This window comes from Mytilus trossulus, chromosome 7 (genome assembly GCF_036588685.1).
Source record: "Mytilus trossulus isolate FHL-02 chromosome 7, PNRI_Mtr1.1.1.hap1, whole genome shotgun sequence".
NCBI lineage: Eukaryota > Metazoa > Mollusca > Bivalvia > Mytilida > Mytilidae > Mytilus > Mytilus trossulus.
This window is the reverse complement of record NC_086379.1, coordinates 29,018,460-29,070,792: the sequence shown is the minus strand read 5'-3', so window position 1 is coordinate 29,070,792 and position 52,333 is coordinate 29,018,460. Positions and strand designations below refer to the sequence as shown.

The 52,333-nt window shown below is 31.3% G+C and overlaps 1 protein-coding gene across 1 annotated transcript; it reads left to right on the top strand.

Moving 5' to 3' along the window:
- The first annotated feature begins 16,127 nt into the window (after nt 1-16,127).
- LOC134726950 (caspase-7-like) lies at nt 16,128-50,972 on the top strand. The gene is made up of 15 exons (XM_063591347.1): nt 16,128-16,162; nt 17,134-17,271; nt 17,904-18,005; nt 19,879-19,980; nt 23,477-23,575; nt 24,272-24,290; nt 33,914-33,945; nt 34,320-34,383; nt 35,225-35,286; nt 35,557-35,572; nt 42,291-42,517; nt 43,273-43,445; nt 47,881-48,004; nt 49,654-49,862; nt 50,758-50,972. Exons 11-15 carry the CDS (start codon nt 42,337-42,339, stop codon nt 50,797-50,799), a joined length of 729 nt encoding a protein of 242 aa, XP_063447417.1. The 5' UTR covers nt 16,128-16,162; nt 17,134-17,271; nt 17,904-18,005; nt 19,879-19,980; nt 23,477-23,575; nt 24,272-24,290; nt 33,914-33,945; nt 34,320-34,383; nt 35,225-35,286; nt 35,557-35,572; nt 42,291-42,336; the 3' UTR covers nt 50,800-50,972.
- Nucleotides 50,973-52,333: the final 1,361 nt, after the last annotated feature.

Below are 52,333 nucleotides of genomic sequence, written 5' to 3'. Positions count from 1 at the left end.
TTGGGAGTCTGTAATGTCCCTCGACGTTGCGTCTTGCCACTGCAAGCATTTTCGACCATTTTAACAGACCTTGGACTAATAGGAACGCTATTATGGTACACCAATTAATCTACTATAATGAGGTATAATTGACAAACATAGTTCAAATGAAAAATCCATAACTATCACACATTCAGCGCTATAACAATAGGCATCACAATAAACAATACAACAATGTAAAGCATAAAAATATAGTATATATACCAATACACATAATTAACAGCGCCTGGTGATGTTTTATAGCCTGACCGGTTTCGGTCCATAAAGGACCTTCATCAGAGGCAGAATGGTGGATTAATGTTTGCACCCTATTTATATAGATACATGTATGATAACCGACAGTTGAGTTAACCAGCGGTTGAGTTAACCGGCGGTTGAGTTGACCGGCGGTTGAGTTAACCGGCGGTTGAGCTAACCGGTGAAAAATCCCAGTGGGATTTTCCATGGTTACAGTTATCTATATTTAATTAATGTTCATGTTACAGTAAACTTTTTGACATGTTACGGTAAACATTTTAACATTATATGGTAAACATGTGACCTGATGATATAACCATATTTGGGCTTTAGCATTGGATAAAGGGTGTTTTAATTATTTGAGAAGTACATGGTAATAATTTAGTCTTGATCTTTGGCTTATGATACACCTAGATATCAAGTCTTTGAATAGTATTTCATGGTAGTTATGTGATCTTGATATTTGGCTTATGATACACCTAAATATCAAGTCTTGAAATAGTACTTCCTAGTAGTCATGCAGTCTTGACCTCAGTCTTTTGTATTCAAAGACTTGATATTTAGGTGTATCATAAGCCAAAGATCAAGACTAAATGATTACCATGTACTTCTTAAATTATTAAAACACCCTTTATCCAATGCTAAAGCCCAAATATGGTTATATCATCACGTCACATGTTTACAATATAATGTTAAAATGTTTACCGTAACATGTCAAAAAGTTTACTGTAACATGAACATTAACTAAATATAGATAACTGTAACCATGGAAAATCCCACTGGGATTTTTCACCGGTTAGCTCAACTGCCGGTTAAATTCAACCGCCGGTTAACTCAACCGCCGGTCAAATCAACCGCCGGTTAACTCAACCGCTGGTTAACTCAACCACCGGTTACCATATCTATATAAAAAGGGTGCAAACATTAATCCACCATTCTGCCTCTGATGAAGGTCCTTTATGGACCGAAACCGGTCAGGCTATAAAACATCACCAGGCGCTGTTAATTATGTGTATTGGTATATATACTATATTTTTATGCTTTTACATTTTTCTCACTGATACACATAATTAATATGGCTTCTAATAACGAAAACTCGATTTGGAGTTAATGTGTTTTAGAGATTACTTATGTCAGTACACCTTTCCTATATTGCCAAACAATACAACAATGCTTTATCTATACATGAATATGCCATTTGCAATATAAGCGTTTATTTTTCTTAGTTAATATTATTATCTTTTTTAATTGTTGGTTCATCTATAAGATGTGTATTATTTTCAGGAGGGAGGGGGCACGACCTATTTTACTAGTGTATTTACCTAGATTAATAAAGAGCGAAAACATATACTTTGAAAGTAACTTTATTAGTATATCAAACATTTGTCCTCACTTCTAGGTTATAACAGAAAACAATACTAAACTTTCCATTATCTGAGGTTTGTGTGATAACTTGGAAGTGACAGTTTAGACCGCAATTAAAAATACTTATAGTCATTAATAAACTTTAAATTTATTAAAAAGGAAAGGTTGAATATTGTTCATTTACTTGAATGGCTTCTTAAAACAAATGTACTTGAATTTTCTTATAAAAAAAATCCTTTATATTATCAAAATCTTTAAAAAAACACTATTCTGCTATCTAATTCTTGTCTTTCCCTACTCCTATATTCGCCGATATTACAAAGTATGCAACTACCTAAACCACGAGACCTCTTGTTAAAATTTTGCCACCACACAGCGCAAGTGTGAGGGAAAATCCGTGATTAAAGAATGTAAACAAAATGTAAAAAAATATTAAGTATTAATAACGGATTCATAAAGACCAATTCCAATACAACAATTTAACAAATATAGAGAAAAGGATTAAAAAAAAATAGGACGCATTGAAAATAATAAAAAGGTATCATAGCTCAGTCGGTTCACTTATTTTTCACGAGTTGCACAAGCTGTGAAATAATTGTTTACCAATTGCATAATCATCCTGTAAACCACGCCAATGAACCCAAAAGTTAAAGGGGGACTATAACTACTAGATACATAAAAAATAGAATATGTTTTTGGTTTGTTTCAATCATTAATAAAAGATAAATAACGACATAATAATTCGCTTTTAGCAGCCAATTGGGTTTCATTTTGTCAAATAAAGCATAGAAACATCTGTTATAAATAACAAATTATTCACTTGCAAGTGAATGCATCGACCTTATTGAAACCGTATTTATGTGACATTCAATTCAACTAATTGGCTAGAGATTGGTTGCACATGTATTAATCATGTTCATCGCCCTCGTAAGCAAAATAAGTCAAATTGAAAGGGAAACTATGTGAACTATTTCTTTCAATCGATCCATTAAAATCATTCTTTCATACAGTTTAAAACGATAATTAAATTATTTTTTAACCTATAACATGAAATCGGGTTATGTGACGATCGGCAGTCTTTCTTCGGAGGTCATCTCGATCGTATGCAACGTCCTATATGTTGTTTTGTTTCAGTCATTAATAAATTTGCAGCAAAAAGACAATTATTATTTCGCAATTTCACTTTGATTTATGACTGAAACCAAGGACTTATATAGACGTCCCTGCTGAAACAAACAAAAATATATTTTATCTTGTACAAGCATTGTTAACTGTTTATTTCTGACCTACTGAGCGTCACTGATGAGTCTTGTGTAGACAAAACGCGCGTCTGGCGTACTAAATTATAATCCTGGTACTTTTGATAACTATTATTGTAACTTGGATTTACGTTTAGGTATGTTATAAATCAAGTACGAGAAATAGAGTCAAATCGGTGAACATAATTTTGACAGTCAATGCTCTCAATTAGCTTGTGATCAAACATCACTGAATGAAATATCATTTGTCGATAATGATTTATAGATTTTTACCAGATAGATAAACAAGTAGACAAAGGACTTAGTTAAGTATATATGTTACAGTGAATTTGTATAATCAGTGATTATGTAGAATCCCTGAAATTTTTGTAATTTTTCAGGGATTATGTAGAACCACTGACTAGTTAGGGAATTATATATAATCACTAACATCACGGTAGGTATAGTGTCCGGCTAGGATCGTGGTTTTTCGAGTGATTTGGTCCTTTTTTTTCGAGTGTAATTCGGGCTTTTTCGAGTGATGAAACATTCGATAAGTTCAATTAACGGATATTTCGTAATTATAACAGTTTTAACATGACTATCCATCGTATATTGAATACTATATGTGTTTTGATCAACAAACAAGCTCAATTTCCTTGTATTTAATAAACAAAATCAGTGTTTGTTATAGTCCGGGTTTTTTTTTTAGAGCAACTGTGAAATCGTTCGGGTTTTTAGACAAATGGTCCAGGTTTTTTACAGAAAATTTGAAGGTATTCTTGACTTTAAAAAATGATTTTTTTCTAGTTCATAACTGTAATTAATTGAAGGACAATTTCATATATTAATTCCAAATAATTTATTAAAACATATCAAAATGAATCTTTGTTCAATTAAATGCAAATATTCTGTTTAAAGAGCGTTATACAACTACGTATACTTTCGTCAATTAGAAATAACTTGATCATTTACAAAACGGTGCATAGAAGATTATGCAGGGAAGTCATATTCATTTTAACTTCATTTTATGCTACTTTTGATTCAATCTAATTAAAAACCGATCGTACGCGACATATCAGAAAACGGGAGCATGAGAGATTGGTTTTTATTAGATTGCTTTTGATTGTACAGTTAATAATATTTTTGTGTGGTGAACTCTGTAGATTAATAACAGAAACCTATAAATAAAACAAAACATAAAAAACACACACACTAAATCCACCGCATTTTTATTACCATTGAAAACAAAATTTGAATAAAATTTCAGATAACATAAACAATGAAATGAATAGTTCATAAGCATAAATATGATCCTTTATCAATGATAGACAAATACAAAATGTGTATTTTATATGCTATCACCAGCTAAATTGTCCAGTGATTCGAACGACACCAGGAACAACATTATAATGTCTTGATTAATATTCATATTATCCACTTTTTAGACACTGTTTTTTTATTGAAAGGAAGTTATCATGGTGTTTAGATGCTGTGTGACCAATTATTATATTTGCATAATCAGACTCCTCCTCACAGTTGTAGCATTTAGTCATGTTAGGTTTCAATTTCTAAAACCAAAAACATAAATAATACAAGATACAAGAAAACTAGATAATGAAATATCTAAGATGTATACTCTTTTAAGATCAAACATGCATATCATCTTATACAATATATATATGTATGTACGTCTCAATTCGAATTGTCTATGCTTATGTTCCAGACCATATGAGTACTAGGACCATACGTGTATTGTCACGATTATATGCATATACTCATATGGTCAAACTAAACGCGTATGGTCGGACCAAATGATAGATATAGGAAGATGTGGTATGAGTGCCAATGAGACAACTCTCCATCCAAATAACGAGTTATAAAAGTCAACCATTATAGGTCAATGTACGGCCTTCAACTCGGGGCCTTGGCTCACACCGAACAACAAGCTATAAAGGACCCCCAAAATAACTAGTGCAAACCACTAGACGGGAAAACTAACGGTAAAGGGATGGGATAGAAAGAAAGGAAAATTTTAAACGAACGATATATTTATGTTACTTGGCGAAAAAAGTAATAAAGTGGCGAAAAATATATTGTTTAGGCAAATGAGGTGGCGAAAAAAATAATTGCCCAAGGGAAATCCCAATTTGGGACAATATAGGTATACATGTACATAAGAAACGATTCAATAATACAATAAACTTATCTATAATAATGACGGTTACATGAAATGTATTAACTTCTCAGTGCAAAGGCTACCCAAAACAGTACAAGTTACAAGTTGAAACCTATTGTCTTTCAATTAATAGTCTTAATTTGGGTGTATCTGTTTTCTGTGCGTCTATACAGTGACTTTCTATACTAACGGGACTGGTCTTTTAAAATGATGACTATACACAATTTCAGACCGATCTCGACCGTCAGTTAGTGAAACTGTGGATCTCTTGTTTAACTGTTCATTCAGACATATTTGGAAGTTACTATCCAAGTCGAAATTTTGCAAGTATTGAAACACCATGTGGCTTGAAAGTACTTAATTTTATAGTTTTTAAACGTAAACATTTTTAGCTATAAGAAATGTGAATAATCACTCGACAAAAAAAGCACACACTCGAAAAAGCCCGGACTGCTCTCGAAAAAACCCGGACATGAAACACTGAATTTGGTCTAAAAATGTTGTTTTTAATGCAAAAACAAAAGTTTTGGTAAAGTGTTTGTATATCTAAGACTATATAGATTCCATGTATGTATTTCCGTCGACATTTGCATTGGTATGTGTAAGAAAATGGCTTTATTCGGTATTTTGGAATAAAAGCATTTTAAGGCTAAATTTAATTATTCAAACGAAAAGCAATTTCAAATACTTACATATCATGCATAACCTTGTATATCAAACTCAAGCTTCTCTGTCACGTCTTGTTAAAAAAGAAGTCTGTTTGTTTACATTTTTTGTCGTATTCACTCGAAAAAAGTGGTCACACTCCAAAAAGCCCGGTCAAATCATTCGAAAAACCACGATCCTAGCCAGACACTATACCTACCGTGAACCTTTTCAGGGATTATGTATAATCACTAGAAACAAAAAAAATGTCAGGGATTATACATAATAACTGGAATAGAGAAATAGTTTTATTATAAAGAAATTGAATAAGAGTCAAACAGTTTATTCTATAAAATCATATTAAAACATGATTAAAAACATAAACTGTAAAATGCTAAGCACAGTATATCAAAATGATAAACCAAATTTTCAAAACTGTTAGGCACAATATATTAAAATGTTAAACACAGTATATTAAAATGATATCTGTTTTACCACATAATCCACTTTTAAAAAAGCCTTTTCCTTCACATTTCGAATAAGATTTTTCGACATGCAGATATAAAAGAAATAAAGTGTTAAGTAAAAACGTCTAAAGGTACCCTCACAAAAAGGATATGAGCAACATCGAACTGGTTCAAGCAAGTTACCATGTTTTGTGACAAGGCGAAATCCTTTGTGAAACTATTTGTGAACATGTTTTTGGGGTTTCCCTTTCCTTTGTTACCATTTGGAACTGCTATAGGAATATTACACCACATGCCAGCTTCCTCTTAAATTTTGTTCTATTTGTCAATTAGTTCTGCCTGTTTTTCCTATTATACCTATTTAAATGCGTAAGTTCTCTCATTTTGAATGTCTTGTTCATTTGAATAAAAAAAAACAAAAAAAAAAAACCCCCATCAAACAGATGTTCCATAATCTTCTTCACGATTTGTTTCACATGTACCACAAATTACATGCTCTGTGGATTTACAAATAGAACATCAATATCAATTTGACGCTGGTGTTTAGAAACAAACAATACATGTCAAAAGTTATTGCTATAAAGGGAATGTTGATTTTATTAATTTTGAACTTTTCAACTTTATGTCGAAACCCTGTGTTGCATATATCATGTATATCTTTAAGATTATCCTCTGTGGTTAAAAGCAAAATTATTTCATCTGGCAAGGAAAATGAAAGAAAACACAATGATGATTTGTCTATATTTTTTTTATATAAACAAAGGATCCTTAAATTTATTGATAATACCTGAAATCATATTAAGGAATTTGAAGAATAATTATAAAAAATCTCAGTGATTATGTAAAATCAATGGTCATTTTCAGGGATTATGTATGATTACTAATGATTTTAGTGATTCTACATATTCTTTGAAAAATCAAGGATTCTACATAATATAACATAAAAATTTGTACCAATAAATAAAAAGTGCATAAAGGATGTATACATGCATTGATCACAAGTTTCGATAACATTTAAATGACTAAAAACTAGTCTCATATTACTTTAAAGGCATTCCAATCGTTTGTAATTGCAGCGAGTATATTTTTAGATGATTACGTGAGTTAAAATCATCGCTTCTGTACATGATTTTATGAGATGGGTCAGGTAAGCTTGCTTCATCAATATGTCACCAAGAGATTAAAAAAATATGTTTATAACTTCTACAAATATTTTCATGATGTTTTAATGAAAAGAAATAATACAAAATGTAACTTAAAACATACAATTGGATTTTGTAATTCACTGTGTCATACCTTATAGATAACATGCAAGTATTTATTTAAGTTTAAAGTGTGACAAATAACATATTATCTTTGTTCATATTTTATATTACTTCATATGTCAACTATCGATAATTTTTAACCTTTAATTCTCTTGAAATATTATGAAATCATACGTATAATTTGTCAACATAAATCTGAGACGTTAATACATTTTAATGCATCAATACAGTACTCACACTGTAAAACAAAACTTAATCTCAATATTAGATGACTAAAACTGCATATATACTCAGTGTTGATCTTTATAAACATTGTACCTTAAACTAAATTAGTAGTTCAGATTACTGACAAAACATTGTCTATATTAAGACCATGAACTACAGTGTACAGTTTTCTTCCATGTCACGAATTAAAAAAACACCATTAAATCTATTTTCAATGTGGATATTTCTGAATTTTTGTGTTTTTGAATAACACATTGATTTGATTTTACACTTTTATATCAACAATTCTTCAGGTAGTAACTAGAAAATTAATTGTCTAGTCATACCCATGTATGTCTGTTATATATTTAGTATTTTTTGTTTGTTTGAAATAAAACAATATGATATATAAAGTTATGAAGATGAAGTGTTGTTCCTTTGATTTAGGTTTTTATTCAATGCATTCAAGGATTTGTGTTATGAATGAATATACCATATAAAGAAGGACGACCAATTCCTAGTCACGGGGGGGGGGGGGGGGGGGGGGATGGGGGTAATTCCATATTTTCGGTAGGGGTGTGCCATTTTTGCGTCAGAAAAGTCCCCAATTCAGTACCTATAGTTATATAAATATTTAAGAAAGAATGACCTATACTTATATACAATATTTAAAATATATATGATATTTTTAAATGTCAGATACTTCCATGCAGAAAGGTGCAAATTTAATCAGATTTGCAGAAGAATAGATTTAATTTATATGTGATATTTAGATCATACCCCAAATCAATATATAGTTATCAAACGTAAATGCATTTTAATATAGGATGTCATTAAAAGAAGGGTAATTTTTATATAAAATCTCGCAAAATTATGACCCATATTTTTAGCACATCCCCGTATACCCAATAATAGGAAGTTACACCCCCCCCCCCCCCCCGTGTTCCTAGTTTACAAATAGTAGACTGAAAAAGTAATTTGAATAAGAAACAATACGGAAAATTAGAAGGGACTTTGTATAATTCGTTCATCATTTAAAGTTTTAAAATTTTCGGTTCACAAAATAAATCGAAAGGAGTATATACAATATTTAAAATATATAGTCCGGTAAGGACCGATTTTGGCCTCAAATTTCAGGTTCATCTCACTAAAGATTTTTACCACTTTTTAAACACTTAAGTGTCTATTTTATTAGATTCTATTAGTTTATGTGACAGATTTTAATTGATTTTGTCATTAAAAACGATCCGATTTAAGCTCAAATATGAAAAATCTACAAAATATGCCGAAAAATGTCCCTTTTCAGATGGTTTTTGTCAAAAATGAAAGTGGCTGCATCCCTGTTCATCCTCAACCTTTATATATGTTATGTATTATCGTTAAATACAACTTACATTTTAATATTAAGGATGATCACGAATATTGCCACTTTCGTTATACACGAAAACCCTCTAAAATTTAACTAAAATGCTAGAATTGTGAAGATTTCAGTGATTTAGCATGACTTAATGGTGCTAGTACCCGATATATGTGCACTGTTTTGTCAAAAACAGCCCATATTTATGTAGCTGACGCATTCTACTGTCAAATAAATAACTAAAAGTTTACTGTTTAACAATTTTGTAAAACTGCTGTATTTTTGTGCCAAAAAGGGGTCTTACCGGAACTACTCCTTTTTGAGGGTTTAATTGAAAAGATTTCAAAAGAAAAAGTTTCGAATTATGTGAAAAATTTAAGATATTAAAAGCAAATCTGTTGTCTGATAAAATTTTAAGATTTTAAAAAATTGAAATTTTGACTATGAAAAAAATTAGCTTCCTGAAAATGGTTTTATTTCGCAACGATAGGTATTTTATTATTGAGATTTTTAATTATCTTTATACAATTTATGTTTATTCTATCACATGTCAAGATTCAACGTTTTTATAGGGTAGGGTTGTGATCTAACAAGACTTGTTTAAATCTGTTTCATTTTTGCGCATATCCCAAGATAGAAGTTTTCGGCCTTTCTTTATTTTTGTCTGTTTTTTTTAAATTTCGGTTCATAGATCTGTTTCGGAATTTAGTGTGACGCCTTTTTTCACTGGACTTATACACATTTGTGTTTATTGACCATTATGCACAAAACATGCAAAATGTTCTTTCTCTGTCTAAGGCTCATCGTTAGCCGTTGGATGTTTCTGCTTTTTAGTTGGGTTGTTGTCTAGTGGACACATTCCTACTTTCCCAATCTAATTAAAACAACCTATCTCTCATCGCTGCCGTTTTCTGATATGTCGCGTGGGGAGCCACTTAACATATCAGAAAACGGGAGCGATGAGAGATTGTTTTTTGATAAGATTGCCAATTATCGTTCTTAATTTTGCAATATCTTCAATATATCAATATATCTTAATAGAAAAATAATTACAAAAATGTCGAACTCAAATCTTTCTTTGTTTTTTGGGGGTAAATGTATACCTATGTATGTCAAAGATCAAATGTATTTACAACTGGCCTAACCTGTATACTTGTCTCGTTAACTTAAAGGTGTACACCCATTTCAAAGCTCCATACTATATATTTAAGGGCCAGCTGAAGGACGCCTCCGGGTGCAGGAATTTCTCGCTACATTGAAGACCTGTTGGTGACCTTCTGCTGTTGTTTTTTTATTTGGTCGGGTTGTTGTCTCTTTGACACATTACCCATTTCCATTCTCAATTTTATTTGAGAATAAACACTAATATTAGATTGAAAATTACTGGATTGTATTTTTACATTTGTTTTAAAAGACAGAGAATCAGATGTAAACAATATCAATACAACAACTAGGCCATTTATACATTCTCTCATAAAAAGTTTGAAACCAACTGAATATCAGATATAACTTTAAAAAAAACACCATGAATTGTGGTTGTTATCTAGTTGGATCTTCTACATCGCAAAGTTTTAGTTTGCCCTTCCAAGAATTATTTGAATGGCATTTTTTCATTTTAAAAATTCAACCAATCTTTTAAGATCACTAAATGTATCAAAGTAAAATACATGATGCGTTATAGCTAGTAAATACATTTAGACAGGAGCCTGATGTTCAGTAGTTTGTTGATGTGGATCATAAATGTTTCTCGTTTTTCGTTTTTTATATAGATTAGACAGTAGGTTTTCCGTTTGAATGATTTTATTACATTAGTAATTTTTGAGGCCCTGTATAGTATGATGTTCTGTGTGAACCAAGGCTCCGTGTTAAAGACCGTAATTTGACCTTTTATGGTTGTTCTTTAACAAATTGTTACCTTCATGGAGAGTTGTCTCATTGGCATTATAATTACTATATTTTGTTTATTTGAAAACTAACTTAGAGTTGAACTAATTATGGAATGAATGCCATAACAATATTGTCAATCTAACCAAAATATCTGGAAATTGGTAAAACTGAATCAAAATTATTGAAGGTCATAATATTACTTTCAGATTTATTTTCATTGGAATACCTATTATGCATAAACAAAGGTAGTTGAAAAGGACGAATTTCCCCTTATTTAATTAAACATTATTTCTACTCGTGAGAATTTCCTTTACTATCACATGTTTCTTTTTTTAACTAAACGCATAATAAAATTATCTATTATCTACTAGATTCCGCGAAAAGAAGGTCAATATATATGGGAGAAGGACTAGAATACATTTTTTACAGTCTACGACCTGAGACTACTATAATGTGTTATAGTAGTCTCAGCTACGACGTATTCCTAAATTGACCAATGCTAGTCCTATACTCTATTATACTATATGGCTTACGATACTTTCGAAAACGGGGTTCTTGGGTGTTACTCATTCTAATTTCATATCTGCATCACTCTAAAATCGTGTATAATAATGTACATGTTTACCTGTATTTATCCTACAATTGGGTAGCTTATCATACATTAACAGCCCTACATATGTCGCTAACCTGTATTTGTATGATATACACATATCGCTTTATTGAAGCTTCGCCCACTGCCGGACGAATTTTGTTAATTACTATTGACGGTTGTTTAATGACCCCCGTTACCTCAGTCGCAGTCGCACTCCAATTCTGTATTGGTTGACCTTGTGTGAACTTTAGATTTATTTATGAGCAATATTAAATAAACCCTTTTTCTACTAGCATAAACAGATGAAAAGCAGGGGCCTATCTTCAAGTTCAAAACTTGAATGTGAAACACACATACTCAACCATAACTTGCATAACACCTGTTTCTTAGTCTCGTACGAATACAGCTGTATTGAAAGACACTTAATCGTTGTTGTCTATATATTTTGATGGTTATTAAGGTTTTTCAAACAAACAAAAAAGAACAAATCGAAAGTAAAAAACTTTGGTAAAAATGATTCTCTTACAAATGTGATTTAAACGAATACAACTTTTATCCAAAAAAAATTGCACGCCAATTGAGTAATAGTTTGTTTATGAACAACAAAGAAGTCCAAATAAAATACCCTTTAAAAAATGTGAATTGTCATAACAACTTATGATTATCTTATTAAACGTATGAAAGTAGGACAAAAAGAGCATGTTATATGATTAAACAGTAAATAATATGTTGAGACAATTAAAGAATTTACGAATTTCACAAAAAAGAGTACTTCTTCTATTGTATACTAGTAACTATTTTGTAACAAAAGGTTTTCAGAATGTTAAGAATGTATAACTGAGGATATAGAAATACCAAGAATAATAAGTTGCGACAAAGTAAGATATTATCCATACTTCTTACATTGTAAAGAAGTTCAAATAGACGGGAAATACAAAAAAAAAAAGGATTTGAAAAAAATTGATAAACAGAATTTTAATATTCTTACCGAGGAGATTATAAAATCACAAGCACTCGGTCAGAAGATTTAAAGGACTTTTCAGTTTACAGATATTGACTGTAGACTGCACATTGCTTGAAAACAAGAAAATATTGAGGGCAATGTTAAAAACGTTAATATTGTAATACAAATGAACTCATCATAGATACCAGGACTAAATTGTGTATGTACGCCAGACGCGCGTTTCGCCTACCAAAAAGACTCATCAGTGACGCTCGAATTCAAAAAAGTTAAAATAGACAGAAAATACATTTACCGCACTAGTTAATTGACAGACAGATGTAAGACAAGGCTGTTTAAGATAACAACAATAATATAATGGCAATTGTATTAGCTTGGTAACACAAAGGCTTACACCCCTTGTACATGATATATGACACAATAAAAAATATAACCCCATTCAACAAAACATTAAGTATTACAAATACTCAATTACCACAAAATGTTCAAAAGAAAGCAATGAAAATACCACAACACCCTTAGTTATGCTACTGAAAGGGTGAGAGGGGCTTAGAAAAGGGTGGTTGCATGCTCACGAAGATGATCACAATGCCATGTGGTCACTATCTCTGCGAGGCTGCACATGATTGAAGGGTCGGCTCAAGCTAGCTAACCCTTGGGATATTAAAACACGTGGCTAAAAATACATTTATCCTAAATTACACAATAAAAGGTTTTAAAAACATTGATAAACAAAATTTAATCTTCTAGCCGAGTCCTTGTGCATTAAACAAGGAAGGTCCAATTTTAGAATATAACCTTTGAACTTGACCTCAGTTTCATTCAAGTAAAAACTGAGCGTCACTGATGAGTCTTATATAGACAAAACGCGCGTCTTGCGTACTAAATTATAATACTGGTACCTTTGATAACTATTTGGTCAAAATGACACCAAACATCACGAGACTATAACCAGGAATTTGGTAAAAAGAAAATGTGTCACTTTCTTTTACGCTACACAAGTTACCTCAAAGTACTTGAAATACAAAACAGAAAACATTTATTTAACGTTCATTTTAATTTGCTATCTCGGTTCGGGGATCATTTCTTTAGTTCTAACCGTCCACTTGATAACAAATTCATTACTGAAGTGTTTACATGCACACTAGTTACAATGAGGTTTGAATTAATTGAAAGAATAAATAAACACAATAAAATGATTTTGTTAGCAGTAAATTAAAGGCAAACTAAATATTACTAGCATGTTATATATATATATATATACATACATATTCATGGATCTACAATCTGTCGATACATGTAACTTGGCATTGCACAAGTTCATGTTTTTCTCTGGCTGTTTATGACGTCTATACTTTAAATCCATTGGATGATGAATGTGTACGCTTCGATAGTCTTAGGTGCATGATTTTTTTTATTAGTTGTTAGTGGCTTTGAACTAGCTGTCAGATAACTGCGAGTACTCTCAGATCTGTTCTTTATGTCTTTTTGTGTGGATGTATAAGTACCCCGCTACGTCCACTTGTATTTTTGTCCATCTGATGAGTTAAGCTTTTTTCAACTGATTTGTATAGTTCCTTCTTATGCTGTACTGTTACACCACTGTCCCAGGTTTGGGAAAGGGTTGGAAACCGTCTAACACATTATTCATGTATGTGCCTATCCCAAGCCAGGAGCCTGTAATTCAGTGGTTGTCGTTTGTTTATGTGTTATATATTTGTTTTTCGTTCATTTTTTTCAATATAAATACGGCCGTTAGTTTTCTCGTTTGAATTGTTTGACATCGTCTTATCGGGGCCTTTTATAGCTGATTATGCGGTATGGGCTTTGCTCATTGTTGAAGGCCGTACGGTGACCTATAATTGTTAATGTTTGTGTCATTTTGGTCTCTAGTGGTCAGTTGTCTCATTGGCAATCATACCACATTTTCTTTTTTATACAATGATTTATTTACGTTATAACAAGGTTTCAGTAAACAATAGAAACAACACACCATATTCATTTAGATTACAAATGTGTAATTTCATTTAAGTCATATGAAAAACATTAAAATAAAAGTTAAATGTTTTTTTTATATAGTTGAATACACTATATAACAAGTGCACCTGAACTTTCATGAAAAACACATACTCTTTATTTATAAAATTTTCATAAATATACAACTACTAAATATTTTCTTCTCGTACACCAATTAGTCGGTATCTATCCGTATACAGTGACAATTTCGGTCATCGCACGACGGAAGTGTAAGGGTGAAAATCGGGATGAAAAAATAAACAAACGAGCACTGGAAGGTTAAAAAAAACCCGAGTAAACAGAACGTTGTTTAGTATATAAGCATGAGTTGTCCAATAACTTCGATAACATTTAGATTACAAGAAACTCGTCTTAGGACTTTAAATTTATTTCCTCAAATGTATTGATATGATACCAAAATATTAACAATGCACGCATGCTGCTTACCTGACAAGTTGAAATTTTTCCTTGGTGAAAACCATGAAAAGATGAAAGATATTATAACGGATGTTTAAGAATAAACTCATCAAAGATACCAGGTTTGAAAATTTGTATTTGCGCCAGACGCCAGGCGCAAGACGTCTACAAAAGACTCGTTAGTCACGCTCGAATTTAAAAAAAAAAGTGAAAAAACGAAACAAATAACGAAGTTGTAGAGCATTGAAACCACAAGTTCCTAAAAGTTAATGTTTGTCATAATTTTACACGATTGCATTTGTTTGCGGTGATATGAATACCGTAATTGTTTTCGGGGTGATGCGTTCACATTTTTGCTTTTAATCTGTAGACAACTTATATTTTAAAGATATTTAAAGGGAATCTAGCTCAAGATATGAAAAAGATAGAATATGATTTCGTTTGGTTCTATCATTAATAAAAGTAAAATAATGAAATAATTATTTGTTTTAAGCAGCCAGTTTGGTTCAATTTTGTCAAAAATGGAAATAAATATTGGTGATGAATTCCATATATCTATATCATGAAATCAAACAGACCTATAAAAGTCCAATTACATGAAGGTTGCAATTATTTCTATATTTTATTTTTATGTTTATATCGAGTTATGTGGCCGTTTGTAGTATTAAGAGAACATCTTGATAGCATCTTTACCCCTTTATAGGGGCTTTAGCTGACAAATTCATGTTCACCGATTTGACTTGAATTCTCATATTTGATTTACATACTTAAACATCTACCTTAATTAGAAAATAAATAATATACGATGCATGGAATCAAGAACGTACTTTTTTTTTTTTAAAAGATCAATGAATTTAAACTTGGAGATTTTATGAAAAAAAAATCGCTAACTATATATGCTATGAATACAAAATTTATGTTAAACGATTTTGAGTGAATTTTACCAGTAATATTTGAGGCAATAAAAGAGATGAATGCAATATATTAATTTCAATTTAGATTTGCAATTAAGATTTAACAAGGCAAAATTATAATATGCAATTTTTGAGCGATATCATTGACAGAACTTATTTACTGTTCCTTGTTCTTGAGTTACAGTAAAGAGGAACTGTCCCTATCTATGAATTTAGACGTAAAACACGGTGTTATTAGTAGTAAGTTCGTGTAATTTAAAATATTTGAATTGCAGGTTTTCCTCATTATTCTTAACAATACAATTTGTGAGTTATTTGAAAAGCTTCAATATCTAATTTCAGACTTGTTCATCACGAAGTAAGGAGACAAAAAAGAAAGGTAAAGTTATGGTATTTTTCTATGAGAAAATGATATTGCCTAAAAGTTAACATGCATAAAGCATTACAAGGGAAAGTTGACACCAACACCATTTAAATCTGGTATGTAAAATCGTTTTCTTTACTTTCCAGTTCTTGGATTATTTGTTTATAAACGGGAAAGTGCTGAAAAACATTAATAGGAATATCCAACGACTCGATAATTTCAATGCATATCATATTTTTTGTCTCTGACCAGTATTTGGTTCATTTAACATTCTTGTACAGTTTTTTTTTAATTTTTTATATTTGGTAAATTCAATTGATGTTTGTTCCTTTAAAGAAGTATTCATATACAGACTGGGGGTATAGAAATATGACCAAAGTGGTTTCCTCACATTTTTAAGGATTTATGTTATTACATATTGACGGGTCCTTACTTGGACAGTTGCATTTAGCAATTTTATGCTCATATCCAACATTCCATAGTTATCTAGTGGCAATTTGAATTTCCTGTTCTTCATTCCTGTTTTAATACCAGGGGAGGGTTCCGGGGATTGGAATCCCCCTTTTTTGGACGATCAATGCATTTGAATGGGGACATATAGTTTGAACCCCCCTTTTGTCCTGGTTTGGGAACACCCCCTTTTTAAATGGCTGGATCTGTCCGTGAATACCTTGCAGATCATGCATACTGTATTAGTTGTTAATATTTCTTGTCATAAATATGCATAAAAAACTGTTACTCAATGTTAAGCAAGCTTTAATCAATTAGTCAACTGGTCTCAACAATCAATTTTGTATTTCATTTTTTTTTAATGCAAAGAAATTTACATTTCGATGTTTGGTTTAATGTGCATAGAACACATGTATTAATAATGCAAACACACCTACAACAGTGATTTTGATTTTGAAAATCTCTGCCAAAAGAAAATATTTTTGCTGCAATTGCACAGTATTAATACATAAAAGTTTTTAATTCTTTTTGAACAGATTCAAAATATGGCTTCATTCCCCAGAGAACACATGTTCCTGGAAACATACCATTGGATGATGATAAAGCCGTATACCAAGAAATCCCAGAGCTACATGTGGAACGTAAAGGTTTCTTGGCTAAGCAGAAAAGAGACAGTATGAGTTTTGTGTTTCTAAATTGAAGATAAAATTTTCTTTATGTGTTTTGTTTGAAATCCGTATCTCTTAATTTTTCGCGTATATCCTGTCGTTTTATCTTTTTGCGAATATTCATTTCCACTTTCAGGAGTGATTTGTTTCATTTCAATAATCTGACATTTACTTCATGCCTTTATTTTATTGCTGTAAGATGAAACTATCTGGTTTATTCTCATAACAACAGTTCTTTTTAGCAATTTTAGCTCAGACTTTCCACTTCTTTTTCCCTTCCCGCTATGACTGTGTGACGCACACACGAAAGAAATCATGTGAAATGATATATCACGCAGTGAGACAGACAAACCATAACTAGTGGCAGTCGCATTCGGCTTAAAACTCAAGTATTATGAAAATTTATAAGAACTATTTTTAATAGCTGAATTCAAAACATATATTTAAAGAAAGGAGTGTGGGAATGAATATGTCTTCTAACTTTTAACTGTTATGACCATAACATACTTTAAAATATAAAAAAAAGATGTGGTTCGATTGCCAATGAGACAACTATCCACAAAAGACCAAAGTGACACAAACATTTAAAATGTTGATTCTTATAACTGTTTCGTTTTTGATATCGTTGGTATTTACAGATCTAAGCAGGAATAGCAGTAGAAAAAGTAATGCAACCTTACGATCTGCGATATATAGCGCACCTTTCTCTGATCAAAGTTCTACATTAGCTTTAAAAACTAGTAAGTTTATAGATGTATGTGTTGTTCATGCGTTTACATTAATAGATGATGGTTTTTTTCACGTGTTATGTTTTGGGGTTTTGCTTCTTTTTTTCTGTGACTCTTTAAACTAAATAGAATGTATGTTTAGTTGGGAGGGTAGTGTGTTGGTTTATGTTGTAATGGTTTGTTTTGTACCTCTAATTTACGAGGGTATCACCAGCCCAGAAACGATACATCAGTCTGAACTCCAATCATTATATAATATAATAAATAGAAAAAAACTGTTAAATTATCGAACAAAAAGTATCAAAGCAAATGAATATGATTAAAATAATCTGATTAAATTGGAAAGCTAGAAAATACCTAGTAATTAAACACAGGGGTCAATTTGATTTGGCAGAAAATGCTGACAAAAGTCTGCACTTAATTTCAGAAATGATAATTAAGTACTCAAATGTCTGAAAGACAGTCCAATTTTTTTAATAGACCATGCTACAGTTTTTGATTTTTAGTTCTTGGTAAAAAATACGAATTTTTTAAATAACAAAAATTAAAAAAGAAAATCAGGTTTTTGCCATATATCAAAGGTTTTGATACGGAAAACAATATGTAAAATTTTATCAATTGAACAATTATTTACTTTGGTACAATGCATTCAATTTCATTATATACGGACAATACATTGCCTTGTATAGTTTCATATAATGACCAGTATATTTAAAAACAAAAAAATCAACCTTTTGGTTTGCGGTTATCTATTCGGTTAATTAGTTTTTATCCTATCTACCATGGCGTGCTTTGTTTTGTCTTTACTGTCCCATTGGTATCAATGGATTCAAAAAAAGATTGACGCGACCGTTTTCACTTGTTCTTATTTTCCTTTCTACAGCATTAGAGTATTACCTGAGGGAGTTGAACTTTAAAACAGTTATTAAGTCTTTTTGTATTGTTTTTTCTTCTTTTAACTATGTCCTTCTTTATTGTGGTTTTGTGTCAACTCTGATTTTTTTGGTCCACCTTTTATATTTTCATACTTCTATTCTTTTGACTGGTATTTGACATAATTTCTCTTTGATATGATATCTTACATATCTTTTCTCTGGGTGCGGGATTAACTTGCTGTATTGAAGACCCATTGTGTCCTTCGGCTATTTAGTGCTCTTTCGTCTGGTTGTTGTCTCTTTGACACATTCCCCATTTCCATTCTCAATTTTATTTCGTCCTGCTAATGGATTAACTGTTTGCTTTCCAATATGAAGCAAGCAACATATAAATCATCCATTCGTGTTCCTGCCATAAATTTTTTATGGAATTTTAATCTGAACACAATTGTGAATTACAAACCTTCTACTATGACTATTTTTCGTACAGTTCCAAGTAAAAAGATATATAACAAATAAAAAACGAACTCCGCAGAAAAATCAAAACCCTAATCAAATGGCTTAAACACAACAAACAAATGCATAACAACTGTCATATTACTGGCTTGCTGTAGGCATTTTCTTAAGTTATATACAATTTGGTTTATCAAACCTAGTTTATAGCTAAAATTCCATTATATTGACTAGGACATGTACGCAAAACGAACAAACATGATAGGTAGACTGTCAAACATATAGGTACAGCAGTCAAAATGGTGATATACTTTTAATCAATATAAAAAACAAACAAATATTTTAACAAAAAACACCAAAAGCCATCTAGACAAAGCACATTAGCAAAGATGGAAGATAAAACTAAAAAAAAATATAACATAGCAAAATGACGGGATGTATAGGCACAGAGCCATATCTAATAGATATTAAGACAAATATACTTAACAGTAAAGAAATACATGACAAATAAAATAATACGTACAATAGTAGATTTTTAGAATCGTTGGTATTTACAGATCTAAGCAGAAATAGCAGTAGAAAAAGCAACGGAACCTCTCGATCTGCATTATATGATATACTGTTCTGTGATCCAAGTACAACAGCAACTCTGAAACCTAGTAAGTTTATGAATTCATATTGTGTGCATGCATTAACATTAATACTTCGTTTGTTTTTATATATAAATTTTAGATTTGAAATTTACGAGTTATGGGGTTTTATATGTTATATAAAAGGGAATTTTCCCATTTTCGCACAATAACTTAAAAAAGCTTTCTAAAATTTGCAGGAAATTTTGGTGAATTGTTTATATCAATTAATATGACCTCCTTTTCGATGTTTATACATTTTCGATTTTACATTTCCGAGTACAGTGTTTTATTTATTTAAAAAAGAGGGATTTGAAATGGATAAGTAAATCGGTGATTTTAAATATGATAAAACTTGAAATGCAAATTTTGCTCAAATATCTTAATCCGAATACGAAAATCGAAGCCTTTTCTACTATGTGTGACTATTTTCGTATATAAATATATATTTTGCGTGGTCAGGTCATTGCATTATAAACTATATTTACTCACCATATCCTTGAAATTAAAGGGAATCAAAATCAATAATTCATTTTTTTTTATGAATGAACTACACATCCATTTAACAAATCGCACGTGGTAAATGAACACTCGACCAGAAATTGAATGTAATTGAAATTAACATAACAAAAGACTTGATGTGCGATAAAATTGAAACTGCTTATTAAATACAGGTAGCCTTTATGAGAAATAAGTAAAGATAAAAAAACATACTTTATTCAAATAATTATATATGGTGAGAGGTATATATATATAGATCGATAATGGTTGCAGGTACATGTACAAAATGTCATTTGTACAAGGATAGAAATTATTTATAAAGGTCAATGTTAAAGATTTATTGTGGGAGATTTTTTTCTCATTTGCTTTTCCCCCGACAAATGAGACTGTAAAAATTGGGGCCCTCTTAGTTGCTTCCCTGGGCAACTGAGGGTTGATGTAACAGGTGATTGTTAATATAATATGTTTAATATTAAAAAAAAAAAGAAAAAAAAGGGGGGATTTTCCAATTTTTTTTTACAGGAACTCAAAAGTTCTTTCAGCAAGTCTCATGCAATCTTTGGTGAATATTTTATATCTATTGACGTCAGCTCCCTTTTGATTTTCATAACTTTCAGATTTTACGTTTTCTAGTTGTTGGGTTTGATTCATTTAAAAATGGGGAATTTTCCAGCAGTTCTCATAAAACATTTGTGAATTGTTTTTAATCTATTCTATTGATTTAATTGATTTAAGCTTTCTTTAGAGTTTAATAAAGCAGTAAGCCGATTTTAGCCTAAAACTTTAGAATCATCTGATGAAAGATTTTAGACACTTTCTAAACCCTTCAGTGTCTACTTTAGTAGATTCAACTAGTTTATGTTAAAGATTGGAACTAATTTAGTCTTTAAAGACGGCCAAATTCAAAGATCTATCAAATATGCCATAATATGTCACTTTTCAGATGGTTTTTGTCAACATTGAAATTGGCCGCAACCGTGTTCATACTCAACATTTATATATGTTATGTATTATAATTAAATACAACTTAAATTTAAATATAATTAAAACATTGTTGTGACGTCATTCTATTGTGGGATCCGTTCTTTATTTCACTAATTGGACTTTCATATACTTGTAAGAAACCATTATGTTACCTTTAACAGTCCAATATGTTTAAGAATAACCCTCCTCTTTCTTAAAAATATTGGACATTTGGAAGTAGCATAACTGAGTCTGACAGGTAAATGATAGTCAAATCACTGAAAAAAACTATCAATTGCGTCAATTGTTTTCATCATGTGACAAAAAAAGCCAAAGAACAAATGACAATTACAATTTTTATTTTCTTTCAAAGTTACCTTCAGTTACAATAATTTTTCACTCTTTAAACGGTTTCTTGAGTAAACAAAATCACTTTCAAATTGATTTTAACACTACCAATACTTATAGCAAAGCCATTTTACTCATGTTTTGAGTTGTCTCCTTAAGCACTTATTCAATCGGTTGATTATGCATTTTGTATGTCTTGTTTTTTGTTGCTTTTATGTATTTCTTTTTTCCAACGATTTGTCATTCACCTAGTAAAAAATAAAACCCGAGAAGAATCAAGAAACTAATAGGAGAGGACTCTTTGTAATCCACACTGACATCAAACATATCTTGATACGCATTTTAAATAAATCCATAGTTTAGAAACAAAATAATCACTAATAACGACATCACAGTCTCTGTCTTCGTTTTTTGCATTAAGAGTATACTTCCATCGTGTGTCTCTTTTGAAACACAAAACGCATTTGAAGGTGTGACGGTAAATAATTAAGATAAAGGAAAAAAATTAATGGAAAGAAAGTTGCCCACAAAACAATTTTCAGACGTAAACAAAAATCTTAGCAAAAGTTTATTTTGCTTGGATTTTTCACCTTTTTCGACGTGTAAAACAATATTTAACAGAATTATCGATTTATATCCTTTACTGAAGGAACACAAACTCGGCCACTTCCATATTAGACGGAACCCGCTTTAAATTAACTCAAATGCTAAAATCATGAAGATTTTGGTAATTAAGCATGAATTTTATATGATAGTAGTGTCCGATACATGAGTATTTTTTGCCATAAAACGCCAAAAGTAATGTAACAAAAGTATTATACTTTCCAATAAATTGCGAAAGGTTTATTTTTAAACAATTTTGAAAAACTTCTATATTTTGGGGCCAAAAAAAGGGTCTTACTGAATCTACTCCTTTCTTATTTGACATTGAGAATTTCTTGAGCTTTATTCATTGAAAACGCGACGGGCGTACATAGCGCTAATGGAGCAGCTGTTTATTGGTTTTGCTTTGTTTTTTTTATGGGATTTTACAAATAAAATTTCTTTTGTATATTAAACAATTAAAAACAAGTTTAAAAGCTTTTCTGAAGGGAATGTTGGTAACCAATTTTTAGTTTTATGTAGTATTTTGTAAACTGTTGTTAGTCTAAATGTCATGGTATGTCTGTTCACTCTGTAAGGCCCAACAAGTGTCTACACTAAAATATTCTTGCTCGAATTTTATGAAATTTATATAACAGGATAATATCCCTTATGTCTCGGGAAAAAATCGAAAATTAGTGCCGATCAATTATAATTTAAAATAAATAAATGCCTCTTGTAATAGAGAAATTGCATTGTTAACGCTTCAATGTTTACAGTTCTGGCCAGAATTGTATGAAAATTATATCAAAGTTTTAAATCAGCAATGTTTTTGACAATAACGAAAAATTGTAATGCCCTTGAAATTGATTATAACTGAAACTGCATTACATTTACTCCGATTCTTTCATTTGTCTTAGATAATCAAAAAAGTTTTGAATAACAAAAGCTTTTTTTTATTGATTTACCTTACACCTTGGATAGAGAAAATACGCCGGGAACATTGGAACTCTGTTCCTTTATTCGACATTTTGCAAGCAACATAAAAATACTGCTACTATTCTTCGTGTTCGTTATCAAAAGTTTGTTGTAAATCACAAAACTTCAACTATGAACACTTTTTCTTTTCCAGTTCTTAGTAGACCAAATAGCAAGAAAAGCAACGCAACATCAAGGTCTACAACGTTTACGGAACCTTTTTCTCAGAATAGAGAGCTGCCTCGTCGACCAGGTTAGTTTCTTTAGCGCAATGTTTAAAATTATTCAGTAGGATTTAGGAATAAGAATCAAACCAAACATGCTGAAATGTTTTCCGCAGAGCAAATATATGTCTTTTACTATTTTTATGCCCCACCTACGATAGTAGGGGCATTACGTTTTCTGGTCTGTGCGTCCGTCCGTCTGTTAGCCCGTCCGTTCGTCCCACTTCAAGTTGAAGTTTTTGGTCAAGGTAGTTTTGAATGAAGTTGAATTTCAAACAACTTGAAAATTAGTATACATGTTCCCTGTGATATGATCCTTCTAATTTTAATGCCAAATTAGAGTTTTTACCCCAATTCCATGGTCCACTATACATAGAAAATGATAGTGCGAGTGGGGCATCCGTGTACTATGGACACATTCTTGTTTCATATCCGTTACTTCTAATATAATGATATGATAAGGACAAAATAAAACAAACCACTAGCTGTTGCTTACTATTAAACAGTTTGATGTTTCAACATAGTTTTAAATAAGTATTTAGGGCCAGGGTATATAGTACGCAGCATTTATTCAATATTTGCTGCCTGTTAATAGAATTTGTCTTGAGTATCGAATACTTTAATTGATTAAATTACCATTTGTTATATTTATTTAGTGGGAATGATTGTCAATCATTTACTTTTTTTATGTGCCAAATGTTTGCCATTTTTGAATGTCTTTTCAGAAGATTATTTGTCTAGCAGGTGTGTATGTCTATGTTTTACAAACATTAGTTTCATTTTAAATAATGTCCTTTCAAAACCTTCATGTTTTCCTGTTATAACCTGTAATATGTTTATTTCTTCACTCTTCTGCTTATTCATATGCATTTGTATGTAACCTTTTTTATTGTTCACCACATGCTATCTTCCTAAACCATTTTTTTTCACCTTTTTAAACTTAAATTGAGGTTTGTGTTTTTTTTTCCGTCCTTTTTTATGTCACTTTACCAACGTCATTCAATTAATCAAGCTGCGATCGTCCCTCTTGTTCAGTAAAAAAATCCACAACAGAGTTATGGTGAAGTACCACTGATGTCGGTACTAAAAACGTTTTAGGATCACAATCACGAAATAATTGGCAGTTTCAATATGTTCTCAACTCACTGGCTAAAATGCCATAACAATTGTTTGGTCTGTAATTTTACCGTTGTCTGTTATTCTCATCCATTTTGATATTTTAAGTGTTGATTCGCATATCGGGTGATGCATGCATTGAAAAAAGGAAGAAAAAAAACAAAAATAATGAAAACCAAGGAAAATGTAAACGGAAAGTCCTTTTTCAAATTGCGAAAATAAAAGTTCACACACATCAGAAGACAAGTAAATTAACTGTTATATTCCAGACACTGTCGATGCATCCTTTTGACATTCATGCGTTTACGTCATTGTTTATTTTAAAACTCAAAATGATAAAAGAGCATCGTAAACTACTGTTTGTAACTGCAAATTGAGAGGAACACCAATCAATCAAGGCGATACTGCTTTCATTAGAAAATTCAAAACTTAACTTGACCATATGATATTGTCATCACTTTTAACAGACAACATACAGACTCATAAAAGAGCTGTTGCGATAATTAACTTGTAGATAGTATGGGGCTTATCCTACATAAGAAATTAAATTCAACATTCCAAAGGTCGTGAACATACTTCTATACACAACCTTGGTGTTTTTTATGATATGAATATTCTACTAAATGGGAAAGTAGGGAATTAATTAAAAAATGTTTTAACGGTGCAATTACATTTCATACATTTGAAATCATTATATAAAACAAAGCAAATATAACATGGGTTTTTGGGTACAGATGTGATTCATATATTGTAGACTTGTGAAATCCTGACCTATAAACACGTTTCAAGGCAAAATCATAACCAATTTTTATGTTCTTCAGTTATCACATAGATATTTTTTTAAATCTTGACTTGATTTTTAATGATAAAAATTAAAATCACAAATATACTGAACTTAGAGGAAAATCAATTCGGAAAATCCATAATCACATCGCAAAATCAAATAACCAAACGCACCAAAAACGAATAAAAACAGCATTTATACAAAAATCTTATCAAAAGATGAAAATTATTGACCATAAGCATATTACCTTGATGAAATCGCAACCTATTGATATATTTGATGTGTAAAAAAGGGACCCAATACAGCGGCACATCTGTATACACCTTCACATAGGAAGAGACCCCCCCCACCCCCGTGATGATACTGAATAATGATTACCACTAACTAAATTGTTACATGTTTCTCTTTTCTGATATTCCTGCTTTTTCACTTTTCTCGATCGGCGTGAGAAACATATTTTTCTTCTCTAGTGTATTGGTTTCATCCGATTTTTTATTGTGACGTCATAAACAAGGTGACAATGCCTGATATAATTACATATATCACAAATCGTTAAATAGTTATCAAAAGTACCAGGATTATAATTTCATACGCCAGACGCGCGTTTCGTCTACATAAGACTCATCAGTGACGCTCAGATCAAAATAGTGAAAAAGCCAAAACATATTCAAAGTTGAAGAGCATTGAGGACCAAAATTCCAAAAAAATGTGCCAAATACGGCTAAGATAATCTCCTCCTGGGGTAAGAAAATCCTTAGTTTTTCGAAAAGTTCAAAGTTTTGTAAACAGAAAATTTATAAAAATGACCATTTAATTGATATTCATGTCAACACCGAAGTGCTGACTACTGGGCTGGTGATACCCTCGGGGACGAAACGTCCACCAGCAGTGGCATCGACCCAGTGGTGTAAATAGTTATCAAAAGTACCAGGATTATAATTTCATACGCCAGACGCGCGTTTCGTCTACATAAGACTCATCAGTGACGCTCAGATCAAAATAGTGAAAAAGCCAAAACATATACAAAGTTGAAGAGCATTGAGGACCAAAAATTCCAAAAAGTTGTGCCAAATACGGCAAAAAAAGGGAGAATATCCTTTGTTTATATATCGTTTAAAATTCATTAGTGAAACAGATTCCACCACTACAACTCGAGTATTGTGAAATTTCTTCAGTTTTCAACAGTTCAATTGTCTGGCGCTTTGAATATTAAAATCTCCAGTGGAGAAAAATTGGAACAAACTTGATGTATTGGTAGAATCTTTATTTTTTAAAGAGTGCCTTATTACTAATGTATTATCTATAATCACTCAGTCTTCGTATAATGAAGCAGATAATCATTTTCATCTGACTAAACTAATATATAACGTAACCAGATTTGTTCTAGAAATCCCCATATACTAGTATAACAACTATTTTCCTTGTTTGTCTTTCACTCTCTTTTATCAATTAACTTGATCAAGTAGGCAAAAACAGTCACCCGTTGTGTTTACAGTCAAGTTTAAAATACTGTTCGTCTTTTATGACAACGGCGTTTTCTTCCTTGATCTAATTGGTAATTTTGGTAAACACTTTAAATTGGTACCATCCTGATTTTAATTACCGAACACATGTTCAAATATACATTATTAACTTTCCTTTTGAGAAAATATAAAAGTTTTTTTTCCACAATGACTAATTGAGAACTTATTTCTGGATTGTATTACTATTGCAATAGCAAAACATCTAGTTCTCCACCCCCAACGACATACATTATCAAAATGAGAATGAAAATGGAATTATAATTACCATCCTTTTCAATTCTTGTTGATTCATGGTCATCACATTACTATGAACATATTTTTGTGTTGATCTCATCTTGGTAGAAATGAGTAGGTTATGTATTTCTTTGTATTTATCATACATATTTACACTAGTAGAACTTGAAAAAAATATTTTTCTCCATGATTCGTATTTTTGTTTCATTTGCTTATTTAATGAGTGCTGTGACAAAACAAGTGTATAAAACATACAAAATGAAAAAAGAACTTAACAATACTAACCCCACCAAAGAGTGGAGGCGATCACAGGTGCTCTGAAAGGATAAGCACATTTTTCTCAAAATGTGTCACCTGAAGTGTTGACTTTGGAAGTAAACACCATGGGAAAAGTTTAATTCAGTAGGTTCACATTCGGAGAAAGAGAACGAGATTTTGGTACGACAATTAAACCTTGTCATAACAGTTATTGAAATTAAGTTGACAGTCGAAAAAATACTATACGGTAACAGAAAGATCTCTGGTAAAAATTTCAGTAATTCACTCATTATCAAACTTATTGATTATTAGTACGGTGACAAATAAGGAAAATTTGAAAATTTAATGGACCGAAATACCTCATGGCTAATTTTGGTCTTATTTTGTAGATAGATATAATATCCTTTAATTAGGACATGTCGTAGGGTGTCAAAGTGGTGCAGATTTTTGAAAACTGTGGTCAAAGGTCAAAAGGGGGGAATTTAGAAAATCGAACATTTCAGACATTTTGGACAATTTCTCGGTAGTCTCTCATGTTAAATGAGATTTTTTTTTCGATTGAAGCATGCGCTAGGAATGTTCCACCAATACAGTTAGGAATATGTATGCATGATTACCAGATATTAGTGATATACAAAACAACTGTATAAAACATACAAAATGAAAAAAGAACTTAACAATACTAACCCCACCAAAGAGTGGAGGCGATCACAGGTGCTCTGAAAGGATAAGCACATATTTCTCAAAATGTGTCACCTGAAGAGTTGACTTTGGAAGTAAACACCATGGGAAAAGTTTAATTCAGTAGGTCACATTCGGAGAAAGAGAACGAGATTGTGGTACGACAATTAAACCTTGTCATAACAGTTATTGAAATTAAGTTGACAGTCGAAAAAATACTATACGGTAACAGAAAGATCTCTGGTAAAAATTTCAGTAATTCACTCATTATCAAACTTATTGATTATTAGTACGGTGACAAATAAGGAAAATTTGAAAATTTAATGGACCGAAATACCTCATGGCTAATTTTGGTCTTATTTTGTAGATAGATATAATATCCTTTAATTAGGGCATGTCGTAGGGTGTAAAAGTGGTGCAGATTTTTGAAAACTGTGGTCAAAGGTCAAAAGGGGGGAATTTAGAAAATCGAAAAGTTTAGACATATTGGACAATTTCTCGGTAGTCTCTCATGTTAAATGAGATTTTTTTTTCGATGGAAGCATGAGCTAGGAATGTTCCACCAATACAGTTAGTCATATGTATGCATGATTACCAGATATTAGTGATATATACCTTCGCTTGCAACATGTTAGAAATTGAAATAAATATCTTTATCTACGGAAATTATCGACAAAAAATATTCAAAATACAGATTTAGCTATGCAATAATATATGGCCACCTATAAAGATACTTTTGGGAAAGTTTTGTTAAAATTGATTAAAAAACAGAGGTGAAATAAGAACTATAAAGGATCATAAAGTTAACAATCGTTCCATGATGTTATGAAAAAAATGATATTTTTTTTTACTGATTATTTAAACTTAAAATGATGTTACAATTATAAAAAATAGTCTTCATGTTCATGACACTATAGTATATGAAGTTTGTTTTATATATATAATTAAATCAGTATTATAAACCAATATCACATTGAGAAGATGTGTCCCTCCTTTTTTTATTTTTTTTTATATAAAACAACGACAGACATGGTTTAATAATATTTCTGGTTTCTCGTTTTTTTTATATTGATAAGACCGTTGCAATGATTTTACACTAATATTTGGAGCCCTTACTGTTCGGTGTGAGCCAAGGCTCCGTTTTGAAGACCGTACTTTGACATATAATGGTTAACTTTTACAAATTATGACCTTGATGGAGAGTTGTCTCATTGGAACTCAAACCACATCCTCTTATATCCATAAACAATGGAATAAATAGCAAACTTGAAAGCCCGATAAATAGGTGAACTACAAACAAAGATTAACAGGGATATTACACCCCAAAGGTTGCTGACTATGTGTAATTATGACACACTAACACTAGACATCAATATTATTATGCACATCAGTTTGTAAAGGTATTAAACGGAATACTAGAGAAAAAAAAGTTGGTTGTCATTGTATGGCGCCGACAATAATCATGAGTTTATTTAGACAACCATGTACTGATTGACCATTGCTTCTGTGGTCATTTTGATCCGCGGTAAACTGATTTTCACTGCAACATTTGTGTAAATATAAGAACCAGATAGAATGACATGCATGTTTTCCCAAACCCCTTGTAATCGTAGTCTTTTGCCAATTTCGATTAGAGAAGAAGTGTCGCTGCTAGCTGCTGTTGGTGTGCCAGACATAAAGTGTGCAATTCTAAAAAGTTGCATATGTCGTGAATATGTAAATACTGTCTTGTGGCATTGGTTAAAGAAACGCCTCCAGTCTAAAATCACAATGCATGATGTTTGACATCCAAGGAAAAGACCGTATTAGAAATAAACACAACTGTCATGAATTTAATATGATGCAACCCCTGAAATATATTTTCAATATCTGTTCATTGGCAAAAAGAGGCTAGAAATATTTCGCAATGTTCTTGCAAATCCAAAGCATTGTAGTGCGATAGTGCATAATTACAATGTACCTACAAATCTTATCAAACTATGTTTATACTCAGGTGCACAAAGACATTTCTTATACTCTCTAATTGATCTGTATTCAATGACTCGAAGAACAATATATATCTACCTACTTGAAATAAACCTTATTGTCCCTTTGACGCCTTAAAAAGCTGACTATGTGGTTTGGGATTTGCTCATTGTTGAAGGTCGTTGGGTAACTTATAGTTGTAAATATCTGTGTCATTTGGTCTCTTGTGAAGAGTTGTTCCATTGGCAATCATATCACATCTTCTTTTATACCAATGTCCGATGTAGGGGGAGGGTTGGGCGCCCGCTGACATCTCTAACCTCGCAACATTATGTCATTGTCCTAAGTCAGAAGCCTGTTTTTTCATATGTTGTCATTTGTTGCTGTTACAATTTTGTTGTTCGTTTATTATTTTGAACATTAATTATGCCGTTTTTTTTCGTGTTTGAATTGTTTTACATTTGTCAATTCGGTCCCTTTATTACTGACTATGCGGTAAGGGCATTGTTTATTGTTGAAGGCCGTACGGTGACCTATAGTTGTAAATGTATGCGTAATATTTGGTCTTTTGTGGAGATTTGTCTAATTGGCAATCATGGTACATACTTTCCTTATTGTGGTTTTAACGCAGTCATTGGCCAAATCTCAGTAACTTTTGTACCATTTTACATAAACTTATAAGACTTTGGATAATACCAATACTGGTGTCTTCAACCTATGCCAACATTTGATAAAAACATATTCAATCTATGCCTACAAACAAAATACAATAGGTGTTGTTATAGCAATTATTAATTAATAAAAGGTAAAATACAGTCAGTATATTTAAGCATTAAAAATACTCTTTGAAATTTCAGAAACAAAAATGAAGTATTTGGAAAATTATGTTGTAGTAAAAATGGAAAAAATCTTGAATTTATGCTTATGTTGTAAATCTTGGATAAAATGTATACAAATTGAATGGAATTGTCATTTTTATTTGTTTAATAAGAAATGTTTATCATTATTTTTAAATAAAATAAGATATAGTTGGATACAGGTTGTTTGTTTAGCCTTATCTGAAAGAAGTAGAGAAAGAGGTAAATCAGCATGTAGGGGTGGGGACATAAAATTATCCATGTTTCTTTAAGTAATGGGGACATACAAGTATTAATAATAGTCAAGGTTTCCACAATAACCCAGTATTGCATTGATGGTGTCATAAGAATTCTTTATAGCTTTGTGTCACCGTATAGGGAAAACGGTAGTATTACATTTTCTCAGCATTAGATTGGCCTTTTTGTGTACCCAAGACAGGTGAAGGAAGTCAACTTATGAGCGCTGTGATTGGATGTAAGGGTACAATATATTTTTTTTATTTATCTATGAATAACTGCAGTTTGTATATTTACAATATAAATTTTAAAACCTATTGAAATATTTTCTAGAGAATTATTCGAAAAGGCTTCCAATATTTCATAAATTTGGTGCAAAATGATGGTGGGCATGGATAACATAAACCAGCTCCGTTGGAAATTGGTCATGATACTATTTGGCTTCAATTTTTAGAATGCAGTAATAAAGTACAAACACCACACATAACTGTTTTATCCAAGTTTTTATTATAAAAACTGGTAAATTTAGAAAATGTTAGTATTGTCGCCTATGGCAGAATAAATAGTACCGTTTTCCCTGTATACGTTTCCTTTCAGTATCAAATGAGAGTGCATTGTAATCATTATTCATTTGAAAATAATTGTCATCTACTTTCCAGACAATATATTTATCAGAGAGTTTGGAATACATTGTAAAGAAAAAATAATTTGAAATTTCGAACGATCGTAAACAGCTTTTCACATTTTTTTCTCGCAAAATGCATCATCTGTAAAGGAAAGTAACTGGCAAACTATACGACAACGAAACGGGTTTTTTCTTTCTTTTGCTAACAGATGATCATGTAGACCTTCTATTAGTATTTAAAAAAGCAACATCATGCAGCGATTAATCTGAAGCATCAGAAACAAATTATTTTTAATTTCATCAAGTACTATAAGTTAACAATACATGCTTAATGTTGAAGCGGCGTGTCCTTGAAGTGATTTATGAAGTAAATTCACCACTGGATGGCCTACCTGGTAATCATTGTTATTTCATGAATCGTGTTTTGACGAAAGTTGATTCATCGTTATAAACATGTATTTTTTTCTCACTAATTCAAATGTATGAAAATGTTTTCTTCTTTGACATCCAAAGGTTTAATAACACGATCTACGCTACTTTATTCGTTCTTATCAAATGGAATTAGCACTGACAATAGTTTTCCGGAATTTTTAGGAGTTGTTCCAATGTGGTTTAAAACTAGTCTTTTCGAGAAACAAGAATGAAAGCGCCTCAAAAGTTATTAACCCTTAACATCTTTACAATTTAAGCACAAAGACAAAACTATTCATCAAATATATATTCTTTTTTTTTATAATACTTAAGAACATGCATATCAAATTCATTGCATTTCAAATGACAGGGCGAAATAGAAAAGGGGAACGTTAGTACATGACTTATTGGACTGAAAATTGAGTAGTAATACTGCTATGTGATGAGTTTTATAAAAACGCTTGTAAAAGTTAATTTGTATGTTCTATCAAACATTTATATACCTAAACTTATTGCGTATTGGTTGTTCCACTTTTTTGTGTGAAAATTTACTATTGGTGATATATATATATAAAATTAATATACTTTGACAGACTGCAGATTAAAAAACAATTACATACATTTGAAAATCGTCCAATTAACTCAATTTATATGTTCATATAATAAAAAGTTTATGTCAAATAAAGCTGATACATCACTCTTTCATATGATACCAATTTTGTAATGATATCTTTATTAGGGTATTTATTATAAGTGCTCCAGGATTTAAAAATGACCAAGAAAAAAATCCGAAAATCACACTTTAACGCGATTTTACAAAAAAACTGGACCTTGAGAAAACTCAACGACAGGGCTAAAATGAAAGTATGATGTTTTCTCTATCTTTATGCGAATTGTCAGCCGTGAGGTATTTCGGTCTATTAAACTCTTTAAATAAGAGACTTTTTCCAATTTGTCACTCCACTATAAGAAAGGCGGAAGATAACAAAAGGCTATTAAACTCATCAACGCCCTGGCAAAAAAAAAGAAAAGACAAACAACCGTGCACAAAATTAATGGCCATGTTTTGATTATATGATATTTGTATAGTTCGTAGAGAAATTTTCTTTAAAATAAAAAAACAATTATGTGCCCTTTTGTACTAAGAAGTGGTTTTAACAACAAAAGAAAAGCTTTTATCATATGAAATTGATCCCTCATTTCATGTGTAGTAATAACATTGAAGGGCTACTCTCATTCGAGGGGTTGTTCCCAACCTTTTGGATATATTTCTTCATAACAACAGTTTTCTTTTCTTGACCATCGCAAATGAAAAAGTTGAGACGTAAAACTATGCTCGAAACACGCGTGTCACTCAAACGACTTGATCAATTACCTACATGTATATTAAAGTCAAAGGCTAATTAAAGGAATATATATGTTGCATTTTGTTTTCCAACAACAAACACACAAGCACTACTCAATTAACATTTGATGTTTCTTAAAAAATGTCATAATGCCCAAAAATATAAGAACTATATGTATATAATGATATCAATACATCTGCTGATTATATATGTTTAATATTTATTCTTGAGTTCCTCCACTTTGACACATCATTTTAATAACATTGTTCGTCCGTATTAGCGCTCAGTAACTCAAAGTCAGTGCCTTATTTTCTATTTCTTCTTTTGCAGTGACCTATGGCATGTACCGACTTCAGACTATGGTACGATGGAATTGCATTATCTATATACTACAATTAAGTATACTAGTATTATATAAGCTACATGCTTAAACTAGGAAACAGTTTGTAAAGGTCTTATAAAAAACCGTTAAGATTTCTTTGTAAATATTTGTATATGTATATGACATTAAATCATTTACAGAAAAGGTATACTACACTTCATCTTTTTAATATAATAAGTTTTACCAACACTTGTTTATCCGGCTTTTTATCAGTTACATTATATGTTAGAAACGGATTCGGTTAAAATGATTATTAAAATGGGAAGAACTTATTTTAACATTTTTGTTTCATCTGCAATCTAAATATTCAGTTGGTAAAAATAAGGATTTTCTACCTGTTCACTTTCATTACAGAATCATACCCGAATTCAACATATGGAAACCCATACAATCAAGAATATGAAACCAGTAGTGAAAGGTTAGTTAAGATTCTAATGATTCATATAAAGTTGGCAAACATTAATTTTGATGTAATCTACAACGTTTACCGAGTTATTTCCCCAAATGAATAATCACATTACGATATCTGTCATATCTTTGTCGAAAACACTATTGTCATTCTAAAAGTAAATTACAAATCATATGTATATTTCAGCACATATTTATCATTACAACTATATCCAACTAAATCATAAATTAAAGGCTACATATTATCCCTTCATATAAAATTGAAAGAGTTTTTATTAAGAGCTTGACCTTTTCAGCAGACGAGCCTCTGTAAATTGTGTTTGTATACACTATGACTTTAGCTTTGTATGTCGACGCGCTAGACAAAAGTCAAAAGTGACGCCCGAATTTCAAACGTTTTAAAAGCAAGACAAGTATCAAGAGCATTGAAAGCCCAAAATTTGGAAACGTTTCGCCACATATTGATGCAGTAATGAATTTTTCTTTTTTCTGTTTCTTTTCTATTAATGATTTGTCAATCTTTCTGTGACAAGACACTTTTATCTCTTTCGTTATTAATTTGTTTTGCTACTCGATACTCCAAAGTTTAGCTCTAATCGATGCCATGCTGATGTAGTTTGTTATCAAAAGGGATTTCAAATTCAGAAGTTGAAAATAAATTAATAGCGTCATGTCAAAAAAAAAGAAGATAAAAAACAAACAACAGTAAATGAGCCAATACTGTTCACTGCTGTTATACATTTTGATAATTTTTATAGTATTTGAGAGATTATCTGAATTTCTATTATTTATTTATCTATTTATTCATTTGTTTTTAATTGATTGTCTAGTTTGATTTTTTTAAACTATAGAAGACCTACGGATGGAAACATATATCAGTCGAACCAAGATGCAGATGTAGTTTCACAGCATGGTAAGATGAATAATAATCATGTGTAAACAACTTTTTTACACAAATCAAATAAAGCGAATTATTCCAATGACATAATATCATATGTTATGGTCTCGTTCTAGTACGATCTTTTCCCAATGCAATGTCAAACAGACCCAATGACATTAACAATTAATTTAATTTCAAATTAAACACAATTGATAAATTATACGAAAATCATCGGATTGATAAATGTTTTTCTATTTTAAAAATATTAATCATATATTTATTCTACATGTATATATATTTTAGAAGACAATCAGTTATGGTAAGTAAACAAGTCTAAGCTTTTGAAGGGTAATTGGAAGAACAAATGTATGCGATGCAAAAAATAATTTCTATAATTTCTGTACTTTTTTTTAATTTCACATTTCATGAGCGGTTCTCAGCAAATTTGATTGACGGAAATTTAATTATGACGTTAAATTTCTTGATTTCTTATGAAATTTCATATTATAACGTCATGAAAAAGGCGACGATGTCTGACGTCGCAGATAAAGAACACACATTTCTTCAAATCTGGAAAGAAAAGGATGAATAGTTCATAGAAAAGCCTATTCCACCACTATGACTATAACTCGTGTATAACGACATTTCTCTCCTCTATCAACAGATGAATTTTATTTATTTAGAAAGTTCGACAAGCCTTGTGCTTTGAACAGTAACATGTGACTGTCTCGAGTATAGAAATATTGGAACATACTTTTTGCAGTGATGAAATCTATATGTTATTTTTTTTAAGTTCGTGTTATGTATTAGATAAAGAACAAAATTTCTTGACCGGTTATATCGGTCAGACCATATCAATTCAATTCAATTCAATTCAATTCAAATCAAATCTTTATTGCCATAAAACTACAAATTTATAGGACACAACATAACAAAATGAACATAAAAAATAACAACAAAATAATTAATATTTTGAGTCCCCTGTCCTCAGTTCAATAGACTGTTTTAAAAAGGATCCTAGCTTATTTACCTGAATGTGTGAAATTGGGTTGAATGTATATGTTATTGTATCTATGTCATCATGGTCATTTTAATTTATAAAGTGGATATTCTCATTTATCAATAAATCAAAATAAACTTTTCTATTATTATGGTTTCTATTACAAAATAAAAACAAATGAATCTCGTCTTCAATTTGTTTACAGTTTTTGCATAATCTTTCTTCTCTTGGTATTTTAAGGTCCCTTTTCTATTAATAAATTATGGTAACTTTATCTAAATTTTTTTTATCAGTTTTCAAATGATGTAAGTTCAAATCACAAAAAAAAGGATAAGTTAACTCTTCATTCAAATATTTGAGACATCCCATTAAACTCTACAAATAAGTTATTATGACTTAAATGGTCAGTTGACCCCTTAAGGAGGTATTGCCCTTTATAGGAATTTTTTACCAATTTTTCGTAATATTTTCTAATCTTTTACCAAAATCTTCTCCTCTAAAACTTCTGGTTGAAATTAAACCATACTTGGCCATAATCATCATTGAGGTATCTAGTTTAAAAAATGTATGTGGTGACTCTGCCGACCTACCAAGATGGCCACCATGGCTAAAAATAGAACATAGGGGTTAAATGTAGATTTTGGCTTATAACTCTGAACCCAAAGCATCAAGAGCAATTCAGACATGGGGTTAAATTGTTTTGCAAGTCAAGATATATCTGCCCTGAAATTTTCAGATGAATCCGACAACTGATTGTTGGGTTGCTGCCCCTGAATTGGCAATTTTAAAGAAATTATACGTTTTTTTGGCGATTATCTTAAATATTATTATAGATAAAGATAAACTGTAAACAGCAATAATGTTCAGCAAAGTAAGATCTACAAATAAGTTATATTACTTAAATGGTCAGTTGACCCCTTAAGGAGGTATTGCCCTTTATAGTAATTTTATACCATTTTTTCGTACTTTTTTCTGATCTTTAAAAAAAATCTTCTCCTCTAAAACTACTGGTTAAAATTCCACCATACTTGGCCATAATCATCATTGAGGTATCTAGTTTAAAAAATGTGTGTTGTGACTCTGCTGACCAACCAAGATGGCCGCCATGGCTAAAAATAGAACATAGGGGTTAAATGTAGATTTTTTTGGCTTATAACTCTGTACCCAAAGCATAAGAGCAGTCAAGACATGGGGTAAAATTGTTTTGCAAGTCAAGATCTATCTGCCCTGAAATTTTCAGATGAATTGGACAACTGATTGTTGGGTTGCTGCCCCTTAAATTAGAAATTTTTAAGGAAATTTGCTGTTTTTGGTTTTTATCTTGAATATCATTATAAATAGAGATAAACTGTAAACAGCAATAATGTTCAGCAAAGTACGATCCACAAATAAGTTAACATCACCAAAAAGGTCAGTTGACCCCTTAAGGAGTTATTGCCCTTTATAGTCAGGTTTTCAAAAATTGGTAAATCTTGTAAATTTTTGGAAACTTTAACAAAATATTTTCCTCTTTATCTAATGGGCCAAGTTCATTATAAATTGAGATAATGAGATAATTGTAATAAGCAAGAATGTTCAGTAAAGTAAGATCTACAAACACATCACCATCACCAAAACACAATTTTGTCATGAATCCATCAGCGTCCTTTGTTTAATATGCAAATAGACTAAGGTGAGCGACACACGCTCTTAAGAGCCTCTAGTTTTGTTATCAAATATTTAAAGCTTTATTACTTAATATCGGTTTGCTTGATACTGCACCTTTAGTTGTAGCTATATATAAGTGGTAGAGAGATGTTTATTATGATTCACAGAGTTACCATTATTTGGCTAACCATGCACTGAAATTTTTTTCTTGTAAATATATTTATTGATAAATAGTAAAAGGAAACAACGAGTACACCGATGTTCAAATTTCACAAATTGAATAAAAACAACAACAACACCCAAGCATGAGGAAAAGAATGAGGGAAATGTATGAACTGCGTGTAAATAGGCAACAGTAGTATACCGCTGCTTGAAAGTCTTAAATCGATTGAGGAAAAAACCAATCCAGCTTACAAACTAAAACTGAGGGAAACACATAAAAAATAAGGAGAGAACCACGACACAACAGAAACACAACACCAAAATGTAACCTACACATAAACGAATTATGATATAACAATGGCCATTTTCCTGACTTAGTTCAGGGCAAATACAGTTCACAACAGGTTGTATCGATATCATTAGATGTGCCCGCAATACCGTAAAACGTTCTCTCATGACATACAGACATATCGATCGTTTCGTTCTCTACTAATTCAATTGCTGATGGTCACCGTATGTTTGAGTGCTGTCGATTTCCGTCACAAATGAAATAGTTCAAATCAAATTAGAAACAAAGGATTAAATGTGTATGTGTATGTTTCGGATCATATGAGTATTTAGACAATACGCGTATCGTCATGACCATATGCGTATACTCATATGGTCCGACTGTACTCGTATGATCTGATCATATCAGTTTATACTTTTTTGGCAATTTAACGGGCCGGACCATATAAGTATTTGGACCGTTTAGTATTTTTTCAATAATATGCATTAAGAAACTCTATAAAATGAACTACCAAAGTATGTCAATCGTAAAAATTTTGCAAACCGCTGAAGAATTGGCAATAAACGCGTCACGTCTCCTTGTATATCTCGGTTTCCGATTGGTCAATTCTATTGGAAAGTCTAAATGATTCTCGGAGTCATCTGATCTTGTTTCATTTCATACGTAAAGTCAAGAGAGAGTCTGCAAGACATTGACGTCATGGGAAAATTTGTAACTGATTAGACATACCACAAACAACACTTGTTAGATTTTTTTCACGATATATTATACAATTTTACTAACTTTATGATAGGTTCTATCCATACGAAAACTAACAGTTTTTTTAAACAATTTTTATAATAAATCATTAACTGCAGCTGTGTATTGCTAATTCTTCAGCGGTTTGCAAAATTATTACGATTGACATACTTTGGTAGGATTGCTACGAATGATTCCGACAACAAATGTAGGCATGTTATACACCATTGTAAAGATGAATCAATTTAGATTTACGATATAACAAGTTTTAGGGGGGTTGACAGCCTATAAAGCGGCATATAACGGAACTTCGTCACCACCTAACCAGGTTAATTACTTTGAAATGTAATCGATTAAATTACAATTAATTTGCTTATAAAATGTAATCAATTACATTACAATTACACCCTATTTCAAATGTAATTGATTACATTAGATTACTTTTCTTTAAAGTTATCATGATTACTTGTGTTTAATTATGATTACATTGTATATTGCAATATTAAAGAATTTCTACTATCTTTTTATATTCACGAAAAAGCTGGGTTTTTTTTTGAAGCCATAATTTATTAATCTTATTTAACATGTTTAAAAGAATTGAGACAAGTACAGTGTAATTTGATAACATATTGTCCTTTCTCTACGTAAAAGATATAACTTTGTTTTTTTTTCCTACAAATTTTAACCAACTGCCCAATTCACCAAAAACCTGAACAAATAATGAAAAATCAATTAAGTATAGTTTTATTGTCTGTGGGGACATAATTGACACATCCATAAATGTTTTTACAGGTGTTAATCACCACTTCCATTTTTTTTTAACAAACAATAGGTGAGCTTGGGTATTAAAATATTAGTGTCTTAATTGCAATATTAATAAAGTTATAAGTGGTCATCTTGTTATTTGTTTGAAAATTTTAAATACATATATCATGATATTTAGGGAAAACAAAATTTATCAAAATTGTCAAAAGTGAAATAGGATTTTAAATTCCATTTTGACTCAAATGGGCTCATGCAGTTATGTATGTCGACCCTTAAAAGTCAAATTGGAATCAACTGTTGTCTACTTTTGAATTTCATTGTAGTTTTATAAAAATATTGGGCATACCTATATGTAATAAATTAATTGGAGTTACTATCAGAAGTGTTCAATCAATGAACAAAAAAGCTTTCAAGACAAACTCTTATATCATAAGAGCTCAATCTCACAAAAACTGGAAAGAAAATTCCTTTAGTAAATTGTTAACAAAATAAAACACTTGGTAATACAAAACTTGTTATATAGCTGATACTATTTATCAAATTAAACAAAGTACCATCATAGTGAATACTAGTTTCATGATTTTTTTTATTAATGCTCTAAATAGTCATATTGTCTATCAAAACTATTTTCTTATATACCAATATACAAGATTTGTAATCAGCAAGTAATCATATGAAAGAAATCTTAAAGTAATCTAAAAGTAATTATGATTACACCTGTTTTGGGCAAATGTAATCGATTACATTATGATTACTTGTAATCAGAAATGGCATGATTACTGATTACTACGATAACACTGCAAAATGTAATCGATTACAGCTGATTACGATTACTGATTACGATTACCCCAACCTGCACCTGCCTGTATTTTTATAAAATGCAAGTTAAGTACCTTGTGTTATAATAAGGTATATAGGATTTTTTTTCTGAGACAAGTGCCTGTGGGTATAAAATATGTTTCCGATAGTTTTTACTAGTGATGAAATTTACTGTGTGAAACTGCTTATTTTATTTAGTTAATCTTGTTATTATTAACTTTTAATAGATCTCTATTAAAATGACCTTTGGTAGTGTCTTTTTTTTAAATGACGTGACAATTAACTAGAAGGGTTATATGAAGAGTTAAGTATTAAAGGTAAACCTGTTAATTACACCGACCATATGAGTATATACCCATATGGTCATGGCCATACGCGTATGGTCCAAATAGTCATATGGTCCGGAACATGTATAAAGATATAAAGATTGTGCTAAAATAATACAAAATGCTTTTTGTTGACTAACCTTTACTCATCACATAATGTCAACTTCAGCGCCAACCATATTGCTTTAATGGATCCATGAAACACTGTCTCTCCATTGTGAATTTTGTTTCGACCTCTCAACGTATACAGAATTGAAGATTTATCAAGATTCTTATCTGAAGCAGGGATCATCTCTTTCTCTGGTGTGCAGGTGTTTTGAAAAACCAATGTTTCGCTCTTCTTGCCTTAACAGTATTTTGTTTGCGTCTGTCGGCGTCCAATAAATGAAAGTTATGCTACCAAATTGTGCAAGTATCGTGTAGCCGTATATTCAAGGAATTCCCTGAAAGAACATTCTTGTAATATAATTTAGTAATGGGTAAAATGGGGTTAAAAGTATGAGGTACCACCTTTAAATATATTTTTGCACTCGGTTTAAAAAAAAAAATATATAATAATAAAGGATTCCATAACTCAGATTTGTAAATCCGCGTAAGTGAAAATATTTAATTATTAATATTGAAATCAGACCAACTATTTTTATTAACTTTAAATTCGAACAATAATAATAATTAAAAAAAACCCAACAAAGCGTTAAAATTTGATGTAAAATAGTGAAGAGCCTTGAATATGCAAAAGCTGTAACCTTGCAATAGATTTATTTGGAAAAAAACTACAATAAAGCATTGCTTATTCAAACATAAAATGATTAAATTCATATTCGTAATGGATCATTTTAATATAACCGACTTTTTACACCGGTGTTTATATTTTTCTACAGGTTATCCTCTAAATGGCAGGACACCCTGTTACTAAGTAATGTAAGAGCAACTTACAAAACTAAAACAAATCTTATAATCGATAAAGTAAGGGAAAAAATAATTATTTAATAATGTTTTCTAAACATGAGAAAATCATAGGAAATCTGTAAACTGTTTCCCTTAATTTCACTGATTGTATGTTTGAACTTATTCCTTTTTGTTGCCCTTATTTGACCAGGGACCAGTATGACCTACCACTGTTTATGTAACGTGTTTAAAACTTTCAAAAAAGTCTATTAGGAAACTTATACAATTCCAACCATTTAATCGTTAACGTACATCGTATTATACAAAGTTAAGTACAATGAATCCACTTTCACGTTGTGTCTCATGAATATGACCACATGACAATTGTTTTCATCTGTTCTAGGAACTTTGATGCCCAACATATAGGCAATTGGGAAAAATTCTATCCTATGAATAACAGAATACGCGGGTATTGTATTATTTTCAACGTTGAAGATGTCGGGGGACGTATAAGAAATGGTACTAATATTGATGCAAAAAGAATGGAAAAGAGTTTTAAACACTTAGGATTTCATGTAGTCGTAAGGCAGAATCCAACCAGAGCAATAATCAACAGTACCATGAAAGGCTGTAAGTTGTTTTCTTTAAAAAGTTGTAATATAACAATGAAACAGAGTAAGTTATTTTACAATTCAGTGTACAAGACTTTAACTTACTGAATTTAACATGAGTAAAATTATGAAATCATACGATGAAAAAAATGCTTAATTATTTATATATTTTTTTTCTGTTTAGTCTTGAATCGTCGAAACATATTAGGAAATTAAAAAATACCATCCGAATCAATAGAAAGATAAATATTCAAGTATGTCGGCAAAAAATGAACTCTCCTCCAATAATAAAATATGAAGAACATTAGTCATTCAAATAATGTATGGAAACAAAGACGAAATAAATGTTTAAACGACATGCCCTGACTTAATCCGATGTGTAACAAACCAAACTAGAGCAATTATGTTCTATTTCATAACAAATAGATACGAAAACAATACAAGAATCACATAATTTACCCGACGACAACTTTTAAATTACAGTTTATGACTTTGGAGAGCACTAAGAATGTGATAGGTTAAACATGTTTGTGGGTGCTCATCGTCTCTTAACTTTGACAGCGGTGTTACAGCACAACATAAACACAAATGCAAATGGTTATAAACGTTTTGAATTTTTTGATATACAGGTAAGAAGCAAAAACAACTTACTTAAAAACAATAGACAAAAAGTATCAATACGAGAGCATAACAGAAAACGCAATCTAGTTCAAAGCTAATTGCAACTAATAATGATAATATTTTTTTATTCAAGCCACAATGTCATTTTTTTAGATCGCTCCATAAACCACAGCAACGACGATTGTTTTGTGTGTGTAATTCTTAGCCACGGCAGAGATGGACACATTAGAGCAACTAACAACGAAGAAGTACCTCTTCAAGAAATTATCGACTATGTGAAAAGTTGTCGGACTCTCCTCGGAAAGCCGAAACTATTTTTCGTTCAGGTAAGATTGGCTGATATGATATTTGTCCAAATTCAGGTTTTTGTACACATTGTGGTAAACTTATAAATTACAGATTATATTTGCTTTAGTGATTGTAAATGAATCGTCATATTTTTCAATTATAAAGCGTCTAAGATTAATAGCAGCATTTTCCTTAAAGTAGACTAGAATAGTTTAGAGATAGAATTTATGCATAAGTCTATAGAAATCAACCATCCAGCAAATTTTATTAGTACCGGATGTGATAAATAAAATCATCATAAATTACAGAATCAAATTTGTTGGCGTTTCTTCTGAAAGGTTTTGCCAAAAACAACTTTGGTAATCTATGCCTGTTGTAACACATTCTAAGCATAACTTAAAGGTTTATAAATAGTTAATTTATAACTATAACTACAATTCATCTCAACACTTAAGTCCTGACTTCAAGGGCTGGTGATACCCTTTAAGAGAAACCTCCGCCTCCGTGGCATCGGAATGTGCAATAATGCACTCACATGACAAATAATAAAAGCTTTAAAATGTGAGCACCTATACCGACGAAGACAATTATAAAGCAACAAGATAACCTATATTTCGGCACAGAAAATCTGTGTAAGCTAACAGATAATTTAGACGTGGTTTATTCGTGTAAAGAAGCTCGTGTCTTCATGTGCTACTCTAATTGGTTGTTCCTTATTCAGCAGAGAAACACGTAGCAGAACTCTTCTTTGATAATTCTGGCTGGATAGAAGGACGCTATTTTATAATATGAAGCAAATCGTTTCTTTATATACGAAGACAAAAATATACGAACAAGATAACTTATATTTCGGCACAGAAAATCTGTGCATATTAAAATAAAAGTGACTAAAAAAGAAATCAAATGCAGTTAATCAAATCTATGTTTACATAATATATCGATTCAAAACTAGTAAATCTCTTTTTTGAAAAGAGAATTACTGTTTGAATAAGATAGAGCCAGACCGTGTGTGTCTAAACTTAGTTAGAAATAATGTTTTTTTTCCGTTTTTTTTTATGAGATGTCTAACCACCAATTTTAGTATGCCTAAATAATTCATACTTTATTTCAATTTTCACAGCTATTTTTTTTTTAAATAGATTAAATACGATAGGACCAAATTTATCCCGATATGAACATTTATGACCTATAGACTTGCTTTATTTCAGCCAATGTCTTTTAGTGACACGCGATGTTTTGGAAGACATCTTTCACCACAGAAAGCGCCTGGTTTTCCGAAAATCTTTATTTGCATCTTCATTTGCATTTGTGTTTACTTTTCTACATTGGTTAGAGGTATAGGGGAAGGGTTGATATCTCACAAACATGTTTAACACCGCTGCATTTTTGCGCCTGTCCCAAGTCAGGAGCCTCTGGCCTTTGTTAGTCTTGTATTATTTTAATTTTAGTTTCTTGTGTACAATTTGGAAATTAGTATGGCGTTCATTAGCACTGAACTAGTATATATTTGTTTAAGGGCCAGCTGAAGGACGCCTCCGGGTGCGGGAATTTCTCGCTACATTGAAGACCTGTTGGTGACCTTCTGCTGTTGTTTTTTTTATTTGGTCGGGTTGTTGTCTCTTTGACACATTCCCCATTTCCATTCTCAATTTTATGTACCATATATAGTTCAAAATTTTATTACAATTTCATAAAAAAGTAAACGTTGACCCAAATGGTCAAAATATATTTCTCATTTAGCTAGAAAATTATAATTGTAAATTTATTGAATAGTTTTAGTAAAAAGAACTATTGTTCGTCAGAGTAAGGTTACATTTTAAATGTGATTTGTTGAAAAATGGTGTGTCGCCTTTGAAAGGTTGTGTATCTTTATGAGTTTGACTGTCCCTCTGGTATCTTTCGCCCGTATCTTATGGTGTTTCTTATGGTTTTGCTCGTTGTTATTATTGCAGACCGAAATGGTGCCGTTGAACGTGTATAAATCTGCATCATATTATGATTTTCATCTAGACAATTGACAATGACAGTTTTTTTTGAAAAAAAAAATTTTCGACAAAAGAGATTATTTTAGCTTCCTGATGGGGATTTATCCATTTCTATGTAGCAACATTCCAACAGCGCCTGCATACTGAGTATATATCTCCCAATTGATACGATATTTCCGGACTGGTACTGTCCATCATTATGTCTATGATAGGAGATTGCTGCTCACAAGAAAGATATTAACCAAAAGTTCAAAATGCTGATGTTGAAACCATTTATTCGTAAACTTTACGACTTTCGAACAGTGGTATACTTCTGTTGCCTTAATTCATGGACGCCATCACGAGTTGGTTGACCGTTATGGAATACCCGTTTCACAGATTATATCGGATAAGTTCTTTATGTCATAACTATAGTCCGTTCTCGTTTCACGAATGCGACCTACCGAATAACACAATTAACCGGGTTTGGTTAACATGAGCAACATGAATGGTACCACATATGGAGCAGGATCTCCTTACCTTTCCAAAGCACTAAGTTTTTGTTGGGGTTTGTGTTGCCTTTTCTGTAGTTTTCTATGTTGTGTCTTGTGTACTAGTATTTATATCTGTCTTTAACTTCTTTAGCCATGGCGTTGTCATTTTATTTTCGATTTAAGAGTTTGAATGTGCCTCTGGTATCATTGACCCCTCTTTTATATGTATGAAGAGAATAACTATACCTTGTCTTGAAATATAATTAAGTTTTTCCTCGTATAATAAACGCTTATTTACTGGCTATATTTTTTGGATAAAAGCAAGTTTATCCCCCCCCCCCCTTGATATAAACTGTTTCAATCCGCTTCGCGTCAGAAAATTTTAAGTGTTTCGGGAGACAACAAACTTGCCATTGTTTTCAAAGCTGGTTAATTCTGTATGCTTACTTGACGGCATTGTTTAAACAACATTTGTTGCTTATTCGTATTTGTTATGTTATTAATTAACATATGCTTGTTTTAAAAATTTCAATAGGGAACATACTTTACATTATTGTAATAATAAACCAATTTTTAAGACGTTTCGACCATTGGCCTTCATCAGTTTCTTCTCTCATGTTGTGACGAAAAAAAAAAAGTAACTGAAGGCCGAAACGTCTCAAAATTGGTTAAAAATGAACTCATCATAGATACCAGGACTAAATTTTGTATATGAGCCAGACGCGCGTTTCATCTACAAAAGACTCATCGGTGACGCTAGATTCCAAAAAAGTTAAAAAGGACAAATAAAGTACGAAGTTGAAGAGCATTGAGGACCAAAATTCCTAAAAGTTATGCGTTATACAGCTAATGTAATATATGCCTGAGGTAGAAAAGCCTTAGTATTTAAAGAAATCAATATTTTGAAAACAGTTAATTTATAAATATTACCGTATCAATGATAATTCATGTCAGCACAAAAGTGCTGACTACTGGCATGGGCTGGTGATACCCTCGGGGAAATAAATCGCCACCAGCAGTGGCATCGACCCAGTGGCTGTAAATAAACTCATCATAGATACCAGGACTAAATTTTTTATATACGCCAGACGCGCGTTTCATCTACATCAGTGACGCTCGAATCCAAAAAAAATAAGAAGGCAAAATAAAATACGAAGTTGAAGAGCATTGAGGACCAAAATGCCCAAATACTGCAATAGAATTAATAAATGAACAAAACTAAGTAACATTAAAATTTTGTATATTTTAAAATTAGAGCATTGAGGACCAAAATTCCTAAATACTGCAATAGCATTAATTAATGAACAAAACCAAGTAACATTTAAATTTTGTATTTTTTTTAATTATATATATATATAAGTTTCTTTCATGTATATCTACATGAGAATCACCAGACGAAGGAAAAGCACATGTAAACATATTTATCATTTCTTTTTTGCATCTGTATTATCATTCTTAGAAATTATAACCAGGTTCAATCAATCATTCTTCTTCAAATGTCCTGTACCAAGTCAGTAATATGGGAGATATTTTGAAATAGTTCACTTCAATGTTTGTTGACGTTTGTTTTTGTTGCACTTCAATGTTCCTTTGTCCTCCGCTTGTAGTTGATGCGTTTCCCTCAGTTTTAGTTTTGAACCCGGATTTGTTTTCTCTCAATCGATTATGACTTTTGAACAACAGTACACTACTGTTGCCTTTATCATTTCGTTTTTTTTTTGTAAATAAACGAAAGTTTTAGTTTATTTTCTAAGAACAAGAAGAAGAGTTTTAACCTTTTCCATTTATATTTTATACATAGTTGCAGTTTAGATAAAAAAAACAAAAAAACTAGTTTTTTAGTGCTTATGTAACGTTTTATCGAGAGGCACAAACGAAATCGCGGGTTTTCAACTGTGCAAAGTATTGTGTTTTAAATGATTTTACTGGGTGAAAAGGATGAATTAATTGTGTTTTCGAAACCTTTATCAATAATTTGTAAATCTATTTTTAAATGATTTGTTTTATATATTTAGGCCTGTCGTGGAAACAACGTAGACCACGGAATAACAACTGATGCATATGGTGACATGAACAACGTACAAATGATAAAATGTTCGTCCCATACTGATGTATTAGTATCCTATGCAACTGTACAAGGTAACGTATTTGAGCAAAAAAAAAATTGATACCCTCTAAAAATTTTGAGGTCAGTGGTGAATTGCTAGGGTCCGGGACAGACTCCTTATCAAAAAGAAAATGCGATACATATATCGATATGATAACATGGAACCTTAAGTCAACCATACTGACTGGTAAAGGAAATGCGACTTGGAGTTTCTTGCATGGAAATTATTATTGGCAAGCCAGGTTTGTCTAAATGTCTGTTTTCACAGATCTCTGATAAAACAGTTACCTGGGTTGTAAAGACAACATATTTTGGGCTATATAATACCTTTTTTCTGATTTTGTACCACTTATGTAATGATTAAGGGTAAAAGTTAATATCTACGATACATACTATTTAAGAATTGAATGCTTCTTTTTGTAACTTCATTGTGGTGTTAGAGCGTTGACCGAAGTACATTTTGTCTTCATTCTAAAAATGTGCACACGGTCAACGCTTTTACAACCCTATGAAGTTACTAAAAGAAGACTTATAATTATATTTTTTAGCTACGATCATGAAAACACGAATTTTATATTTTTTTTTATTTAATTCACCTGTGCACTTTATTGTGGGACCACGTGTTATCATGAATAAAAAGTTTTATTGAGTAATGCAACTGCTGAAGGATTAACACGTGATGTGCTGTTAGCCAATCAGAATGAAGTACTATAATGAAACATACATCTAATGTAATTATATAGCTATAAACCTAGTTGCAATCAAATGATGCTCAACCCACCTGATTTTCTTTTCTCATTTTTTCCTAGTTTGAACTGTAAGAAGAGCATTAAGGTTGTCATATTTTTCATAAAAAAAAAACAAGTTAGAAAAGTTGTGGCATGAATTGATAGTACTCTGTCAACATAATTCAGCTGGGTAGTTCTTTAAAGGTATGGAGGGTCATACGGGCCATAAAAAATGACAGGTGCAATTACGACTGGATACGGAATTGCGGTAGAAGAGATATTCAGATAATAAAGATCTGAGATAAACATTAACTACTAGTGTGATGTTCAAAGTTTGTTAATGGTGCATTAACTTGGCTTCTAATCTACTATAAATAAATATGTTTAAACTAACTAACTTTGCCTCTAAGGAACTCAAGAAAAATGAAGGATACAAAGACTTTGATAATGTCTTGGTTTGGTTTTATTAAGAATGGCCCTGATGGACGATTATTGCTGAAACATGACGATAGAATAAACCAACGAAGCGACACACAACAATCAATGCACAACACAATCTCAAGAACATATTTAAGATTTAACAATACAAAACTGTAATAAGTTAACTGGTATGTTTCCGGAAGGGATAACAGTACCAGCATCTGATAATGAATTTTAATCTGTAGACTAAAGAAACTAAGTTCTTATATAGATATAGGAAGATGTTGTGTGATTGCCAATGAGACAACTGTCCATTCAAATTACAATATTTTAAAGTCAACCATTATAGGTCAATATACGGCCTTCAACACACAGCCTTGGCTCACACATAACAACAAGCTGTAAAGGGCCCCAAAATCACAAGTGTAAAATCCTTCAAGCGGGAAAACCAACGGTCTAATCTATATAAAAAACGAGAAACGAGAAAACCGTATATGAATGCTTTTCAGTTTTTAAAATTTTATTATTTTCAGATTTTGTTGCCTACAGAGATGGTGAATGTGGATCTATTTATATAAAGAATTTATCTCACCTTCTCTTCCAACAAGGATTTAAAACAAAGCTTACAGACATATTACCTCAAGTCACTGAAATCACATCCCGTGGGTTGACCAATGTTTGCCAGGTTCCTAGTTTTACATCGACATTGACAAAGTCACTCCTATTTACACGCAAAAAAACAGTAAGTCATTCAAGATCAGGTTGGACGCATTTAACCCTTTTTGAACATTTAAAGTGATGTGTTATTGAAACATATAGTGAATTTGACATTTGAGATTGAAGTAACATCTTATCTATACTATACTCACATTAGATTGCAAAAATTTATTACACTAATCACATAAATCATTTTAATATTATTGTTGTTACAAAATAATTTATTTAAATTCTTAAACGGTGAAATCTAAGCCTTTAGTTTATAATATGACCTCATGAGCATGTTGTCTCCATCACTCTTTCTGTAATGTTTCAATCTCACATAAATCCTTTATCATATTTCTTGAAACGTTTTCGGTGTCAATCTTTTTTAAATTCTCCTGATTTTTTTTAAATTATTAATATTCTAAATCGTAGCCTCAAACGAGAATGAAATATTTATCAATTAAGTTAACCATAAACTCTAACATGGTAGTCGCCACTTGCGGATACAAGTGCACACTCCATTATTAAAGTTCGTATAACAATGTCATATTTACCAAAATCTAGCAGCTGGTACTGGTTACCGCAAACTATTAGTAAAAAAAATCTGTAAATAGTTATATGAATTAGTATAGAGATTTATTGGCACATTGTTGTTTTTTGCACTTTAAATATAATGGCTCGAATGACTTTAAGCCATCTAAATTTACTCGTGCATGAAACTTAATACTCCCATCCAGTATAATAATCACACACGTGTATACCATAAACAAACAACACTTTTACGTGTTCGAATTCTTTTTGTGCAACTTTTTGATAAAAACGTAAACATTTCTTGTTTAGCTGATTAAAATTTCAATCTCCGCTTAAAGAAACAAATTGTGAATACTACACACGCTTTTGATATTAATATACATGTAATTTAACTATTATTGCAGGTGGTAAAACAGACTTTACATTATAGTGATAGGGACACATGAAGACTTTGATCATGATGAATCTTTAAGACTTCCATGAGGACTATAAGTTTACAACTGTTGTCCCCTCTACGAGCTGTCGCAGACACATTGGTGCTATTCGACAGGTAATCGTTGTGCTGAATTGACTGATCGCATGCAGATGGAATAAGTTCAATTCTAAAAAGAACGCAACGTGCAGAAGAAATAAAAATGTAAAATGAAATAATAAATTGATAGATCAACAACATATCTGAAGAATGTTTGTTGATACAACTTTGTTTTTGTTTTGAATCAAAACGTCAATGAAACCCATAAATCAAGAAATGCAGAAAACAAATTAAACGAGGAAATAAACTAAATGAAAAACATTCCATAAAACCCTTCGTAGAATTGAAAATAATGCACATCATAGCCTCACAAAAATATAGTGAACTCACGTGGTACAGAAGGTAATCATTTATTGTCCAACACTATTGATACATAATGACAATAAAAACGTGGCATGTTTCTTTTGGTGATCAGGCAGCAAATTTAAACTTGATTGATTCCAACAACAAATGTTATGTGGTTCTTTGAAATGCTGAATTAAACCAAGTACTCAGAGATTCGGGATTTTGGGGCTCCTTTATCTTATTTGTCCACATTGTGGTTCTAAGTGTCCTAGGTAAACTTTTGTCACATTTCATCAACTTGAATTCTTGGGTTTCTTTGATAAGCTGGTTCTAACAATGTACTTAGATTTTGAATATTGGACTACATGTATGTAATGTAAATGTCAATTTCAGATTTTTCAGTTCTTTGACCCACATTCATGTTGTGTCACAAACCTATGCTGTGTCAAATCTTCAATCACAAACAAAATGCAGAGCTAATTTAAGCCTAAATGTAATGTCCATACTTGCTCGACTGTTCCGGTTTGAAACTCTGCGGGAAATCTGATTTTCTGTAACTCTGACAGCCTTTCGTTTTTCACCAAAACATCACGTACCTCACTATGATTATGTACTACAAATTCATCGAAAAACGAAATTGTCCTGGTGATGTGCTAGTGATTAGATAAACGGTCTTGTGTTCCTATGTCCTGGTTTTGTGCCTTGATATTTTGATAAAAAAAAGTGGCAAATAGTTATGATCAATAATCAATAATAAAATCAATCCCAACTGTTATTTTTAGGTATCGGACGATGTGGTAAATTTTCTTAGAGGTCCTTACTTCTACACACAAATTATTGTACATGAAACTTCGCGCTTTTTACATGTTTTTGGGCTCCTAATTATCACAATGTACCAGCACTTAGCCCTTTTATTGACACTAAGTTAAAATAAGGTTAATTTGTATGATAGCAAATAAAGCAATTATCCATCAGGGTTCAAATAAACTGGAAATAAAAAAAGTATTTTATACTGTGAATTTTTAATGTTACAATATCAACTTACTCCCGAAACAAATAATTGGCTAACAACGTCATGACAGTGTTGACTCAACCAATAATGTTACCTCTTATTACAAATTGTAACTTTGTTTTTATTTTTTGCTTTTGAACAATGAAATGAC

Excerpts from the sequence above, each read along its gene's own strand:
- LOC134726950 (XM_063591347.1), top strand. The coding sequence starts at position 42,337 with ATGAATAACAGAATACGCGGGTATTGTATTATTTTCAACGTTGAAGAT. Across the intron at positions 42,518-43,272 it reads CAACAGTACCATGAAAGGCT|ATCGCTCCATAAACCACAGC; the intron begins GTAAGTTGTTTT and ends TCATTTTTTTAG. Across the intron at positions 49,863-50,757 it reads TATTTACACGCAAAAAAACA|GTGGTAAAACAGACTTTACA; the intron begins GTAAGTCATTCA and ends CTATTATTGCAG.